General features: G+C 40.6%; 1 protein-coding gene across 1 annotated transcript; it reads right to left on the reverse strand.

The window, feature by feature from the left end:
• Positions 1–7,989: 7,989 nt before the first annotated feature.
• CRYL1 (crystallin lambda 1) lies at positions 7,990–59,675 on the reverse strand. The gene is made up of 8 exons (XM_058824725.1): positions 59,556–59,675; positions 56,766–56,873; positions 49,639–49,765; positions 37,493–37,654; positions 33,336–33,530; positions 25,088–25,193; positions 12,228–12,334; positions 7,990–10,743 (listed from the first exon to the last, which is right to left on the reverse strand). Exons 1-8 carry the CDS (start codon positions 59,585–59,587, stop codon positions 10,630–10,632), a joined length of 951 nt encoding a protein of 316 aa, XP_058680708.1. The 5' UTR covers positions 59,588–59,675; the 3' UTR covers positions 7,990–10,629.
• Positions 59,676–62,160: the final 2,485 nt, after the last annotated feature.

Here is a 62,160-nt window from a genome sequence, read left to right on the forward strand (position 1 = left end):
TGCCTGTTAGTTCAATCTCTTAATATTCCTTTGCATTCTCCACCTGAGGAGTTAGAGCTTTTTGGAAGTGCAAATGCTAGCATGACCAGCACTTCTGATGGTGGATGGTTTAACTTTGATTATTTTAATCCTCAAAAGATGAATCCATATAAACAAACATGGGCTACTCTGGATTCAGCTCTAAAGCCAAACATAGTGTCTAAACAACTCTACAACCATTGTAAAGGCTCTAGCATCATGACACCTAAGAAATTACCTACAGGAATATTTCTAATTTGCGGAGATAGAGCCTGGAATGGTATACCTGCTCAACCTCAGGGCGGACCTTGTTATTTAGGCAAGTTATCACTATTTCACCCTAATATATCTGTGCTGATGCAATTAAGTCATCAGGTAAGCAGGCAAAAGCGTAGCTTACATGACTTGGACTGTAGTCAAATAGGAGATCCGTGGTTCTGGAGTAAATTTAAACAAGTGATGGTTTCAGCTTTCCTACCCTGGGGTGCTGCAAGCAAAGCATTGACTCTAGCAAAACAAATAGGGTGTTGGGCTAAGGGTGAACTAAATAAAACTTCACAGATATTAGATATGTTATCTTCAGATGTACAAAGTGTTAACCACACTGATTTACAAAATAGAGCTGCCATAGATTTCTTATTATTAGCTCAAGGCCATGGGTGTGAAGAGTTTGAAGGAATGTGTTGCATGAATTTATCTGATCATTCTGTATCTATTCATGCTAAGATAAAAGAGCTACGGCTAGGACTTAATAAGCTTAAGGAAGAAGAAGGATTAGGTATTGATGGGTGGCTTAAAAGTTTTGGATTGGGACCCTGGCTAAGAAACCTTATAACATATGCTATAGGGATATTAGGAGTACTCTTATTGCTTTTACTTATATTACCTTGTTTCTGTAGCTGTATCCAAAAGATGGTTAGTAGGATGATAGAGAAAATGTGGCAAACTAACCTCCTTTCTTTTAAAGAAAAAGACGGGGGAAATGTCGGGAGTTTAGTTCAAGTATGGCTTAAAGAAAAAGGCCACGAAGCCATGCAGCTGAGAGAAAAGTAACAGGTAGCTGTGAAGCAGTTTCAAAGCAGTTTCCAGCCTGACTTCTATAAACAATTAGTCTCTCTCAGGCATCCTTGTATAAGCAATAAAGTTCTCAGGCAGTCTTCCCATAACAAAGGTAACATCCTCTCTGGGAAAAGATGGCACCCTGGGAACAGTTATGGAAGTTTTGGGAACCGATCGTATCACAGTGTGAACACTGATTTTGTTTGATGTAAACAATCAACGGTATTGTAAAACAAAAGGAGTGGTTAGAGTTTTCTCTGTTAGCCTATCATAAAGCTGTATTTTGGAATATGCATGAAGTTAATTAACACTGTTATTTAAAGTGACGGATCGATCAATAAAGTTGGAGTTCGATGCATTATAGGATGGTCGTTCTCCCCCTCACTTCAACAGAAGACTTTTAAAAAAATCTCAGCTGTGGATCAGACTTGTATTTGCAGCTTGATACTTGTATTTGCAGCTTGATACTTGTATTTGCAAGCTTCATAAGACCTTGAAAAAGCTTGAAAAATATTATTTAATCTATTTCATAAGCTCATAAGTGAGCCCAAGAGTATAGATAAGTATGTGAAGATGGTCTCCATGCCCACAAAAAGGAACAAAGGTCAAGACCAAGCAAACAGTTAAAATAACTGTCAGCCAAAATCATGGGCATCAGAAGGAGGAGATGTGGGAGGCTGAACAGCAGGTGATAAATCTGCTGGTCTTGGGTTGACAGGGGATCGATCCCAGTCAAGATTTTTTAACTTGCCATGCACAGGGCTGAGACCATGGCTTGAGTAAGTGACCTCTGCTAAGGTGCCACCCTCAGATCAGGCTCCTGTGTAGGTCTTGCAGCCATTCCCTCTGCCATCTCCAGTCCTCTTCCCCTGGGAGAGTGTGTGACCCAGAGCACTGCTAGCCTCCACCAAGGGAAAAATGGGGATGCAAAGGTGCAGTTGAGCATTAAGTAGGCAACTGGAAAATGAGGGAGACTGTAAGGGACAAACAAGCATGGATTAACAAATTTAGAAATATTGGGTAGTAGTGCAGGAACTGTATAAAGGTACAAATGCAAGCTAGGAGAAGGCACAAAGCAAAAAGAAACTGAGTGGGTCAGGACCATTGCCTGTCCTCCTGGGCAGTGAAGGGAGATGCTGACACAGATCTAAGCATCCCCCAGTGCAGCCTCCCTCAGTCTGGGCTGTGCTCAGGGTGTTGTTCAGCCCTGTGCTGTTGTGATGTATATGAGATTATTGCTGGAGGTGAAAATATGCTGTCATAAAATTCTCCCCTAATAAATTTCCCTTCATTAAGTCAGCTTGCATTTTAATTGTGGAGACTATACTTTCTCCACCCAGTTACTATGGTTTTCCCAGGTATGTAAGCTGGGGATTTTAGCCGGGGTGGAATTGTGTGAGCCGTAGCTGGTTCCATTCCAAACCTTCACAAAAGTAGAAGCGTGTACTTAGGCATTTCATAATTTCCTCACAAAAGGAATAAAAAAAGAGAAAGAGCAGTCGCAGATTTGCCATAAGAGCTTTGTCCCGGTAAAATTGTTGGAAATACCACTAAAAAACATGTGAAAATAATGGTTCAAGTTACAGAAATAGAAAGGTCTCTTTGAGAAAACTATGACTAGAAGGACAGAATCTGCCAAACAGGCCTGGAAACAAGCAATAATGAATCCCATTTCTGGGCGATAGAAAGAAAGAATATGAAGTGAGAGCTGGAAGGAATGAGGGCTCAGAAAAGTTACATCAGTGAGCACTGGTACATCCAACACACATTGCCTCTGTGGGGTCTCTACCTCTCAGGGAGGATGCAAGGAGTTGAAAAGGCAACAGGCAGGAGCCAGGGACTGGGAGAGCTTCCCCCTGTGAGGCTAAAAAATAAATATAATGTCCCACATTGCAGGGACTGTGCTGACCACAAAAGTCCTGCTTCTACTGCCCTGTGCCTTCCAGATACAAACATAAATCCTGTGGGCTAAAAATTCTGCCAATAACTTTGTTTTAAGGCTCTCAGAGTAGTTGATCACCAATAATCTCAGCAAGCACCAAGTTGACAGATAAATACTGAGTCAGACGTAAAATAGGGAGCAGCTTCATCTTGGAACCTACCATGAGATTAAATTGGAGAAGTCAAATATTGCTGTCAACAGGGAGGATTAGGAAAAGGCTGTGTTTGCACTCCTGCACCTGCAGCACACAGCACTGTCCTGGGAGGAATGTGAGTCAGAGGAGTTTCTGCCAATAAACTGCTGGGCTGTGCCTGGGGAACTGTAATGGGAATGACCAAAACACACGCTTGAGACACCAGCCATGATGAAACAGGGTCCAGATGGCCAGATTCAGAGTTTAGATCCAATCTACTGAGTGGAAATAATCACTATTCATCACAAAGAGTTTGCTTGTAGAGGCTGGAGTGGGAGGTTGGTACAACATCTGGGTAGCAGTTAATCCCCATGTGTAGTTTTGAAATTAAAGATGATCCTCTCAACAGCTGAGAAACATCAGTAGTGAAGGGTCACCACAAGCAACTAATGTGGAAAGAGAGGTGGATGGTGAATGGACAATTCAAAGGAAAGCTTAAAAAAGGAAAAAGAAGAAATACAACAAAGTATAGAATATACTCATATGGCTACAAGAGCTTGGAAATCATGCAAAGGATAATAATTTTTTTTAAATGGCTGCTAAATACAAGGTTTTGCTTCCCTCAGAGAAACTTCTTGAGGAAATGCACACTAAAAGGATGAGAAGCAATCAGAATAACACTGTTTCAGTGCCACTGTTGAAAACAAGCTCACTGAGTGTTGCCAAAAGTAAGGGACAGCTGTGGTGTTAATGCTAAACAAACCAGTCTTCCCATGGTGACTGGGTTTTATTCAGTTCTGGTCTTTGTGCATTCCTGCTATAAACAAGGTGATTGTGTGTTGTTCTAGAAGTGTCTCAACATTGCTTTAATTAGCCAGCTTACAAATTATCTGGCTTTTAAATTACTCATAAATCATGAGCATGGTCATGTTAAAGCCCTCCTTGTAGGCTCTAACATCCAGTGGTGATCACCTCTACCTTTTAACAAAAATTTCAGAACCTTTGACACAACCACCAGAGGAAGGTCCTGCAACCACACACATCCTGGCAAAAGAGCCCCCATGCTGCTGAGAGATGAATATTTATGTCATGGAAAGTTCTCCAGCTTTCCTCAGGCTGAAGTCACACCATCAGGTAGAGATGGCAGCTGGCAGTAACCCACATCAGCAAAAAACAGAAAAGCTGCAGCAGGATCACAGAAAAGAGCTTGGACCAGCACAGCACCAGGGCAGATGGATATCAGCTATCACAGGTAAACTATCTTGGAAGGAAAAAAATTATTTTATATGTGAATAGTCCAAGTTTGTTAGCCTGGAAAATGGGTAAATGAGGATGAGCTGTTAACATCCATTGCCAGCTCTGCAACAGCCTGTGGCTGGCTTCCCAGGAGCTGGGCAGACTGGCCTAAACAGGCAGTACAGCCAAAAGCCCTTTGCTACAGAAACAGGGCAGCAAGCCATGCTGGAGGCCAGCACAGACTGACCTGGCCTAAGAAACAGAACAAACCGCAGGGCTGTGGGCAGAGCTGCCCACATGGCCTGTTTACTGACCTGCAGCAGCGCGGCCAGCAGCAGCGTGCCAGAGCAAAGTCCTTCTGGCAACAGGCAAGAAATCACCTGCAGCTCACAGCAGAGGTGGCAGCTGGAAGTTACACTTTGTTCTGCTCTTCACAGGCATGGGGACAGGACTGCCAACAGGGTGGACAAGGCAGTAACTACCTGAGGCTGGTCAGTGGCCACTGTCTGGCCAGTTGTTACAGCACATTTTATGGCAGCACACTCCAGAGCAGTCTGGACTGTAGATTTTTAAGAAGAGACTTGAAACCAAAACCTATATTCAGATGCAGGAAGCACTGTATACATAGTGCAACATGCACCTACCTCCCTTTTACTGATGATTAAATATGTTTGCATTAATCTCTGCCTACTGGTTTTCCCTTATAATAAACTATCAGGACACTAAGATCAGATTAAATCTGATTTTATTTGTCATAAAATAAATAATACCTGCATCTGCCTAAGAGAAATTGTATTCTCTATTTTTCTCTGCAGTCACATCCTCATTTTTAATGGTTTTTGTTTTATAAACAACACACTGGAGTAGTATGAGATGTCTTAGCAACTGAAGCTATATTCAGACTTTTGTAATCACCCTTTACTGTGCACTGATACAGATACTGATAGAGGGGAGATGATGTTTGTAGTTAACTTTTCTTTCTAAAGAAGGAAAATCAAAAGCAAATGGAAACACTTCTGGTTTGTAGAAGTACAAAATGTGACTTCATGCTATTCCTATTCCATAAAATTCAGTACCACATGGACAACAGGCATGCTCATTTAATGAAATCACCTGGCTATGCAATGTGCTGTCTGCAGTGGCCTGTGTGTTTCAAATGGCACAATTATATCTTTCCATTACTGCATGGCTTTGAGTAATATCAGAAAATCTGGTTTTGTGGTTGGAAGATGTTCTGGAATGTGGAAAACTACACACTTTGGTGACTGCTGCCTTTGTGCCTCGCAATTCCAGAAATATATTTTTAACTGCACAGAAATAATTTCTATATTACTACTAAGGATTTAATATGCAGATTTCACCCCATTAAGTAGGGTTTATTAAAAAAACCAAACAACAAGCTCCACATCAACCATAGCTTGCAGTAAAGCTGACTCATAAACAATAACCTAATTTTTTCAGTAATATCAGAGTCACAGTGAGGATTTTCCAGCCTCATCACTTTCTGCTTGAGCTGCCAAAAAATGCCTCTGTTGTATTCCTTAGGAGCATTACCTGTTTAAGCAGACCAAGAACAAGTAACCGTGGCTTGATGTGGAAAGTAGGTACTGTTTTGGTACTGGAAAAATTAGTGCAAGACCTGATGTTAAAGTTTAAACGCATCATGAATGGAAAGAAGGGTTTTCATAGTGCTTTAAATTATAGAGCCTTTTTAATGTTTTCTATTGGAAAACCTTTCCATTGGGATGACACAGAGGTGTTGGACCCTTGTAGAGGCCTTGAGCAGTCTGTTAAAACTACAACAGTGTCATCATCTAGGCTTAAGCTAAACAGATCAAACATTCAGTTTAGGGCAAATTTACAGCTCTTATTGTATAGAATCTTCTAAAAAAAGTAAGTTCAGCATAAAGCTTTCCTGTATCCACATGAAACTATGGACTCTTAATTAACTTTTCCATGTTAGACTATATTCTACCCATAGATAAAAGGAAACAAGTTTCTGAATGATTCTGCATCTTACACATCTCTGCTTCTTGTGAAAACAGGTGTGAAATGCAAGTAGCTGGAAAGAGTGCACCAAGACGCATGTTAAAATCTCCATTTCACACCCACATTCAAGAAGAAATCTCATACACACTGAGTGCTCTTTTATTCCAAGCATCTCTCCATTTAAATATCTAGTGAAGAGCAATCTATCCTTGCAAGCCCATGGAGCATTTCTTTGAATATGTTAAGAAAATATGTTGTACTGCTCCATAGAAAACTAGAACACTGCCAGTATCTTATGATCTCCCATTGATAACAGAACCAAGAGGTTTGTTTAACCTTTCTAGAGAAGGAGGTTCTACCCAAAAAGTTAACTATAACAGATACCAGTCCATAGGTAACTTCCTCTAAGTGATGTGCTCTAAGCTGCACCCCTGCAGCTCTGAATAACATGCTGAAGGAAGGAACACCTTTCTCTTTTTGAAATCACAGAAAAGTACAGAAATAAATCCTTGGCTGTTGGCTTGGTACATACAAATCCTTCCAAACTGAATGTGAATTTCCCCCTGGGGTCAGTTTTTGTCTCATACGTGCATGCACACACATACTCTCACTGGAGTTTGAGGGAACAGAGCAGATGAGCAGGCACATAGAGCAAACATATTCATTTACACTTGTTTGCTCTAAGTAGATCCAAATTAATTTGTGGAAGACTCCCTTGGGGCCTAGGAGGCTACTGAAAGCAGAAGACCATTTGGTTTTCCTCCTGATATTTCAAGTAATTGTAAGGTTCACATCTTCTGGGCCTTCTTCTCAGGGAGAGCTCCTGTCCTCCGTATCTCCATCCCTGCAACGGCACCACAGTTACAGATTCTCAAACCCCCCTGTTGTAACTCCATGCTATGGCAATGCAATCCTGACATGGAACTATACAGACACTGGCAGCAGATCTCATCTTTCAAGAAATTGAGACTGACAATGACATCACTTTGTCTCAAAATGATTTTTTTCTGTTTTTATACAAGCACCACAAGCACTTCTCCTGCTTCTCTAATAAAGTACAGTTCACTCTGCCTAAAAGATGGTATAGATAGGATAACACAGTTTAATACCATTCCAATTAGATAATAGCGCAATCAGAAAAATGCTCCCATTTTAACTTTCAACTTATCATGACTTAACAGAAGAATAGGGAAACTACTTCAGACTAGGGAAAGTAAATTAATATAGCTGCTTTGCAAGCTGCAAGCTACTCCACTACACTTAGAGATTTAGGAAACAGAGGTATTGGAGATTTCCCTTAGAGAAGCAATTATTTCTGTGCATCTGTCCTTTCTTCCTATCTCACACATCATAGATGGTTTCTTTTTAATTAAATCAAAGGCTTTGGTATAATATATTGGACACTGCTTCCAATATGGAGCAGTAACTTACAGTAAAATACATGCAATATGGAAAACAATAAATAACAAATTGGTGAAATGGAGAAAAACACAGTGTAACAAAGACTGCCTTCGAAAATTCTATAGGTGCAACCTGAATAAAAAAATACAGGAATTTAAAATATGTAATCGTGTAAAAAAGAAACCACAAGGTAAATTATTCCAAAATATCTCATAGTTTATCATAAAATAGTTACTTGATCATTTAAGTACTGCTCATTCTGTCGACAATCAAACAAAATAAATATTTGACTGGAGCAACATTTCTGATGCAAAATTATCCAGAATCAAATAAAACTTGAAATAGGAAATGCAATCCAGGAGGAAGCTTAGGAGGTCTCTACGGTAACCTCCTGCTCACAGCAAGTCAGCTTTGAGGTCAGACCAGGCTGTTCAGGGCTTCATCCAGTCAGGACTTGAAAACCTCCAGGCTGGAGGACTGTACCACCTCTGTGGACACCCTGTGCCTCTACCTGACTAATATCTCCTAGAGGCTGGAACTCCTATGCAAATAGCAGTTAAAATACACTTTTTGTCAAGCACCTTCCCCTTCCCCAACTTACAGCTGTAAGCCTGTGTGGGAGCTGATGCTCCTAGGCGAGATGTGCTGCAACCCTGTGGAGCAGCTGCTCACTCTACAGAACTGCTGTGTCTCTCAAGCATCAATCACACTGGAGCACACAATTTAATACCTTCCTAATTAAAATATTTTATTAATAAGCAAATAATAAAGGCAGCAGCAAATATTTCATGGCATGATCAAGTTTTAAAAAAATCTCAGAGTAAACAGAAGCACTGCAAGCTAATTAGTTATGACAATGTCATATGCCCACAAGAAAAACAGGTCGAATCTTGAAAGTAATTAGAACCTTCTTCAGCCTTGTCTGAAATGCAAAACCATACACAAAATGAGGAAATCAACCTCATAATTAATTTACTATTGCCTAGTAAGGCCTCAGGAGTGAGGACTGACTTCTCAGATATCTAAATGCAAGTTGAGCCAGTCACTGTGGCAATAAAAAACAAGAGAAGAAACACGAACATTTTAAGTCTGTATTGGGATAAAGTAATAATTTGAGCTTACAAATTTTCTGTTCACTCCACTGATTATAAAGAAGCACAAGACAACCTCTGCACTATGCCTCCCATCCTATGTTTTACATCCAGAGATGTGTTCTTGACCCACGTCTTGTGTCAAGCAATACAAATTATCTTATGTCTTTTACTGTGTCATAAACACAAATAAGTGGGTTTAGTATGCTCATGCAGATATTTCTGCTAAGCTCAAAACAATAACTAGTAAAGTTACAGCTTTAATAAAAACAGCTTGTTTGTGTACTGCATCCTCTATAAAAAACACATGAGAATTAGCAGAATGACAGCTTAAAACGTCTGCTTCTGTACTGTGAAGTTACATGACAAACTAGCACAAATTCAGAACTACATAACTCAAGCAGGGTGGGTGCAATGCAACGTTTCAAGTTATTCCTACTATCTGCATTAACAGTAATGCCCCAAGGTTCCAGCTAAGATCAAAGTCCAACTATATTATAGAGTACAGATGTTCATAATGACACTTTGCAGTGGACCAAAACATGCCACTGCAGAACCTCAGGTTGATCCTACTTCTGGGTGTATCCTATGTTTTTCTGTGTGGAGATATTTTATCTCCTGAGGGAAGGGCAGCAGTAAAGCATAAATGCTACATCTATGCCACTGGATCTTTCCCTCTGTAGGGGACCAAAAGAGCAGATCATAGAATCATCAGATGTCTTGGGTTGGAAGGGACCTTAAAGATCATCTAGTTCCAACTCAGATATCTGGGTTCCTTCAGCTACAGCTGAATCTTAAAGAAGCAGATCTTGCTTCGACCAGTGTATAAAACAGATGTGGCAGCAGAGAGGTAAACTGCTTTCTGATCATTTAGAAGGTCATGGAGAAAGCCCAGACAGGTGCACTACACCACACTGTCTCCCAAACCAGCTACTAAATCCAGATCTCTTCTTTCTCACAGACAAATCATAAAATCAGGCACGTACTTATGCAGCAGTGCCAACAGCCAGCATCAAACATCAGTGAGCAAAGCCATGGGCTCTCAAGTGCGTGGTCTTGAAGACCAAGTAGGTCTCTGGTAAGTCTTACAGAAGCAGGGGGAGGGGATGAAGGGGGAATTCTGCTGTATTTACTCACATTTAGATCACCATACAGGTACAGAAGTGCCAAGGGGAGGGACAGGAGGAGCAGTTCTTTCCCCCACATTGTGAAACAGAACAGACATGAACTGAAGTGACCCTCAATTGCTGCTGAGGTCTCAGCTCATCATCCAGTGAATCCACTTTGTCAATACAACCTTCTCCTATCTGCAGTCACTGCTTTACAAATTAACCTCACTGTCACAGGGACTGGTGGGGGAGGGCTTATTTTCTCCAGTGACGAACAGCTGATGTTTGCCTGTTTCAGATCCCCGCGCTAGCAAATATTGCTCAAGTGCTGAATTCCTAAGCAAGGTGAAAAATGCATTATTTAAAATGTGATTGTGTTCCTGCATTGCACAATACTAATGTTGCTAAAGCTACTTAATGCTTACACATCTAATGCATTTATATAGCAATTTGACACATTTTAACTGAACCTTTTAATAATTGTTTCTAGTAATTAATGAATTTGGCAAATTTGGACCAAATGTTTCATTGGTTTCCATGTGCATATATCATTGGTTGCCCATTCAGCCTCCTCTTCTGCATGACTAAAAATTTCAGCTTTTTATGAAGATCTGCTCTTCATTTGGTCTCTCCTGTTAGACAAGGTGCATCTCAGTCAGATTTCATTTGTGTTTTCAGTTTGGCAAGACCAGTGAGACATTCATCTCTCCATTTTCTCCTGGCATCCAGGGCTTTTGGAACAACTGGAATTTTTTCAGACAGTGCCTGGAAGAGAAAATTTAAGATAACTAAATTTCACATTCTGAGTGAAAAGTTTTTCACCAGCAATTTTTCCTGCTTTCCCAAGTCACCATCCACAGAAATTATCATTTAGGCTATCACAAGAAATAGGTCACTCTTTCCATGAGTGACTGGAAAGGAACCAACCTGTATGGGAATAAAAAATGCTCTCACCTGGATAAGGTCATCCTGAATGTGGCAATGTACAGGACTACAGAAACAAGAAAGCATCAGCCTCTTCCCTCATTTTGCTCCACACAGTCACTGTCTTGTCTTTTTGATAACAATCTTTTATTCAGTAGAAAGGAGACAACCTGTCCATTTATGTTGCTGAAAATGTGTTCTGAACCAGATTCCTATGTGTGGTTCCCCATACATTCAGTGAGGGATATCATATTTATAAAAACATTTTGTCTTAAGAATACCAGTTATTATAAAAATGACAGGGGAAGACAGGGAAAAAAGCATTTCTGAGTGCACAGTCAAAGTTGTCTTAGAAGTGACAAGGAAAAAAAAGTTGTTTTGAGAATGCAGATAGAGACCACAAGGTCATCTTTGCCAAAACAGGACCTGAGGTCTTAGGCTTAAAAGGCAAGTGTTGAGAAACTGGGTAAAACATGGAACTGCTACCAGTGACTGGCAAGCTGCAGTCACTCCACAAAAATCAGGCAGGGACAGAGGAGTAAGGTAAGAAATGCTTAATGATTTACTCTAACAGAGGATCCCCTGCAAGCTCATCTTTGGCACTGAAGATTTAAGATAATAAAGATACAGAAACAGATTTTGAAGTGGAATCCAGCCTTCTATAAAGAAAGCCAAACTGTTTCACACCAATTATAAGCTTCTGATTGTGAATGATGCCAAAATTATTATTGATTGTTATTATAAGCAGTCTATATTTTTAAGCATAAAAGAATGTTTTTCCTCAAAATGCATTAACATAAATAGGAACACAATATGCTATCTTCCAGGCTGCCTCCATATTTGGAATTAATCTCTGACAGCTGATCAGAAATTATTCAACCCCTACACATATTCTTTAGTGAATCATTAAAAAAGGCACCTTTTGAAAAGGCAGAGTTAGGAAATGACAATACTTCAGTTGATTCCTATGGTCATTCAAAATGACTATGTAGTGACTATAAACAAATTGTGGGCTTAGAAATGTTAATACATAAACTAGATCCCAATCCAGAACAGCACTTAAACACATTTTATCTTTAAACATGCAAGTAACCTTACCAGACTGCTCACATGCTTCCCTTAAACATGTATTTGCACATATGACAAACTGGAACTCTGGTTTGTGAAGTATAAAAAGAACACCCAGAAGAGAAAAAGCTATAGGTTTATGCAGGAAGATGGAGTAGGAGGAAGACACAGGATGAATATCCATGTAGGAAAGGAGGCTAAGAATAATACGATAAGAGGAAAGAAGTGATAAGGAATAGTGTGGAGGATTTATTTACCTGATTGACTTTCTGCACAGTTTCACCTGAAAATTCTGGAACTGGCCCAAAGGTGTTCAGAACAAGTTTCATTCCTTCAGCATATCTTTCACAATAACTTGATACACCTGAAAATAAGAGTGAAAAGTTACATTTCAACAGAAATTCCCAGTTAAAGTCAGTAAGGCTGCCTGTGCTTAAGCAGGCAGAGACCCAAAAATCAGAGATCCAAAACATGGTCTGTTCTTATGATTAAGACACCTAATTGTCATGAAGGAAAAATGGATTCTATCCAACCCATTTCCATTAAGGTTCACGGAAAAGTTATTTAGGACACTGCTGCATTGCAAAACCAATGAATGTCACACACCAGCAGAAAATGCTGTGTGAGGGTGTGGTGCACGACCATGAATACATCTGTGCTTTGTTACTTGTGACCAGAAGGCTTCCCTGACCAGGGAGCACGAGAAGGTGCTATCACCTCTCTTCCTGGTCAGTGTATGTCATATCTTGAAGCATTCCTGTCATTACTTCCATTTATTAACCTGGAGTGTATCAAGGACAACATGGCTCAGGGGGAAAGTATCAAAGGCATGGAGACACAGGTAGGCTCCAGTGAAGGAAACAGGCTAAAGGAGGAACAGATGGATCTTGCAGATCTGTATCTTTCAACCTCTAACTGGGGTTAGAGACAGGGATTTGGTTTTTTTAACCCTCTCTGATGGTTGAGGACTTCTAGGGGAAGACAGGGCTCACCTGACAAAGTGGAGAAAAGGCATCTTTGCCAAATCCCTGGCCCATCTAGTGAGAAAAACCTTATATCAGGGGCCACTGGGGTGTGTGGGGATGGCTCACACATAGAGAGATACACACTGCAGGAAAGATAAGGAGGGGGTGTGCTATGTCTGTAATGGGGCAGCTCAGATCTGTGGAGCTACTCCATGGGAAGGGCAGCTGGCTGAGTGAGAGCCTGTGGACAGGCCAGTAAAGCACAGCATCCTCCAAGAGCAGGAACAGTCCATCCTGATATTCAGGAAGACAAGTACATGTATCAAGAGATTTGCTGGGACGAGCTCCTGTGCAAAAAGGTGTCATACAGCAGGTGGAAGCAGGGACAGGCTGTAAAGAAGAAGATGAAAAATACCCCCTAGGCATCTAGGAATAGTGTCAGGAAAGTCAAAGATCAGCTCCAGCTGAACTTGCAACGATGTCAGGGGCAACAAGGTGGACTTCTATTACCGCGCCTGAGTGGGCACAGCTGGTGAGAGAGAGACGGTGAATCTTGTTTCTTGAATCAGAAGGCTGAATTTATTAATATATTATATATAATACATTATTACTATACTAATAGAATATAGAGAGAGGTTTTGCAGAGCAGCTAGGCTAGCTAGGAAGAGATAGAAAAGAATCCACAACAAAGCTGTGGCCAAGGACTCAGTCCCCTGGCTTGCACTGGTGATTGGCCCTTAATTATAAACATAAAACATGAACCAATCACCAATCAAAATAGGTGCCCCTGTTGCATTCCCCAGCAGCTGATAATAATTGTTTACCTTGTCTTTGGGGGCCTCTGGCCTCCCGAAGACACAGAAATCCGAAAGAAAGGATTTCTGTGGAGAAATGTCTGCGACAGACTTCTACTGCTAGTAATAGCCCTTATTGTTACTAGCATGCCCTTGCAAGTCTGCTTTCTACCGTACTTTAAACACAAGCCAGTCAATGCACCAATGTCATCACAAGGTCTTCATATGACTGAAGGCAAATATTGCACCCATCTTCAACAAAGGTAGAAAAAAAAATCACAGGCCAATCAATCTCTCTTCTGTCCCTAAGAAAATCAAGGAGCAAGTCCTCTTGAAAGAAATTCCTGGACACAAGAATGAGAGTGTGATTGTGACCATCAGCACGTAGTCTCCAATGGTGTAAATTATGTCTGACCTCATTGCTTTCTGTGGTTAAATAACTGTGAAAAATAGGAAAGTAGTGGATATCATTTACCTCAACTTTAGAAAGGCATTTGACATGGTCTTTTATGATATTCTTGTATCAAAGTTAGGACATTAGGGTCTGTCTGTCTGGACAACTAGATGGACAAAAAATAGGTTGGCCATGTAGGCTCAGAGGTAGTGGTTAATGGATTGCACTCCACCTGCAGGCCAGCAAAAATGGAATATTGAAAGAAATGGGTCCTGACACCCATACTGCTTAAAAAAACATGCTCATAAGGTGTGAATAGCATCAAATTGGGTAGGAGTGGGAGCTAGAGTGGTATAGACCAGCTGATACATTGAAGGGAAAGACTGCCCTTAGAAAGGTTGGAGGAATGAGCCAATATAAAACTTTAACAAGGACATATGCAAGATCCTGCATCTCAGAAGGAAGGGCTCCTTGCAACAACACAGGCTTGTGAACTCCAAGAACTCCTGGTAGTGGCAGGCAGCAAGCTGGACAGGAACCAACAGTGTGCCCAGCAGCAAAGAGGGCCAGCAGCCTAGGTTGTGTTAACAGATTGAAGTTAATTAACAGCAGACTGAAGGAAGCAATTAACACCCTTTACTCAGCACTCATTAGACTGCATCCAGAATACTGCATTCAGTTTGGGACTCCCCAGTACAAAAAAACTGACAAAACAGAGCAACTTCAGCAGAAGCCACCAAAATGGTGGGGGCTGGAGCACTTGTCTTGTGAGGAGAGGCTGGGGGATCTGTGTTTTTTCAGCCTGCAGGAGAGATGGCTGTGGGGGAACCTACCAGCAGCTTGCAGTGCTGCAGCAGAGCCTGTGGGGAGGTCAGTGAGAATAACAATTTGATATGAGGGGTTCACACTGGACACTCAAGCACTGACACAGGTTGCCCACAGAGGTTGTGCAGTCTCCACCTCTGGGGTTTTTCGAGCCTGTATGAAACCCTGAGAGCTTGGTCTGACCTCAGGACCTTCACACAGGATCTGTGAAGCTCTTAAAACACATGGTCAGAGAACCTGGGAACCAGCTAACTGGTAATGATGGGTAAAATGGCAGCCAAGTAGACCTTGGCTGAATTACAGAAAGACCCAGGTTCCATCAGCTCCAGTAGGAATCTCTAAACAATTACTGTTGAGGCACTAGAGAGTATGAAATCATACATGCACCAAAAAGAGAAATCAGTCACTTAGCCAGACATACATATCTAGTAGACTTTTAGTGCTATTAACTACCACATAATCAGAAAGGATAAGGGTAAGCCTTTCCCAATCAGGACGTCAGGAACTGCATCACAACACTAAATGAGCACTGCTTATCTGGCAGTAAACAAGCTGACACTGATAAAAACACAGAATCAACTAGCTTGAAAGAGACTTTGAGATCACTGAGTCCAACCTATCACACCTATGTGGATTATCCTGATGATCACCCCAGATCTGAGAAGTTCTGGACATCCACTAAAGGCTTCTGAGAACCACAGAGACTGAAGAATTTTCACACTTAATTCTATTTTTATTAGCTAATTATCAAAGCAAAGAGAAGAAACATGCAAAAGACAGAGGCAAGCAGTTACAGTTACCAACTCTTCCATGAAGATTCAGGACATCGTACAGATTGAGAAGCATGAACAAAAACTGCTCATGGTCTTATTAAACTGCAAAATGCAGGAAATATAAGTGAGTACGCCTGACTGTCACACAAAAGAATGCAAATCAGGTCTAGAGTCATTAAGTGATCTCTTTCCTCAACAGTTCCCTGGAATGCACTACTGTATGATATCAATACCTTGCAAGTCACCTGTCTAACCCTAAAATGGCTGAGGTTGGAATGAATGAATGGAAACCTCTGACTACTGCCAACTGTGTACCATAAACTACACTACAGACTGCTCAACACGCCTGAAATCGCTGAGGTACAGGGTTTCTGAAAGGCCTCTGAGGTCAGTGGGAGGATGGAGAACACTCTTGGTTCTGGGCCAAAGAAGAACTTTCAAAGGACAAAGCCTCAAGGAAGTACTAAATTTCCTTCAGCACTCTGAAGTCATGATGACCATCAGCTAAACAACTGAAAGGACAGAACAGCAGAATATGTCCATTGCATAGGGCAACGTAGAGAGAATTGTATCCCACTGCTTTAAAAATGGACTACAAAACATTCTCCAGTATCTGAAGGAAGGAGGAGGCTCTCAGAAAAACTGCAGCCTTGTTAAATAGCTTGAATCTGTATTTGGTGGCAAGAATGTGACAATCAGCATTCGGTTAGTCTGTTTCCTTGTGTTATCTACCCATGGAGCCAAGAGTGTGACAATCAGCATTCAGTTAGTCTGTTTCCTTGTGTTATCTAGCCATGGAGCATATGCATTCCTAGAATACAATCTGGCACATTCCAGCTTTCCCCAACACAACAAGGAATGCCAGCTAGTCATACAGACATATTGTTTTTTTAATTATAGAGAAAATTTGTATTTTGATCAATTTTCTCGATTGACACACAGCCAGAAACCTCCAGATTGCCTTGTGGGATTCAAAACATCCCTGGCAGGAAGTGAGGTTCAGGAAGCACTACTGTGGGATGTGGAACAGGCTGTGACATCATCCTATCTCTTCACTGGGGGAAGAAGCAGAAACCACCATCCACTTCCATAAGCACTCTGGAAAGGACCACTGGTTATCAGGGTTTTCTGACCATACCCTGCCATTAGCATAAGTGTTTGCCTATTACTATTTAACAGCTGGGTTCATAGACTTCAGCACCTGAAGCCAACCCAGACTGACCTACTGGGGGTATGCTAACCACATGAGCAATCCTGGGAACCAAAGACAATGCTTTACAGGACTCATGCACCACCACAAGACAAAGACAGTTACGTGTAACTTACTCATGTGAGCTTTGTCTTCTAACAGTGAGGAGTCTGAGCAAAAATGTTTCCACATGCAGAAGTAGAAATGACTGAAGCAGAAGAGTGCAGGTTTATTCTGCCAGCAGCTGTTGCCAGCTGGACAATGACAAAATAAACAAAGACTACCCAGTCAAATATAGCAATCCAAGCAAATGCCCATGAGCAACTGGCAACAGAAGGAATGGTAAACTGAGCAGTGTCAGTTACCAGTTATTCTGGTGTTTACCCAGCTCACAAAGGTCTATGACACTTAGACCTAATAGTTTAGATTTGGTACTTTTCCAAAAGTCAATCTGAGTAGTTTTGACTGTGGTAGTAATGAGAAGGTAGCCTAGAAGAGTGTGCACCAGAAATCTTTTTCACAAGCCTCAAGTGCATTGTTATCTTGGGAAAGCTGAATGCTTGGATGTGGCTGAGCCATTTATCTGCTGAGTATGAACTCCTGAGCTGGACATGGCCTTTAAAGCTCACTCAGCCAGCTAGACCTGGAAATCAAGCTCCTACTGGCAGTTCACCTGCTGCTTGAATGAATCAGAACAATTTCTGGGTGGGTGTAGCTCATCAATGCAGCAGAGACGTGCCAAATGCAGGCTGGATAGCACAATTCATCCACTGCATGTAATGTAAGAATGAAAAGAAGCCTTATGCAATGTCAGCAAAAGAGGAAAAAGTGAGAAAAAGCTTAGAGGTCTAGAGAAGAGCAGTAACATTAGCACAGCTGATATCAACATTGTGGCTGACATGGTAACGTGCAGGCACATATGCTGAACGCCAAGCAGGGTGTGGGCACTGCAAAATCTTTCAAGTCTCAAGTGAAGTCAGTAGACCAAAAGTTCAAATACACACACAATCTCACTCAAGGATTAAAAAAAATGAGTAGTTCAAATTAATAACGCAAGACAGTTCTTCCAGTGTGAAATGCAATTTTAATTTGATTCCAGAAATCATTATCAACTGATTGAATGCCTTCTTGAAGCTGGCACTTGAGCAATGGGGAATATTGCTGAAAAAAATCACTTTGCTTTTCAACTGCAAACTCATAGCAAATATTTGACTCTAGGCCTTTAGACTTAGGAGTCCTTTGGTTCAAGGGCCAGGGCTATTGCAAAGGTGGATAAGAGCCCTTGGCTGGATCATAGGGACAAGAAGGCAAACAAATATGGTAGAATCTCTTTAATACTTGTTGATACTACCCAGGGAGCAGCTTACGCTGGAAGAATCAGCATTGGCAAATAGTGTGAAACGGGAGCACCTGGGAGGTGGAAAAATAGCAAGATGGTAAATGGGGTTGATGAAAACAACCACCTCTCTGTGTGGGCCACTGCTGTGCCCACGCTGTGCCACGCTATCTCCAACTGGAGAACAAGAATGACACAAGAGGGGACAGAGGAAAAGGACAATAGCTTCCTCTTGTCTGTGCAGTTTGCTGGCTCCCTGTCTAAACCTTCCCCTGTCTTGCACACGCTCACCTAGCCAATGTTGGAGGAAAGAGGCCATGGGAGGAGGCACATGTTGCAGCAGGCAACTGAGAACTATGAATACAAAACAGAAACACGTCCAGGAAAGGTAGGAGTTTCCTGAATCTTCCTTCCACCACTTAGTCACGGCTATGGCAGGGTGAAAGAAGAAGAATGAGTTACAAAAAGTTCTAGGGGGCAGTACATGCAAGATTATAGAGATGAAAAGGGGAATACTCTATCTTCCTTGAAAATCCCAAACTCTCTCAGCATTTCTGACTTCTACAGTCTAGTTACAAGAACGTGTAGACAAAGGCATTGATTCAAGGCTCTTCAGCTGCCCATATGTATCTAGGACACACAAGGCTCCAATAATGGAATAAGCAGCTGCTTATGCAGTTTCGGTGACACTTCAGGCAGTTTCCAAAACGGCTAATGAATGAACTGTCCCACAAGAATTTGTTCTAGTAACCACACTTAAAGTTTGCAGCTCCTTACCTGAGAACTTGCACTGGTGTGGTGCAAACATGTTTACTGCTGCAATGCCTCTAGTTGCATCACCAAGATGAACACAGTATTGATGAAGGAAAAGGAACTCAGGACAGATATTTAGCTTAGAAACATGCATTAAGTGCTTCACTGCCCAGAGAGAAACCACAAGTGAAGTTCATAAGGAGGATAATGACTGTAGCAGTAGGAAAAGAGAAGTGAAAACACAACAGTATAAAATGTAGTATATTCATGCATTATAGTTTGTAAGCACTTTAAAGTATCAGCTTCTCATATGCTGTCTCAAGAAAGGCAACAGGCATGAGAGCTGAAGGACAAGCAAGCAAACTCGGTAAACCAGCCTAGCAAGCACTGAGACACTTGTGACATGGAATGAGAGTCAGGAGCAAGTGTCACTGGCATGGACAGGGAACATGCCAAAGAGAGGGTGCTCCACCATACTTGATGACTTTCAACCTGATGAGCAGCGTATTAAGATACTGTAATGACTCAAAGACAGGAGGCATGATGGTCAAGCCACTGATGCAATAGCATCAACAATTTGAAAAGACTGGGGTGGGGTTGACTTTAGCACATAAAATCTAAGAAGAGCCTGTAGTGAAAGATGGATAATAACAGAAAAAAAGACCTGTTTTAACAGAAAAAAGGGAACATCGTGAAGGAATCTGACATGGTTATATTATGTTCAGAGAAACAAAAGTTCCAAACTTTTTTAATGATAGAGGGATTGCATTTCTAGACATCACACCTCCAAGGGCAACTTTTTAAATGTAATCCTATCTTCATGAAGGGCGTGTCTGAACACAGGTGCATGCTCTGAGCTAGGGTGTGAATTCACAGGATGTTTTGTACACTACATTAATTGCCATATGAGTTCACTTATGGCTCTAATCACACAAATACTTGGAACTACACTGAAAAACTGGTAGCACCAAAAAAGGTTTTATTCTTGTTGTGCCAGTGTTACCATCTCAACAGCAATGCACAAGTATTTCTGCATGCCTATTACAGGGCTTGCAAGGGTCTTTCAGGGTGAAGAGAGAGGTGAGAATCTTGACCTCATGTTCAGAAGGCTTGATTTATTATTTTATGGTATATATACATTATTACTATACTAAAAGAAATAGAAGGAAAGATCTCAGAATGCTAGCAAGCTAAGAATAGAAAAAGAATGAATAAACAAAGGAGCTCTCTCTGATTCTGTCCCAGAGAGAGCGTGGCCTTTGATTGGCCCTTAATTGTACACATCCAACATGGGCCAATCACAGGTGCACCTGTTGCATTCCACAGCAGCACATAACCAGTGTTTACATTCTTTTTCTGGGGCCTCAGCTTCCCAGAAGGAAAAAATCCTAAAGAAAGGATTTTTCACAAAAGATGTCCGTAACACAGGCCTGCTGGATCAAGGAATAAAACTGAGTCATTATGAACTGCTTATTTTCTTAGATCAGTTTCAAACTTGGGATGAATTCCTCAGTCTGAACCACTTGGTGATCATTTCACACTCTCATTAATGCATCAAGACACTTTCTTTGGGAACCATCTATAAGGACTTGAGGAATAAAGCTCCAAGAATTCCTGTGCAAAGTCATGTGTTCCTTTCAGAAAGCAGAGGGAACTACTTTACACCTATGAGCCCATAGAAGGAAACTGGTGCACAGCAGCCAGTATTCTGAAAAATTCACACCTTGACTTATGCATATAAACTCTTTCATACAAAAAAGCCCTGCAGCTCCACAAAGGCAAACAGCAGTTCTAGAAGGGCTATAAACTGCTTTTTTCAGCCTATTGGGAAGGGAACTGAATGCATGTAAATACATATGAAATATATGGTGGGTTTATGAACATTAAAAGGGTTTGTATGATTATACACCACTGTGATACTCCATCTCAGTAGCATCCTTTTACAAGTATCCTGAATTGGGTTGAGATATTTTATTATCCTAAAACATAACACATAGACTGGACAGAAAAGAAGGCAGTCTTCCTTTTCTTAGATGTTACTACCTTAGACATTCTCACACCTGCTGACCAGCTTGCAGTACAAAAGCTCCTGAACTGGGTTAAAACTTGGTTTGCTCCCTGTGCAGCAGTACTGAAGTAGTGGCCATAGCAATGGAAATAATCTCTGCTCTTGAACCAGCCAGCATATCTGTTTAGAATAATTCTTAGAAACTACACTTGGCTATGTCTTGCCCAACAAAAAAAGTAAAATTTCCTCCCTTTCAACTATGACTTAATGATTCTCCACTCTTTCCTTTTCATATTTTGTGCTTTTCACATAGCACAATCATTCTGCCCCTATCATCCAAAACCAATTCACCTGGCAGGTGCTTCTAAAATGAGCAAATATTCCCATTTTCTGTAAGAGAAACATAATATTGATCATGAAGACTCATTTCTAGCTTACTGGATAGTTTCACTTTCTTTACAGGGACCATATATCAGTCCCAATTTCCACATAACTCCTCTATGAATACCTCAGTGAGTGACAGGTAGAATATAATCCTGGAATGGTGTTGATATAAGATAAAGATCCTTCAACCTCCCACCATCCAACTCCTCTGCTGATATTGGCAGTTTAGATCAAGTTCCAATTATAGCTCACTAAATAACCTACTAACAAAATATCTGATCTAAGCCAATTATGAAATACATATTAAGAACACTTGCTGCAAACCTGTAAAACACAGGATGTTATAGTCTAGCCTCTGCTTCTACAGATGATTGCTTGCAAGGGCTTGAAAAAACAAGAAGAAGAAACCAGATTTTTCAAGAAACAAGCGATTAGGAGATACAATCTCACTGAGGCTGGACTATCTTCACTATATTCACAGATTGCCCAGTACATGTACAGGTGGGATGTAGTGTCTGCTAACATAATCCTACAACACTGAACATGCAAACTGACTGTAGTGAAGTCTACTGATCTTCCTTGTAAAAGACTTAACAGCATTTGTTGTGATGCTGGCATGTGAAATCATAAGAGGAGAAACTCAAAATCTGAAACAGATATCAACATTAATTTTATTTGATGAAATCAACAATCAAATTCATATTATTATGCAGTTTGGGTAGGCTTTTTTCCTCCCCAAAGCAGTTTCTTTCCTGTCTGTTGCAATTCAGTCCTCAAACTGTTGTTGCTGTCTCTGCTCCTTTTAATGACTTGACACTGTCATTTTATTCCATGTTCAAGGCAGTTGGCTCACAGCCATATAGTCAGCATTCCTAATATTCATGCATTGATTAAATGGTAACCTGAAGTGGCCTAGATAATAGGTTTGATAGGATCCTTTATGAATAGGGAGGAAAGGATGCAAGAACTAACAGAGGCAAAAAGTGACAGTAGCCCATAGGAAGTTCAGGGGAGGATCTTGATGTATGCATCCCACAGGGAAAGAAGAAACACTGACCTCAGAAAAAATAATTGGAATAAATTTATTCAAATCCAAACAACAATGTCACATCACCATAACAAAACAAAACAAAAAAAACAGGGACTCTTCCTCTACAAATAACACTATTTTCTCTCACATGCTTCCTTCATCCTTCCTCACTGATTAACAAATAGTTTAAGACTGTGGGCAACTAATATCTTATACTGTAAAAAATGGGAGCTGCTGTGAAGCTGACAGGCTAATGAAAAGGACAGAGGCACTTTCTTGTATCTACCTCCAATTCCTTCCCGAAATAAAAAAAAGACAGTATTAGTACAGAGCATCAGAGAAGGCTTTCATAGAATCATAAAGTCTTTAGGTTGGAAAAGACTTCTACGATCAAGTCCAGCTGTTAACCCAGCATTGCCAAGTTCACCAGCAAACCACGTCCCTGACTGCCACATCTACATGTCTCTTCAATACCTCCAGGGATGGTGACACAACCACTTCCCTGGGCAGCTTGTTCCAATGCCTAACAACCCCTACCATGAAGAATTTTTCCCTAATATCCAATCTAAACCTTCCCTGGTGCAACTTTAAGCACTCTTGTCCTATCACTTGTTTCCTGGGAGAACAGGCTGACCCCACCTGGCTGCACGCTCCTGTCAGGCAGCTGCAGAGAGTGCTGAGGGCCCCCTGAGCCTCCTTTTCTCCAGGCTGAACAGCCCCAGCTCCCTCAGCTGCCCCTCACAGCACTTGTGCTCCAGACCCTTCCCCAGCTCCGCTGCCCTTCCCTGGACACGCTCCAGCCCCTCAATGTCTCTCTGGCACTGAGGGGCCCAGAACTGAGCACAGGATTGGAGCTGTGGCCTCAGCAGTGCTGGGTACAGGGGGACGGTCCCTGCCCTGCTCCTGCTGGCCACACCTGGCTGATCCAGGCCAGGATGCCATCGGCCTTCTGGGCCACCTGGGCACACTCTGGATCATGTTCAGCTGCTGTTTGCCAGCACCCCCAGGTCCTTTTCCACCAGGCAGCTTCCCAGGCACTGCCCCCAGCCTGCAGCACTGCCTGGGGTTGTTGTGACCCCAGTGCAGGACCTGGACTTGGCCTTGTTGAATATCATGCAATTGGTCTTGACATCCAGTATGACCAGATCACTCTGCATTTCCTGCCCTCCAGCAAATCAACACTCCCACCCAACTTGGTGTCATCCGCAAATTTACTAGGGGCATACTAAGGGCACACTTGATCTCTTCATCCAGATCATCAATGAAGATATTAAACAGGACTAGGCTCAGCACTGAACCCTAGGAACACCACTTTGTGACCAGCCCCAGCTGAATGTAATTCCATTCCTCACCACTCTCTAGGCCCAGCCATCCAGACAGTCCTTTAAGCAGTGAGCAGCCAGTTTCTCCAGGAGGATGCTTTGAAAAATGGTGTCAAAGGCTTTACTAAAATCCAGATAGACAACATCTTTTTCCTCATTCACTAAGCAGATCATCTTGCTTTAGAAGGAGATCAGCTTAGTCAAGCAAATCCTTGGCAATGAAGAGGAGGTCCATATTTTTCCACATTATGTGATGCAATACTGGGCAACCAAAGAGAAGTTGGCACTGGCACAGAACTATGAACATAAGCCATCACATGTCCTGACATCAGCAATTTTGATTTAAACAGACTGATGAGAGCAAGAGCCTGAGTCACTCTGTGAGCACATAAACAGGAGCAGCCCTAGACTCAGAGACAATGTATCTGCAAGTGCAGGAGTGAAGCAATCCTTCTCACAACCCAAGTTACTGAGCCAGCCAACAAGGTGCTGTTGTGGAAATGGTTCAGTGCACAAGTGTACTGCAGCATTGCCTAGAAGATCCAGCAGCAGAGCAGAGCCTACCATGTCAAGGACCATACAATAGCAAAATAAAGACACAGCCCATAATATAAAGAGCTAGTATTTAGGTGATCTTAACTTTTTCAAGTTTTTGTGTTTTGTTGAAGTCTTTGCTCAAACCTTTGTGATGCTGATTGATAATTTTTATTTCATTTTACGCAATTCACTTTTTTGAATAGCATATGTGAATCCCAGGTAAATAAAAACATCTAAACATATTAATTATGCAAGACAGATGTCAAACTGTTACTTGACTGTTTTGTCAAGTCAGCTTTGTATGCACAGGATTTTGCTAACAAAAGTACTTTTATTTCATTCAGGATATAAGCTTAAAACACAGCAGCTCCAGGGATATTTACAAATTCAGCTTTGCTACAAATTCAGCAGAAGGGGGGTATTCATCTATGGAAAGTGATTTTCTGTTGACACTGGATTATCAGCTAAACTTTTTCAATAGTTTTTTTTACGTGACACTCAGATGGTTCAGAACTATGACTACAGCAATGTTATCAAAGTATGATGGGATGAATCTCAGAAAAAAATTTTTTCACAGCTAGTGTTTTAATAGGTTGTTATCTTTCATCTGATCATTTGAAACAAGATAATCAATATCCATTTCCTTCCACTGACCTCACACTTTAAATAAGTTTTCCTTACCATTACATTTAAAAAAGAGACAAGTCATAGTTGCAGCAATCCTAACCTGGTTTGTTACATAACATTTCCAGTGTCTTGTGCAAAGCAAGCCCTCCCTTCATATTCATAACATTTTACACTACCTACCTTCTGCATTAAGATGCATGGTTTCCAGAGGTCCAATAAATGCGTATCGCATTCCCAATCCATCAGACATCACAAGGTCTAGATCAGTAGGAGATATTACTCCTTCCTAAGCAGCAAAAGTACAACAGGAAGGAAGACTGGTGAATGTTTGCTTTTAACACAAAATTTCCAATTTTTTTTGTATATAAATAAAAATTAGGGAAGTAATAAAAACTAAGTCTAGAAATAGCAGTTAGGATTTCAAAGACAAAAACACAACTGCTTGTCAGAAATGTCCATCTACTATGCAAGCCTTCATACAGTTCAGCATAAGCATTCATTCATATCTCTAGGACTGTACTTCCTAGTGCCAGAAACTGAGAATTGGAGAAGAAAGCAAGCATGACACTCTTAATAGCACGTGGCCTAAAGAGTTTATATCAAATCCAAGTGCTATATCACTCCTTTTAAATACAGGAATTTTGGCTAAATGTTACACCTCCCTTCATATTCTCTTAGTTCTGGATTTTTGGGCAGAGTCCCAATAGTAGAATGGTGGTGCACCAGAGGGTACTGCTCCTGAGGCCACCTGCAAAAAAGGCTGGGTCCAAGCACACAGGCAATGCAGTTGCCACTCCCTTTCCACAAAACTCACCCAGCATTCAACCTACTCAGCCTCAACCTGCCCAGGGTTCTCGAGTTCACAGACAGCCTCACATCTCAAGAGCTGGCAGCATACAGAGCAAGCAAAATGAAGCACTTCTTGTGTTAGAAGTCGAGCATTGCTATTCCACCCACATGCAGCACTTACAAAACAGCCAGTGCCTCCATCAGGTTGGGGCAAGCACAGAAAGGCTTGTAAAAAGTGATTTACAGTTCTTTACCTGAACAGATTTACTTGAGAAGAATACTTTTTATTACATGAGGTTGTTTTCCACCTCTTAGAAAGATATGACTTAATGAAGACTTGTTCTAACCACTTTGATCAGGTTTTGAGAATTGTCCTCTTTATTCCCAGAGACATGAAAACATTTCCTTCTGGGTTGGAAGGTGGAAGAGATGCTGAACTGCTTGTAATTTATCTTTTTACCCTACTCTAAGGTGCTCAGCCTACTCAGTGCCTCTTCCTTAACAAGTCCCTTTAAGCTTCAGAATACTCATACTCATTTACTCATCTGCTTGGATAAAACCACATCATTTTCTGTTAAGTTTCTCTCTTGCAATGCCCTGTCTGAATGCCCCTTTGTATCATGCAGTCATGGGCTAGAGTTACGGGCACACAGGACAGCTCTTCTGATCTGTAGTAGACATTGACATCTAAGCTAGACATCTAGACTCTCTTCATAATCACCAGGGGAAAAAGGAAATCAGCATCCTAAAGCAGGCATCTAGAGTAGGTAAGATGAGTGGTATCCTAAAAGGGCCTAATTCTCCTCACCAATTGAAAGACGAGTAAGAAGCTTAGATATCACAGTCTACATTTTCAAGATCCCATCTTAAATGAGCTGAATCTCACCCACAGTGTCTTCCTGTGTCCATGATTTACATAATCTACTGCTACTTTTAAAAGGAACTTTAAAGCCACAAATGAACATAACCTCTACAGCTGGCCACAGACATCAAGTTTCATCATCTCAGGCTTATACTGAGACTTCTGTAAGACAACCTCAAGACTCAACCTGTTAGTAGGCCTTGTCCCTATCAACCAAGCCAGTCTGAATCCCTGTTGCAGAACTCTACTTTGAAAAGGAAACACTGACATAATTATTAAGATCTATGTACCATATATGGAACACACAGTTCTCCTAACAATTAGCATAAAATGGCAGGGATAAGAAAGCATTATTTTCTTCAAATTAAAGGTAAAGCATAGACATGGTAAGGAAACTCATCTAGAGGCAGACAGAAAGGTCTGCATAAAGACAGGACTAAACAAAAACCTCAGAGAGAATTCAGATTACAAACCAGCATCAGGATAACTAACAGAGGCGCCATACATTCTGTGACAGCTTTTTCCCCTGACATGGCAACGCAACTTCTCTGAACAACATCAGCAAAGTCAACAAAAGTGTTCTTCTGTAGGGAGTGCTTCATCCAAACAATGAGTTGTGCTGCTAAAGCTGTGCTTGATGAGTAGTTCCCCCCTGCCCCCACTGACTGACATGGACTTGTGGACAAAAGACTAACCACAAATTCCAGACAAGCATTTGAACCACAGCAGCAGTTAAAAACTGTAAACTATAGCTGCAATTTGATGTTTGCAGCTGCCAAAAGGCAAAAATTGTTGCTACCAGAAGGAAACCATGACAGATCCCTTCAGTTGAAGGATACAGTGTTCTATACAAATGAGCTCAGCTTCTTCTTGTCAAAAAGACCCTTCTAAAGAAAAATTTTTATTTCTCTTCATAAATTAGAACACATAAATAATAAACAAGTTAGACCTTCCTACCCTAGGCAATAACCCTACTCCCATTTATGGTAAGGAGATGATCAGTTGATGGAATGATTCACCTGGCTGCAAGGTCAGCAAGGTGTCTTCCACAAAGATTGATGTTTGTGCTAGGAACTAAACAAGAAAGAGTTCCTATCCGGTTTCACTAAGTGTAGGTGTGAATTAATCTTCCCAAGGGGATTGTTCATCCTGGATTACCCTTCTGGTAAGCCTCTGCCTCCAGCACTTGTCAGTGGGAAGAAGTATGGTAGGAGTTCACTAGAAGCTCTTACAGCTACACAGTTAAGATTTAAAATCAATTCCACCACAATCCTCAGTGATCCCATTGGCCAGTCAAATTTCAAAAGCTAGACTATCTCAGAATCCTTCACACTTCTTATGACAACATTTATATACCATAATCTCATTTTCCTAGAGATTCTAATCTCCAGTGATACCACAGGATTATCCTAATGAACCTTTGCTATTTTATTAGTGCTTCTCCCTATGCAGGGATCCTTTTCACCTTTCCAAAAACCTGTGGTGGTTCTGCAGTCTCCAGCATTAGGCTCTGACCCAACCTGCCTGGTTTTAATGAGCAGTCTTTCTTTTTCATCTCTGAGTCACACCTACATCACAACTTCTGTCGTGGACTTGGTTTGCAATCATACCAAATGTAATGGCCAAAAGACATCACAATCTTACTTTTTTTCTGATTCTACCAATTCATCATGTTCTCCTATTCACTCCAGTCTGTTGAAGAGTTATTTTGGACTTCACTGCCTCCTGGACCACATACTTTCTGCTTCCAAATTTGCCACTTCATTCTCTCTCTTTCCCAAATTCAGTATTCTTTCTTTTTTCTTCCTCTGATTACCACTAATAAATGCATTCTGTCTTAGCAGTACTTGTTACACCCTCCTCTTCACTATCACTTCAATCAAGTCCCTTCCATCCACACCCTGATGAAATCTTTTTCCAGTCCTGTCATTTTGAGCAGATAACTTTTCTCCTATATCCCTCTACATCTTTCCATTTCATAATGTTTAAGAAACTTGTTGTTCTCCACACTTCACACCTCCTTGCTTTACTGGCCTTTATCTTCCTTCTTGCATGGCACCCTCACTCACTCACCCTGTAAGAAACGCTTAGTATCAAAACTATTTCTCTTCCTGTCCCTTTGAATTTCCTTTTTATGATATTTCCCATTTTATGAGGCACCGTAACTAAATGTTTAATCCTATATCTTCAATCTTTTGGGAAAAGTGTCTGAATAACACTGTAGTATGATTAATAGTAAGGAATTTGGACTTTAAAAGTCTTGTCAGCATTTAAAGTCTGCTAAGCTAGTCACTTGAGAAAAGAGAGGTACATAAATAAATGATTGAAGCCAATGCACCTGACTGCCACAAAAACAAACTAAAATGGACACAAAGCCAAACCATGACTTTATTTTCCAAAATATTAACAAAAATTTAATAGCTGTCTGTTCTTTCATGTTTTACAATTACTATAACATAAAAGAAGATCCACTTTAAGAGAAAAAAACCACATTAAGACAGTATTAAAATCTTATGCAGAGATAAGTAGAGTATGTACACAATCCATCCTGTAACAGTTTTAACATGTTCCTAAAACTGAAACAGCTGAAACTCCTAAATTATATCAAGGTTAAAAACTGTCATGCTTCACCTGCTATCTCTGCTGCTGTGTTTTATGATCTCCTTGCAAATTCCAGGTCATGCTTAGGGAAATATTTCAAAAGGTAAGATTTCACTCAGTGATCCACAGTTAAATGACAATCATAGCTACTCAGAGTAAGGCTTGAGACTCCTGAAGTGTTTGGTTGTTATTTTCTGGATTATGTTTAACCAAAATTTTACCTTCACAACAAGATAAAGTCAAGCTATTTAATTAATACCCCTTGCAACACAATCCTAAACTACTCTAAAATGTACTGGTAAAAGTACAAAAGTAATGAAGTCTGCAGTGCACAGTGTGCTTCCCAGGCAAATATAGGCAGTAAGCTTCTGCTCCAAGAGTTATGAAAAAATCAGACACACCAGTGACTACTGTCAATGGAGATGTGAGAAAGCAAATAAATGGTAACAGAGAATAACAGAGAAAGCAGTTGAGGTATTTTTCCTGTTACTGGCTGAAGGTTATTCTAATATTCCAAATTGGTAATATAAAAATTTAGGGTTGATAAGAGAGGAATAAGGATCTTCAACCTCAACATCTCACAGAACTTCTTTTACTCTCATCTTTTATCAGCTTTGCAACATTTCTACCAGAGCCCTAGCAATTGAATACATAAATAAGAAACCTACATGAATGCCAGTCTCAGATAAGCAGTGAGGTCCTACAAAAAGTTCTCAGACACATGACCTTAAAGAGACGGAAGGGAGTGCTCTCACTATCTGCTTTAGCATGGAATAAATGTGGAGCATGAGGAGACACAGATAACTGATACAAAAATTTCCTGCCACAAACACCTGCACTGCTCAAATGCTTGTGACTTGCAAGTCAAAGCAATCTTTGAAAAGACATCTGGTCACTAAAAGACTAACTCAGACCCAAAATGAAATATATTTTGTAGCACTCTTGCTTTGAAGAGAAGTACTTGCTTGAAGTACACCTTTTAGACCCATAAAAGAATCCACGGTCTTTGCTTCTAAGTTGTTGTAAAGTCAAACTTCTGCATTCTGTAATCTACATTCCTAATTATCCACATAAACAAAGTCCTCAGCATTCAGCAGTACATCTCCAAATGAGTTTTCTTTCTCCTACTTTCCAACAAATTGGCTCTCAACTTTCAAGCCTATTATTTTTTACCACTTTACCACTACACTTCCCACTCCCACTTTCAGACCAGTCCTGCATTCAAAGCACTCATTTTGTGCCCAGCTGTAAAATCCCAGCCTCCCTGTGTGTGCAGCTGGGAATCCGTGCACCTTCAGCAAAGACAAACCGCATCCCAACACTCAGGTTTCTCATTGCTGCTTTAATCTCTTTGCCCTGAGTTATGCTCCTCTCTGTGCTCCAGCATCCATGCCACATGCAACTTGAGCACCATGTTGAGTCTTGAGCCTGCACCCAGATTTCTGTGCTGGCAGAGTCTTACCTCAGATTTCTGGCTGTGTTAAAAGTGTGTCCTACTCTTGGACCCACAGGGCAGAAGTCAGTGGGCCCCACATAACATTCAGCAAGCAGATATCTTTATCACATTTCCTTCTAAACAGCTGCATCTTTACTGTCATACTCTGTATCAGAGCCTTTCTCCCATAACATGACTCCTCACCCATGTCTCATCCATCCCAATACAGCACTGCTAAAGAAAAGAGAAAGACTGACAGGTTGTCAGTTTCCCATACAAATTTGGGAACTAAAACATATTCTGCAAGCTAATCAGCCTACTTATTACAACGTTTTCAAGATAAATGTTGTAAATACAGCTGTACTGCATGTCTGTCCTGCCACCAATGACTTTAAGAGGATATTAGTAGTTCTACTGGAGAAACTTCCACTAGTTTCTTTAATGAAATAAGCTCAACTGACTGAAAAAACCCAAAAAATACCCCAACCGATCAACCAACCAATAAAAAACCCCAACAAAACAACACAACAATCCCCCAGTGCTTCTCAGAGTAATGAAAACATTTGTTTTGAGATGTAACCAACATGAGTAAAATCTGATTTTTAGGAGTCTCTCAAAGATAGAGTTGGGGAAACTGATGTTTTCAACAGTAAGAACAGGAAAGTGACTTCACAATCAGAAGCAAGAATTATGTTTCCCTATTTGGAATGTGGAATACACTAAAAGAACATGACTTGCAATAAAAATTACTGAGTTGGCAGCAGAACAGTAGAAACACACAAACTGGCCCAGGCCTGCAGCTCTCACCTATCTGCAGGGATCCTCCTCCCATCAAAGGCACTGTACAGCCTGAAGTCACACAGCTGAAACTATACACCTTTGACAGCTGCTATTGTTCAGGCTTCTGGAATGGAAATACAGCCACCAAAGTTGTTCAGTTAAAATGTGTGTTTGACTGAAACGCTGTAAAATTATACAAGAACAGAACAACTTGGAAACTTTGATTTACAACAAAAGCAACTTTCTATATCTGTCAGCCCTTCAAGCACTATTTTATTACTATTCAAATCACCACCACTGCCACAAAAGCATACATATAACAGGTTTATACTAAAGGTTTGCTTCAACTCAGTTCTTCCTTTCCAACAGCAGCCCAAGAAGTGTTCTCAAATGCCTTCCACAGCAAGACCAAACAGAGAATGATACTTTCAGGGATATGTACTGTACTGCCTCAGCTCCCAGCAGCCCAGTCTTTGAGACTTTGAAGTTGGAGGTTGCTTCTGCACAGTCCAACATGAATGTATCTAAATGATCCCCGGATCCATTCAAATTTTTAGCATCCTAGGTTACTATGGCAGTGGCTTCCACCATTGAATTTATGCTCTCAGAGATGGGAAAGAATCCTGTTAGATTTTTGAGACATTACCTGAATGTCTGTGTTGACCATGGGTGACTGGTCCACAAGGGACAATAGCACAAACTAAAAACTCAGGAAGAAATAGGAAGAATAGGAAGAAAAAAAAAATCTTTACTTTGAGAGTGACAGAGCACTGGAGCAGGCTGCCCAATGAGAATGAATGTTTTCCTCTGAATTTATTCAAAATCCACCTAGACGTGATCCTGTGCACCCTGCTGTAGTAGGAGGGTGGGATTAGATCTCCAGAGGTCCCTTCCAACCCAAACTATTCTGTAATTTTACGTTCCTGTCTTTTCTATTCTATGTTTTCCAACATGACTACAGCTTTCTGAAGGTGTTTTTCTTATCATAAACTTGAGACTTTGTATTAAAAGTTTAACAACAGAAGCCATTTTTAAAATTTAAATAAACATCTTCAGTAGTAGATCAGTTCCTTCCTCACAACACTGTTTCACTTGTTATTATTCACCACCTCCTTTATATTGTTGTATTAGGTTGCTAGTGAAAGCCAGCTACAGGTAAGCAAAATCAGTTCAGCAACTATGTTTAAACACTTCTTCGGAAAAAGAATTGCTTTGTTTACAGAAATATTACCTTAGTTTTAAGATCTTTACCTGCATTTGTGCACATGGTTGTTTTAAACAGCTTGAAAAATAAAAACACTCCACAACAAGAAAGTAAGTCCCATTAAAGCTCAGTTGAAACTCTTCTCAAGAGAATAGTAACAGACTCATAACCTAGCTCCTCCTGAAAGATGAGACTTCAGCACAGAGCAGCTAACTGTGGGAAAAGCTGAAGGTACACAAACAAATGATTCTCAGCTAGAAGTCTGAATGGACAGGAGGAGGAGAAATCTGTCTTTACCTACAAGTATCAAGTAACAGTTAAACCTATGAGTGCAGTTCCTGAAAGGCCAAAGAGAAAACGATTTAAAATATTTTCATGACCACTGTACAGTAAGCCAACAACACTAGAAAAAGCCAAACAAAATTATGAGAAGCCTACAAAAATAAAAATTGGTATTTTGCTTCCTGTGCTTTTAAAATAATTCTTTTGATTGCCCTAAAAAATAACAGTATTCTGAAAAAAGAAAGCAGGATAAAGAATAATTTTTACCATTGCATATCACCTCATTTTTGTTGGTCTTTGCTTTTTGTAACTGACATCACTTCTTACTGGGCTTACTTTACATTTAAATATACATTTTATGTTCATAAGGGACAGCTGAACAAAGATGACACAAATTTAAAGGGTGTTTAAATATAAAATCTCACTTATCACATCTACAGAACTGAACAAGTACTGAAAAAGAAGATATACATACATCCACAAGTCTCCAAGCTTCACTTATCACTGCATACTGTAGTCGATTCAGAACAAACCCCTCAATTTCTCTGTTTAGGTTGACAGGAGACTGACCAATCTTCTTCATCAGGGCATATGTTCTCTGTGTCGTAGAAGGATCTGTTTCTGGATGAGGAACAATTTCAACCAACGGCACAAAGTAAGGTGGATTTACCTCAAGAAGAAAAACAAAAGAAGAACATCAGCCACCAACAGAACAAGTTAATATAAAGCATCTTCATAGATGGCACTAGCTTGGATAATTTCCAGGGAACACAGCAAGCCTGATATTCAGACCTTGAAAGACTTCACTAATTCAATAAAAGCTGGTGCATTAACTCAAATTAAAAGAAATTAAACTTGCAGTAAATCAAACTCTGTTTAACCCCAGCAAAATTCATAGAGCTACACCAGAGATGACAGCACTCAAACAGTACGGCAAGACTTTATTCTGACTTGAGGAACTGTTTGCTCAATATTCAGGCTAGTTGTTGTTCTAAGACATATGGTCACCACCTGTCTTTCCAAATAAAGCAAGGCATTTCCTTTTAGACAGTCAGGAACTTTATAGCAAAAGTATTGCAAAACACCACCTGTAAAATGCAACACTTAACAGATAAGCAGCTACTGGCCCCAAGCCTGTAAATATATGCTAATACAGTAACAGATATCACATAAAACATACTTTGAAAATGTTGCAGAACAGGTTACCTTCAAACACTGTACTTAGAAAAAAATAAATTACCTCTCCCTGACTCTTCCCAAGTGTAATTTCTCATCAAGTCAAGACCTTTGTGTTATGTATTTTTGCAGTAAAAACCAAAAAATGCTAAAGAACATCCTGGAAAGAGCTAAAAGTTCTTCAGGTCATAGTGTTACAGACAGTTAAACTGCATGCATTCTCTTTCCAAAGCAGCAGTCCTTCAGCTGTACTCGTAAAGGTGCTAAATTCAGCTCTCCAGGCAATAAAAGGGGCTGACATATAATAAAGTTACTACCAGGAACAACACTGACATTTGAAGGATGGCAATTAACTACTGATTCTTTCATCATGCTCCCTTATAGTCAACTACTCTTGACCATGCTCCTGTAAATGCAAGGACAGGATTTAGTCACAGGAATGTGCAAGTAGCCTTTCCTCCCTGCATGTTCTTTCTTTTCAGTATTTACATGGTTCCCTTTCCTGCAGGGTCTGACATGTGCTCTAACTACTGATGTAACACACTTCATTCCTTTTAGAGGGCCTTGTGTCCCAATACAGCCTCTCTCACATCGATATTTTTGGCACTGCCGTCAGAAATGCTGAGAACGGTGTGGTGGATGGACACCATCCAGTGGTGCCAGGCAATTGAGCAAGACCCAAAGCACTGCAAGCATCAAGATATTCTCTAAGGCTTAAGTATATCACAGGTTCCAGTCAGAAGGAGGACAGGTTAATTGTTGAGAGAGACTAAGGCTATTAAAAATTTCTTGGAAGATTACTGTTGACAGTGATCTTATTGAAGTATTCCATTTCATGAACTTGGCACAGGGAGCATATGGGTGGGCTCATGAGCACACTGAGGAGACACAGGAAGGCAATTTTTCAGGAGTGAGATAATAGATATTGGTAAAAACTGAAAGTAGTAGAACATAGATGAAGTAGGGAATAGGGGAAAGTTTCTGAAAATGAGAAATATTTCAGGGAACAGAAGGTCACCTTAGCGTAACAAAGACACAGCTAAGAAAGGAGATAATAAAGAAAATGCTGAAAATAATTAAGTTACAGAAAGGCTGTCAACAAACATAAATATTAATTTTAATGGACTAGCAATAAAATTGGAACAAAAATTAGAAGACACAAACAATTTCTAACAGCAGTAGTGGAGCTTAAAAAATTAATTGGAGAGAGTTTAATCATTTTTTAAGGTTATTTGACTGCAGGGTTTCCTGTGCAACAGGGGACTTCACTCAGTGGCACAGTCTCCTCTAGCCCCATATTTCTAGTTGTGTGGTCTAGCAGGCCTATACAGTACATGAGAAGAGAACCACCCTGCAGCAGACCCCTATTGATCCATTGCCTGAAACTGCTTTCAGAGAACAGCTGTATCTGTTTTGTATGTAACATAAGGATTGTGTGCTTTTCTGTCATACAGCTGTGCTGAGAGATTCTTTTTTTCTAATTACTGAACCATGTTAAGAAGGGATGAACTGCTTCTGCCCTTTGGGCACTTCATTTCATTTTACCTCAACACCCTCACTCATGCCAGAGGCTCTACAACTTTAGCTTTTAATTCTTCTGGTATATCAAATTCCACACTTGTTTTCAGTGTCTTGCAGAGCTGCTTGCTTCCTGCAGCCATCAAATCCTACTACTGTGTTCAAGATCTTAGTAAAAAATAAAACAAAACAAAAAAACCCACCCAAAGCCAACAACTTCTACAAAGCAAGCATGTTTCCTGATGCAGATGTAGAAAGGCCCCTGGAAGAGTACAGTGCTTTACAGCTTCTTTGGTACACTCAGTACAGCTGAGTGAAGCTGAGATTACTACAAAAACAGTCTCATTTGGACTGCAAAGCCATTTGGGAACAATTAGACATTTTAAGGTACTCCAGAGCGTTCATTTTGACAAAATACATATCCTTACAACAGAAATGCAGAAAATGTTTATGCAGAGACCACCTTCCCAGATCTGATAAAACCTGGTTTCAGGAGTCACTTCTACAAAGACTGCAGTTCAGACTAAACAAAGTCAACTGGTACAGACCAGCTTGGGAAAACAGTAAGAAAGAGTACAGTAAAATCAAAGACTGACAATCATGCAGCCAGGAACCAGTTAAAAAAAAAAGAAATTGTATAGTTACTTAATATAGAAATGTTACAGAGACATTATCTCTTCTCTTGCACTAGAGAAGACTACAACCCTGGAAGTAAGAGATAAGAAACTATTGAACTTTAGACTGGAGAAAGGCTAGATCTAGGCACAGATACATATTTTGAAATTTGACCTTTTTTATAATTAAAAGGGATTGAAAACTTGTTATACAGAAGAAAAACAAACCAAGCCTTTTGTTCCCCTTGCCACACAGGCACCCCAAGGCACAGTGGTGGTGGAGGTGTATCAGAAAGGCACTGACCAAATGCTTTGACATTACAGCAGGAGGCTACAGGTAGCTGTAGAGACACTACAGTGAAGCAGCGCTGTATTTTTGTGCTCTTGTGCATGCCCAAGGAATTTACTTTACTTTACATTTACTTTACACTCTGAGGGATGCCCTGGAGAGATATCATGTAGTTACCAAACTGCAGAGACCACAGCAGCACCTCTCTTCATGACAACAGTCCTCTTTAACTGATCAGCTGACCACCCAACTAACACTGGGTTAACAAATTCATTACCTTCTTGAATAGTGGAAAAAAGAATCCCAGTGACGATCAAGATAAAGTGCTCTTCCATGTGGAGGAGAGATGCTGCCTGGCAGTTCCAAACAGACCTCTACAGAAGCCCACAAATGTCTTTGGCCATTTTGAGGTTCTGCTGCAACCTCCAGTCATTCCATTTTTGCATCACTGCCCTGTCCAGGTTGGTCATGAAGCATGCAAATTCAGCTCCAAGTCCAATTTGTTCCCTTTCATCATTCCTTAATTCCTCTTTCAGAAATTAAGGAATATTGCTTCTGCATCACAAGTCTGAAGAAACTGGAGGCTAGATTTCCCGTCTTTTATCAATATAGCCTGACAAGCACATGAAGCTCAGTGTTTGGATTCTTACTGTTACCCAACAGAAGCTAAGAAAGGATACTAGAAAAGACTAACAATGACACAAGAATAAAGTAGCAATGTTATGAGCTTGTACACAAAACATAGAATTCCTACATTTTGAAAGCCACTAGTTTGAGAAACACACAACAATATGAGCACAACAACTCACACAGAACATATCTTGATCCAAAAGCATGCAACATGCTACATCCTCTCAATTTTGTAGATTAGTGCTGCTGCTCGCAGAATAACCAAACTACAGCTTTTTTGAAAAATTGGCCCTGCACACTAACAATTGCACACAAGAGCCCCAAACACCCTTCTGAGTCTTTCAGACGGCAGGAAGGAGTTTGGGCTGCAGTTAACACAAAAAGGAAACATGCCATCTTACTTACAGGATGTGACACGATGCACTGCTTAACGTGTTTAAGGCCAGTGAACAATTTGCTGGGTAAGAGACAAGAGGTTGAGCTGCTCAAGATAACACTGTCACCCACAATAAGATCCAACTGACCAAAAATCTTCTTTTTCAGTTCCAGATTTTCTGGAGTGCATTCCTGGAATAAAACCAAAAAACAGTATTAGAAGTTATGTAGTTCAATAGTATCTATCTGTACATCTCAGACTTCACTGATCCCATCCTGGACTGACACTTAGGAATTCAGCACAAACCATCTGTTTTAATCAGCCTAGATATAACAGTTAGCCACTAAAAATATCAAAAATATCTTCCCACAGTTGAAGAAATGGAAAGCCCAAGAGTTTATGTACAGCAGAAGATGGACCACCACACCCTACAGGAGATTTAATGCAAAAGAAAATATTCTGTGTTGTCTAAAATACAGACTTTAACTCACGCAGGGAGATAACACAATACAGAGGAATAAGACCTGGTCTCCACTTTTTTTTAAGAGTATCTCGCATGATAGAAGTCAGTATTCTCTCTAAGACAAGATGGAAATGAATAGGTGTATCTCAAAGGAAGAAAAACTTACAAACTCCAGAACTATGGCAGGAGATTCCAAGGTACATCTCTGCAACCTTTGCTTAAACAACTCCTAGAGTTGAAATTAATGAAGATACTTATGCATTTTAAGTATGAGAGTCACTGAGAAAGACTTCTGAAGACCATCTGAAGTAGAATGAATGCTATCAAAACCCCTACCAAAGCTACTGAGCACATTCAGATCTACATCACTGTGTGAAATTTTACATGTGAGCCAAGAGCCACAACCTACAATCACAGGATTCCCAAAGTTATCTCCAGGAGATGCCTGATGGACAGCATGCAAAGATCCACTAGTCTGGGAGGAGAAGGACATGGGATAATAACTACAGTGGATCCCACAAGCAACAGAAAAGTCTTTACCCTATGAGAAGAAAATGAAGGAAGAAGGCCAGCCTGTTTCCAAGGGGTTTTGGAAGAGTTTAAAAAAATCCAAACAGGTTCCCAAAGTTGCAAAACATCAGCCTTCCCTTTAAAACACAAAGAAAATACCTGCTCTTTTCCAACTCTAACCTTCTCCTACCTGCCAGTACTTCATTCTGTCCTTTCTGTTATGTTGAACTACACACAGCAAGGTTAGAGGGAAAGGCTACACATTTGATATAATCCAAAATTTACATTTAACATCTGCTGCTTCAGACAGATTCTGCGGCAAGAATGCCCAGGGCCAGAGGTTTTAAACCAAAAAATGGGTTAAAAGTAATTTGAAGTCTTAAAAAATAAGTTGCATGGAACAGTACTAAAGGTTCCACGATGCAAAAGCGATAAACATGGTCATTTAAGAACTCCAGATAGAGCCCAAAGTATTAGACAGCCTTATCAAAACAAAATGATACTCTGCTCATAGTTCCAGAATCCCTGCTTGTTGGTTAAGTTTAAATAGTTTCTTTTAGTGAAGCCAAAGATGATGAGAACTCTGCAGATACTGTTCAAGCTAATAAAAGAGGTGCTTTGAATAGGTTTGTGAACTTGAAACTCTAAGCCTGCTCTCACATCAGATGATAATCAAAAAGGCAAACTCAAATCTGCTGGAAACTCAAACCTGCCATGGTTACGTAAGGTTTCTGAATGGGCCATTTGCTTGGAGTATTTTGTATAGTGTCACAATTGTATTCAGGTTGTTGGACCACTGCAATAAAGCTTCTGTTCTCAAGCATGCAATTATTTTCTAAGAGACATCAATTCCCTGAAGAATAGGGGGAAAATTAAGCTCTAAACAATCCATTAAACAGGAGCCTCACTAGCAGTCAGTTTTGAAGCCTGGAGAGGTCTGAAGCTATTCTGTTTACCATGAGAAAGGGAATATCAGAAAGAGAGCGGGTAAGATATGGGTTTAAAGCCACCACAGTTTCTCTCAAAGAATCAGTGCAAAGAGGTCAGCATGCACCACTATGCATTTTAAGTGACACTGTATATTTCTGTGCCCGTTTCTTAGGGAAGATCATACTTCTCACTTGCAGAGAACAGTAAAGCTTTATTCCAAGGCCTGGTCACCTAAGGTTGCTACAAATCTGGCTTCCAATTTAAACTTTATTAAACATCTCTTAAGAGCCTGATCAGAACATGACAGCTGTTAATTTTTAAAACCCATCTCCTGGAAGTGTTGAATTAAAGGCTTAGATGTAATAGGAATTTCACTATTCAAATACATGTTCAGAGAACACACCACAGCTACTTGAACCAGTAAAGAACTACATAAACACACGCTAGACTTCCTCCCTTGCTAACTGATACACCACATGGTGATTGAGGTCTAGTCGTCCCTAAATAAGAAACTGCACTCACATGACACAACCCCTGTACATGGAGTGTACAGCCAGTGAGTTTCATCTGTTTAAATCCAGTGTCTCTGTGTTTTTGTATAGGCCTTTCTCACCATGCCACCCACCATCTGTGCTCCCACATTCATCCACGCTCATCTAAATGCACAACTTTATTTTCCTATATTTAAGTGCTGGCATCTCCCCAGGTTCTTCCCAGCCATTCTCAAATAAGCCAAGATAGCAACTCCTCTGTAACTTCTAGGAAAACACTCCCCAAAACACTATCTTGCAAAATAACTTTTCCTTATACTATCAATGAGAATTACTGCTGTAAATTAAGCATTTATTACTACTGGGAGGCAAAAGAAAGAAAATATGGCCTGAAGCAAAGCCCTGCAACCCAGTGGTATGGTCTAAAATAAGTAGACATCCTACACAAGCAGTATAAGAGGAAAGCCAGATATTTAAACTATGCAGAAGGTCAGAGATTAGCAGCCACTCAGCAACAAGCAAGGCACTTTTCTGTAAGATCATCTGGAGCTGCTGTCACAGGGAGCAGCATCAAGCCTTCCCAATAACAAGTATGGAGTTTGATGGTAGTCATCAGCATTAGGAATCACTGAATAAAGAAGTTTGAAAGCTACAACTGCACAACAGTGAATTCCTACCTCCTGACTAGAGGCTGTCTGGTGCAAATTCAAAACATAAACAAGAAAGTCTTTCTTCCCTGGCAATCTTAATATGAAGGTTTATGATAATATATGCATTCCTGCAAGTGAGGACAGATCTGCCTTGAGCTCTCCTAGACCCACCTTCATTGCAGGAGTCTATCCCATACCACGGGACTCTTCCAAGTAGATTTTGGCCCAACCAGCCAAAGTTGTCCCTCTTGAAGTCTAGGGCTGTAATCCCAGTTTTTGTCTTGCTTTTCTTCTCAAGGATCCCCAACTTCACCATCTCATGGTCACTATAATCAAGACTTCTCCATGACCTTCAGATCTCCAACCAGTTCTTCATTGTTTGTGAGGTCCACCACAACATGTCCTCTCTTCAAATCCTCAACCACCTGTGTTAAAGTTACCATGAACATATTCCACAATCCTTCTGAATTCTTTGTGCTCTCCTGTGCTGTCCCTCCAGCAGACATTGATGTGGTTGAAGCCCCATCATGAAGACAGAGGCCTGTGAATGTGAGGTTTCTGAAGAAGGCCTTTTCTTCCCAATCAAGTGGTCCATAGCAGACATCTACCACAAAGTCTCCCATATTGATGGTCCTTCTAATACTGACCCAAAAGTTCTCAACTGGATCCTCAATCAACCCAAGAGAGAGCAAGAAACACCCTATTCCCCTCCCACAGCTATTCACCTTTGTCTTGTACCACCTAACCCCCAAGAGTTGCATTTCACTGCCATGCTACAGCTGCTATAGCAAGAGCACCCTGTGCCCTTGCCAACTGAGGTTGAAAATTCTTTTCTAGAGTTCTGCAACTTCCCCTTTCCCAGTACATTCAGTAAGGTTTTAAGTAGCAGGTAAGTTGTTTAGGAGCCATGACTACTTTGACTGCAACAAGAATCCTCCTCATCTTCTGCTGTTAAGTGAGGATCTCCAAACGTGCCACAAGCCCCTGCTCTGTTTACACACACATAAAACTTACAGCATTTTAAGAAGCCTCAGCTTGTCAGTGCTGTGATTTAGCTGATATTTTTAAGGCATTCCTGTAGAACAGTTCCCAGAGTCAAGTGACAGCAATCCTCTCCTCTCACAGAATGAGACCATAGCAGCAGCTTTCAAAGCACCAAACTATCCCACAAGCTGGACCCAGACTGTCAGCACTCCTGCAACAGGAACCACATTATATCCAGCTTTTTGTGGGAATATAAAGAACTTCACAGGATTAGGAAACAAAGAGTTCTGCATGTTAGAAAAGGAGCTTTTCTGAAAGCTTGGTGCCTAATACATTTCTACAAATACTTCCATTATCTTCTATAGTTATAATTCACTAGAAAAAACTTCACAGAAAAGACAGGCAAAAGACAGGCATAATTGTTTTACTTTCAATCTAACAAGTCACTTGAGAATGTTTTATTTCTAAAACAAAGTCTGATTAATATAAACCTACAAAAAGTTTAGGCCTGTGGTTTTTTAAACACATAAGCTGAATGATGTTTAAGACAGACATTAAAAACACCTGAAAAGGAGACCTGCAAATTTAATGAAATTAAATAGAGATTTCAAATTGCTATCTATAGCAACTGTACAGTCAAATACAATTATTCCCTATAATTTTACCATACCTAATTAATATAATAAAGGATTCTTGTAAAAACCTCTTTAAAAAAAGTATGTATGCTAAAATAAGCCCTCTGCAAATTAAGCCCTGCCATTTGACAACCAGTTCTCTTTCCTCCAATATCACTGGCAAAGCTGAGGTTACTGAAGTTACCAAAGCAAAATTCCATCCATTTGTTCCATCTTGCATAGAGACTGCTGTGTTTTTGTCACCTTTTTATTGAATCTACATCAAATTATATTTTAAGCAAAAGAATGTTTAAAACGTTCACTAATATCATTAGAATTTCAGTCCTAATTATTCTATTTCTGTTTAGGCTTTTGTGTTGATATGCTGGTTTGTTCTGTTCCTGCAGGGTTCAGGTGTGTATCTCCATTCTGGAAAAGTGAAGATGCATCTTCTATTAAGGAAACTTGAGTGCTTTTTTTATTGTATTCCACGTCAGACACTAAAATGCACTCCAGTCAGTAAACAAGAGTCACACACATGAACCTGGGGAACTACACCACCTGCAATTAAAAAACATCACATCTTGACTGCAGAGGCTGGGAGTTCAGCTAGTGAAACAAGCAGAGACATAAAACTGTATTTTTAATATCAGAACAAATTATTAAATAGAAGTATCAATTTTGCTTCTGATATTACTGTTAGCCAATAGAACTTAGCTCAAATATATATGTATTTAATACATTGAATAGATCTGGTAATTTCACAAAATTCAAAATCATTACATATTTCAAATGCAAATACTTGACTTGACTCTCCTCAAAAATAGTTTTAGATGCACATTTTGAGGTACTTTAGAGATAGATACTATGTGCATCTGACAGTATACCAAGACATTATTAAGACAAGGTGACTAACAAAAATTAGTTATTTCAAAGATGGTAATGGCAAAACATATTTACTTCAGTCTCCTTTTGTAAAGTGTTGCTACCCTCCTTGAGGATAAAGGCAGGGCCAGCAGCTGGGTAGGAGGCACACACACTTTTGCATGGCTTTGAGATGAGACACACACAGAGCTGTTGTCAAAGGAGGTCCCAGGCTGTTGCACACCTTTCAGCACAGTGTTAAGATTTTGATCAGTTAAAATTAGGTAGAAGGAGGGAAGAAAACCCAAAAAACAAACCACCACAAAAACTCCTGAAACACTTGGGTGTGAGGCAGAAACCCAATCCAGTGGGATACACACAGGGGAGCAGGAGCTCATCAGCCTGTCCGTCCTCTTCCCACAGCAGACACTCATTCCACTAAGTGGGTACACAACTTCCTCCAAGATGGTCTCAAGCTCATGAACAAAAACCAAACCATTAACAAAAGTATCATTTGCAACAAAAACCTCCTTAGGTGTAATCCAACTCTAGTTAGTCCAAACCAAGCCATACAACCTTGACAACCAAGACTTTTATTTTGAACCTGAACTATCTTACTAACTACTGCTATCCTGTAAACCAAGGGTACAAAGGCATCATAAGGGCAGAAGCTCCTTTAACTGAAAAACAGACTAGCTGTTTTTTAGGCATGGGAATGCCATGTTATCACCATGTGACACAATTATAAAAAATATGAAAAAAGTACAGGCATGTGAATTTCCCATCCCAGACCTTCAGTCATAGACTTTTGATGAGTTATGTATGCACTGGAGCAAAATGCTGAACATGGGAGGAGAAGGAATCACACCACAAGAGAATTTTAAGAACAGGTTAACACATTTTTGACAGACAGTTGTCTAGGTATGACTGATCCTGCCTGCCTTTGGTCTCATCACTAGATAAAGAAACTTCTTGTAAAAGCAGTCATAAAAGATCAGGTAAAGGCACCAGCACTTTCAGGCTAACCTAATTTAAAAAAATAACTTAGGGCTATAAATCACTTTTGATCTAGAGTGATAACTTCTTATTTGTCTTGAACATATGAGCTCATATGAGTGTGAAATCTGATGCTTCATGAATCACTACCTCTTGAGTGACATGAAAGACTGTTGACTGCAAGATACTGTGCAAGTAAACATGGAGGTGAAATCCAGCACTTGGATGGAAACATTTTGTACTTTCCTACATTTCATAAACATACTCTCTAAAGAATCTGACCAATAAAAATATCAAGTTACTGCCATTTTATACTGTTCAGAATAAATGACCGAATTACAAGTGTCCTTTCAACCTTCAGCAGAAAAAAACAGGATTTGTGGAGGTACTAGTTTTCAGAACTACATTTTCCAAAATCACACAAATTTGGGAGGGTTTGAGGGGTTTCTGTGAGAGGCTTTTTGGCTGTTTTTTTTTTGTTTAAAGCAAATACAGCAAATGAAGACAAGTTTGCTTCATCTCCTGTTAGTATCATGGCATGAAATGATCCATCATTTTCCATGATGTTCACATATCCAACAAAACTTTCAAAAGGCAGACAAGTTGATCAGGCTGCGACAGTTGAAGATCCTTTTTGTTCCCTCAGGAAAGGGCAATAAGATCTCAAAGTAGTTGACTGACCTCCTCCTCCCTACATCTTCTCTCAAAGTACTAGATTTTCTGTTTTTCTCTACCCTGATCTCATCCACCCTGAAAAATAGGGAAAGTGATCTAGGAAAGGCAATGGAAACACAACACCACCCCAGAAAAGGGACTAGGGAGCAATGGAAGAGAATAGTTGTCAGGCAGGATGACAGTTTTGGCAATGACAGCTTCCTGAAACAAGGACCAAAACCATATTCAAGACTGTAATGGTAGATGACATCAGCTGCTATATGCATAGAATAGATGGGAAATAAATGTTAAAAAACTTGGAAGGACGTAAGTCCATTCAGCAGCAGCACTACTACAGTGACACTGGCAAGCTGTTTACCTAAACATCATCTTTCAGTTCAACTCAGACACTGACTTCATAAAATGTTTTACAGCAAGTCTTTAAGATCTGATCATTTAAACCTTTAAAATTAGAAAGAATTTTCTCAAAACTTCTACAAAGACAGCAAGTCAAGTCCCATGCCTAAAACCTGTTCTCAAAAGCCAAAACAGAACTTCTGGTGCCTCAGGCCAATGTATAAGCTCTGTAGGGTAAAGCCAGGCCTAAGGTTACATTTGCCCAGCTGAGAGCAAACAGACCCATGTTTGTCTGTCCAGGGCTCAGTTCAGAAGAAGCCATGTTACTGCAATGCTTGCACACTCTGCCTGCCAGCAGTTTTGTTTTCACAGAGATCTGTGACTAACAGAGCCTCCAAAACAGTACGGTCTTCCAGCCTATGAGCTCAGGGCAGCTGAAGATATCTTCACCCACTGTCTGCAGACATTCCCTCATCCCCAGAAGTAAAAGGGTTCTTGAAAGACATCAGGAAAGCCAAACAAAAGTTACAAGCAGAAACTGGTAAGAGACAGTCAAAAACTAACTTCTATGACCAGAGACACAAGATACTGGTTTACAAAGCTCCAAAGTCAATGCTGATTTTGCACCCTGAAGGCACCACCAGACTTTCTGAAAGCTGTTAACACTGTTTTTAAAAATATGTCTAACTGGAAAAGATGAAAGAGCAAGCAACATCTGAAAGATACCAGGCTGAAAATCTATTAGTGTCATTATCACCAGCTCAACAGCCTGCACAGGTGTAATGGGGGGAAGAAGAGAGGGGGCAGAACACCCTCACCTTTTAAAGGGGTGGGCAGGAAATGAAGATACTGTTCTAAGGCTTTTAGGCAGAGTTCTTTCAAAAGTAAAAAGGATAAATACTTCAAGAACAAAAGGTGTAAGTTAAAAGCTTCACCAGTCTGTTTTTGCCCAGTCTGTTCTGTTCAATGCCACAGCACAACAGACAGGTTCAGAGATCACCTCTCAGTGACCTTTTGTGTCCATCTTCAACCAGCCCAGCCAGCCCTCACAAGTCACCAAAATACACAGCAGCTCAGGCGTTGAGAGTAACATCTTAGCAATGGTTAGCTATCTAATCTTCCTCTGACAGCTAGCAAACTTTATTGTTCTGTTAGTAAATTGTTCAATTTAAAACCTTTGGTTTTGTCTTACTAGTGTTGTGGTAAAAGATCATACAAGTGGTGCACTTCTTTCAATTTATCTTATTTATGAACTAGACACATGTCCACTAAAATCTGGTTTTAATACTCAAAGGAGAACTAAGATGTTCAGTACCCAATAGTCACATAAAGACAGAAAACAAATGTAATCATGTATTTATGCAGGAAAGCTAAGAGCACAAAAATAATAAACATTTAAGTCACCCATGATAGTCCCACACCAGGAACATTCTAGTACAAACATATCCATTAATTTATCTCCATGGAGATTTCAGCTAATGGAAAAGTTATTTCAGAATTAAAGCTTTTAAGTGATATAAAAACTTGCAGCATACATTAACCTACATGCTATAGGCTATGCACTTATTGCAAGTTGCACAGGAAAGTTCTGAGAAGTGAACTCACGTGAATACTTAGGTTGAGAGCAAAACACAGACTAATTTCCTTCTGAAGTTGATGTAAAGCACGCTAAGCAAGGCAAGTTACTTCATGAAAATGCTCTGGAGAGAGAATATATAACCTTTTAAAGTGTTCAAGACATCACTGTTATAAATTTTCTTCTCAGTTCTTCTAATTATCTCTTGCATCTTTTTCCCATTTGTATCTTCACTGATTTAACTTGGGAAGTTCCATTTTTTTATTTTTTTATCCCTTGTGTTTGAAGTTATGTCCTATAACTACTTGGAAGGCAACTGTCTGAAGAATTTACTCATGGAGGGCAAACATCAAGAAGTTTTTAAAGCTTTTAGTGGACTTAATCTACAAAGACCAGATTTAAAAAGAAGTTAAGATTTAACCAACTGATATCCAGGGTAAAGAAATGGAGTTCTCATAAAAATTCTGAAGTAAGCTAAGCAGTAGGTTATATCATTAAGCATGAAAATTGAGTTCTCTATATTTGACTAAGATTAATGCAACCAATATTTTATTTTTAAAGTAATTAAAAGTCAGAACACTTGCACTCAGAAGTTAAAATTAGTACATTTTGTCCTTCCATATTCAAAGCTGCACTAAGCAGCATTTCTTAAATGTAACATGGTTCAGTCATAAAGTAGTCTACTCACTGCTGAAATAAGGCTGTGAGCCTAGATTGTTTCATTCTATTCCACCACCCTCCTTTAAGATAAAATTAAAGTCTATTTGAAATAAGTTGCCTGCCCACTTCCATTGTGCATTTGTTAAGACTTTGAATAAAGCTAAACTTTAATGCTATAGTTTGGAGACCTGATACAAATAGTGCCAACCATGTTTTCACATGTTATCCATGGGCATATTGCAGCTATTTTGTTTCTTTTTATTGATATACTAAATACTACATGTTTAGAGACATCAAGAAGACTAAGGGAACATAAAATAGTGCTAGAAAGCTGCAGTTACCCCAGGTACACTGTTGTTGTTTGGAGACTACCAACACAACACCACTGAATTCAGCTACCTGAAAGGAACACCCAGGTTCTCTGAGGTGCAGGCTGGTAGGACAGCAGGCAACAGACTGAAGTTGCAACAGGAGACTTCTAATTAGATATTAGGGAAAAGTTGCAATGACAGTAATCAAACATTGTAACACGTTACCCAGAGAGACCAGAAGTGCTTACCCAAAACTCAACTGCACAAATTCTATGCAAGCTGATGCAAGTTGGTCCTGCAATGGGTTGGGCCAAATGAGTTCCACAGGCTCCTTCTAACAGAAAATTACTTTGATTTTGCAATATTTGCCCAATGCCCATTTTGTAAATGAACTGATAGTGGCGGGACCTTGATTTTAATCTGATGTTGCATGCAAGACTTTATTCAAAAATCTTAAGATTTTGTCAAAGACCCTCTCTCATGGGACCAATAGCATACCAGAACTCAACATCCCTGCCAGAGCAACAAGACTCAAGAACGTCATCACAGCTAGCTTTAGTTCAAAATAAGATGATAAAATAGAAGTCAGAATGCTAAAGAGATACAAAGTTGGCACTAAGAAGGATCAGATCCTTACAGGCAGCATACAGGAGAAAGTAAGGACACTATATGGCTATACCAGGTAGTAAGAAATGCTTGAAACAGCAAAAGAAAACAAGAAGAACTATGAGAATACTGGAAACAAGAAGACAGCCTTCACAAGCAAAAGGTAGGAAGAACAGTCAGTTCTTACTCACTGGAATAGGCTGGCCAGTGCTGTTTCACAGACAGCTGTGCCCTTTGTTACATCCATTCATAAATGACCTGTAAGTTAGCTCATGAAATTTAATTTGGCCATATTATTACAAGCACAAGCATTTGCAGAAGTTGTTTACAAGACTGAGTGATTGGACTATATATTTGCAAATTAAATTCAGTACAAATAGGCAATACATGCATGAACACAATACTGCAAACTAACAAGTTTCGAGCTCGCTAGTGACGAAAGAGCAAGATACTCTTAAGAGTAAGGGGTGAATATATAGTTTCATGCTATGAAGAAAAGGAGTGAACACAAAGCAGTGTACCACTGTAAAAAGCTAGAGTACATTCACACCTTGACTTCTGCATGAGGCTTTGCCATGCCTCCCATTCTCTCCTCCTCACTTCATCAAATTGGGAGGAATAAAGGTGTGGAAGTCTGTGCTCTTTTCAGTTCAGTTTGTTATTAGGGTTATGTTGCAGGTGATCAGACTGGGAATTTACAGTCTGAAACAGTGTAAGCTGTAAATGAGAGTGCAGCACAAATCCATGTAGAGACAGATAAGGATCCAACACTGGAATAATACTGGGAAGCCATTTAGGGTAGAAGATGCCGATCCTAATGAAAACACATTCATACTTTATCCCAGAAATGATCCCAGATTAGCCTATTCTCTGCACTATGTCCAATCCAGTGAGCATATTAACAATTAAGCAGCCACAAACTGTCTGTCCTAGCAGCTCAGCTTGTTCTCCATTCCACTTTTACTAAGCAGGACAGATTTCAAACCTATGTATCAACCCTGGTTTTAATACTCTAGCATTCTGGGATAGCTGTGTTTGGTTACAGCACTCCCTCACAGTCAGAAGAGTCATCCCATATGTCATACTCCCTGCCTTCACTAGGTACATGGAGAGGAAAATTACATTCTAGACCCAGCTCTAGAATGTGTGGCATTCCCTAAATGACAATCTGTCCCCCAAATATGTCCTGCCAACCTTCACCTTACATTCATGTTTTTAACAGGTACAGTCATTATTATACATGGAGGTCACCGATTCCCTCCCAGCTTAGCTGCCAGCCTCTCCCCCCATAACTCAGAATAAACTTGCAAAGACTCTAGTGCTAAAAATTCTGCAAAGAGGCATGATCTCCCACACCAGAATACCATCAGGCTAGAAAGAACTTTAACAAGCATGACTATATTCTTATGGGGTCATGCTGTTGAACTCTCCAGTGCCCACCTACTGTGTAGCACAGCTTTTAATCACCTTTCTGAACAATTTGCCATGAGCTAGCAAATCTTTGCTTACCTGAATGAAAGTAGCACCCTCTACTGCTGCCTTCAGGTCTGTACAAACACTAATGAGAGCCAACTGCTGCTCCACACTCAAAGCTCCTTTCAGGACTCCCGACTTCTCCATCTCTTTCATTTGTTTGCTGACGGAAACAACATAGACACATTTAAACACGTTATCATTGTTCAGCCACCATCAATTTTTTAAAAAACCTTCTTAACAAACCATGTTCTACACTATTTGTTATGCCACTGCTCACATCTCTATTCAAAAATATAAAGGTTCATTGCAATAATTTCTCCTTCCTCCCCCATCTTATCAAAGGTTTTTCTTCTCTTCAAGCACAGACAGCTCCAAGATCTACACCTAGATGTCAGATGGTCACCACTTCAAATTTGTTTTAACTGATGCACAATCAGCAAGAGGTTTTTTTGGCTCATATTTAATGGCAAGCAAGGTCCCTTTTATAAACTTCATCTCGTTTTACAAACAGCTCTTTTGCTACAAAGCCGCACTGTAGGAAAACCTCTTTACTAGTATAGAAATAAAGAAATATATTTGATACAGGCAAGAGTCCTTCATAAAAACCAAACCTACATTTTGATGTTTTTTTAATGACTACAGAACAAGTGTTGAAAATTTTAAATAGTTACTAAACTTGAAATGAATGCTCAAGTACACACCCTGGCTGGGACTGGACATGCCACTTCTTCAGAAAAGGTCTCTATAGTTTGAAGCCCTCAAACATCCAGAACAAGTAAGCCATTTTTCAAAACCATTATAAACTGCTTAGAGGAACAATGGCCACAGAAATTAGGTGGGATTAATCTGTCTGATCACAATCAACCTAAAGCTCCTTGATGTAGTCTTTATCATGGTTAAATTGGTTCAGTTTTCATCAGTTTCAAGACAGAACTCCTCTAAGCTGTTGGTTATTATTCAGCAAAAACTGCTGATCCTCATGAATACGTGGGGAAATTGACCTAATGAATAGCAGCAGGAAAAAGAAAAAATCCTTTATTCTTCCTACCAACTTAATTAAGGATATGGCAAATAGATGGCTGAAAAGCACAGACTTCTACTTCTTAAGCAATTTATGGCAAAGAATAGGAAACAGGGATCTTCAGCTCCCTTTCCCTAGGTCACAGGGAATGTACAGCATGCTGGACAGAAACTTCATCCAACACTTAAGGCTTCTAGCACTAAAGGTGCCAGTGCTTCATCTGAAAAGAAACAGGTGCCCTAAGCTACAGAATCCAAACTTCTGGCTCCCTCACACCTTGTGAGGCAAGATGAATGATTCAAAAGGTCTTTACAATCCATTCATTAGAACTTCATTTCCCAGGTGCTTTTGCCCAGTAAAACACATACAAAACAAAAGTTACATTTTAGGAGATCCTACCAGAATTACTTCCTTCTTTGAAGAAGAGGGTGAAGTTCTTGTTCACTTTCATTGCAATACTACATTTGTCTTATTCTCCTAGGTTCTCAAAAATTACAGTACATGACTGGTGACTAAGGGATTCAAAAAAGCTGGAGTCATAGACTAAGTGATCCAGCTTCTATTTTTCTTCCCCTTGCAGCACCCATCTCCTCTTTCATATCTTCCCTTCTGTGCCAGTGATAACCATTCTGCATTTCTGCTTTTCTGTCACAAATCACTAACAATACACTGTGCACTCAGAATATAATTTCTTAGTTAACCTTCAAAACTACCACCTTCATCTTTGGAATTTGAGGCTGGACTGATTTTTTTAATTCCTAAACAAAGAGCATTCCTATTAACATAACCAATCTTCATGTTAGCCATGCATTTAAGTCAGTTAAAACATGGAGTAGGAAATATATGCATTACTTCAGTTTTGGCTTTCCCTCCTGGGAAATTTTTTGCACCCTTTGTCAATCTACTTGTAGCCATTCTGGTTGCTTTGTTCCACAAACAAATTTTAGTCTTTCAAGCACTAAACCACCATTATATTCCCATGGGGTATTAGATTGCTGTAGAACTGTGGGAAACCAGTGTTCCCTGATACTTACCATACATAAGACACAAAGGTTTGTACATAGAGCAGTGCACCACTGACCTCTACTGGATGACTTTGTAATGAAGACAGCCTAAATTTTTTTGGGGTGAAATTTTGGTCCCTAGGATGACCTTAGACTGCGATCACTGCAGCCATATCCACAGCTTCACTCTGCAGCTGGATTGTATGTGCAGCACAGAGTTTCACCTGTAAGGTCTTTGAAGAATGAAGAATTCACATCAATAAGAAAATACTATTTCCTTTCTGAGCTTATGCTTCAACTACCTCCAGAGTTTTACTGTTGTACCTGTCTGCCCATGTCAGCACTATTCTGGGAACTGGGCTAGTATTTGCTTCAGGATAAGACATCCAATCTACAGGAACACTCCCAATCACATAAAATGCTTCTGCTTACAAACCCTACTCTAAAAGTCTTTACAGAAGGACCCTGAAAGCAATGCTAACACTTAACTCATCTTGTTCACATCCCACTTGCTTCACCTTTATCCACAGCCACTACTGGGCACTTGTATTCAGCACACATGGTTGCAACCAGCAAATACTTACTAGAAATAAGGCTGCTTAATCACAACCACACTGCTCACACTAACAAGTAGGGAAGGAAGAGAAGAAAACACCAGCCCTGTTCTTCACAAGTTCAGCCAGCTGCTGTTGTCCAGAGACTAGAACTATTCAGCAGTCAGTGGTGTCTGATAAATGAGAGGGTAGTTGGCATGGTGAGAACAAACCAAAACATCACTCATCTTTAGCCCGAAACAGAACACACCAAGTAGGTTTTGTGTAGCCAAGCTTGAAAGCTTTCAGGAAAGGAGATTTTACTGACTCCTTGGACAACCTGTTACTCTGCATACCAAACTGTTCTCAAAACACAACTTTAGTCATTACACAAATCACCCTTACTGAAATAATTTGTTCCAGCTGCCATGGGCACTGGCTACCACACAGGAATGAGGTGAAAAAACAACATGTCCTTTTGGAGGTATTTCATCTCAGTCAGACAGAACAGTCAGACAGAACCTTTTTAAGAAGGACTCTATCCCCTTCCAAAGCCTATCAATATGTTCTCTAGTTAGTTCTGCAAGTGAAGCAGTTTTGCCTAGCTAGTTAATTGCACTTTTGGCAATGGTGAGTGGGCAGAGATAAAATCAAAAGGTAGAGTCAAGCTTACAATTTAGCACAAGCTCAATGTGCCAGCATCAGGCACTCAATATCAAACTGTGTTCTGAAAAGAATCATCTATTTAGAAGATGATTCTCCCCTTAAAGGAGATAGATAAAACTATCAAAGAAGACCTAAGCCAAGCTGCATTTTGCCCTTGATATATATACAGTACCAATACAACAAAGCAGTCCATAAGACAGACTGGAAGACTAAACCAGCAAGCCTGGTAATTAATCAGTCTTTATCAGCAGAATAATTATGTTTAAAACAATAGCACAGTAACTACTTAGAAAAGTTTATGTATTTCAAGAACCATAAATTTATTTTTTGCAGAGGGGCATGCACTAAAGTATTTCTGCATCCTATGTTTTAGGACTACTTTCAGGAATAGCACACTTGTTTTTCTAATTCTCATTATTTCAAAATTTAGCAACCTTACATTCAAACCAGAATCACACCGATGCAGAAAAAAAGCGCGCTGGATATGAAAAATTACATTTCCCAAGGCAGGCTACTAGAGCATGCATTCAGTAGGTCCTGTGTGGTATAAGGGTGTTCATTAGTTTGTTTCTTCATCAGAACAAAAGGTTGTTCCATTAGAGCAGACACTGAGATGTTCTGAATTTATATAAAAGGCAATGACTTCTGGATTAATGGACTAAAAGGCAACAACATAAAATAATTAAGTACCACTTCTGCCCTCACAGAAGTAACATCTCCTTTTAGAAGTAAAGTGAGTGTTGCTTACTACTCAAACCCCTTTTTATTTGGAAAAGGGAAACTACAAATAGTCATCTGCACACTTTAGTTTCTCCCCAGTAAGTCATACCTCCATACTCTAAAAGTTTGTGGACTGCAGACCAGAGTGGAATAAATATGTTCCAATACTAAAACAAAATAAACCACAAAACCCCTAAGCCTAAAAACTTCCCTAAAGCTATTTGCTATTTGGAGGGAAAAAGGAAAGCAAATTACATCAGTTTCAGAGAACCAGTCACCAGCTGGCTCTATCAGACAGATATCCCCTTGCTGCTCTCCTGTTAGCATGCATTACCTGCTCAAGCTCCAGCTCTTACACAAGTACCACATCAGTAAATCACTGTGATTTACTGCAGGTTGTGTGCTATGAAATGAGTGCAAAGAAGTTTGTATCTATCAAGATATGATCAATCATTAAAGCAGTGGTTGAAGAAACTGTGTAGCTTTGTATTCTTGTCACGAAAACTATGTTTTCCTGAAACTAGGCTTTTTAACTGGTGTTACAGTAGCCAAAATACACAAGTTAATTATAAGTTAAGATCATCTTATGTAAGAGGCAAAACCTGCCTTGAACTCAACTGAACTTGCCTTGAACCTATCAATGACTTGGATGAAGGGGCAGGTGCCTCCTCAGCAAGTTCACCAATGACACTGAACTGGGAGGAGTGGCCCCAAATGTTCGTGCAGCCCTTCAGAAGGACTTTGACAGGTTGGAGAGAAGGGCAGAGAGGAACTGTCTGGAATTCAACAAAGGCAAATGCAGAGTTCTACACCTGGGGAGGAATAACCCCAGGCACCAGCACAGGCTGGGGGTGACCTGCTGGAAAGCAGCTCTTGGAGAAGGACCTGGGGGTCCTGGTGGACACCAAGCTGTCTTGGCCAGCAGTGTCCTTGTGGCCAAGAAGGCCAGTGGGATCCTGGGATGTATTAGGAAGAGGAGTGCCAGCAGGTCAAGGGAGGAGATCCTGCTCCGGATGTCTCCTCTGCCCTGATGAGGCACATCTGGAGTGCTGCATCCAGTTCTGGGCTCCCCAGTACAAGAAAGACACAGAGCTCCAGGAGGTGGTCCGGCAGAGGGTTATGAGGATGATTATGGTGCCAGAGCATCTCTCCCACAAGGAAAGGCTGATGGAGTTGGGCCTGTTCAGCCTTGAGAAGAGACAACACAGGGGACCCCAACAATGTCTATAAGCATCTTAAAGGAGGATGTCAAGAAATGGATTCAGGCTCTTCTCAGTGGTGCCAAACAATAGGACAAGAGACAACAGGCAGAAATTGGAATACAGCAAGTTACACCTGAACAAGAGGAAGAGCTTCTTTACTGTTAGGTTAACTAAACACTGGAACAGCTTGCTCTGAAAGATTGTAGGGTCTCTTTCCTGGAGCCATTCAAAAGCTGTCTGGATACAAGGAACTTTAGAAAACCATGCTTGAGCAGGGAGGTAGGACTAGATGACCTTCAGTACTCCCTTCCAACACTATCCATTTGGTGATTCTGTGAACTCCTGCAGGAGAACACACACAGGCACACAACAGTACAGACCCACTTAAATAGCACTCTATCCTATTACACATGACAATCTATGCCTCATGTTTCCAAGCTGAAAACCTTGGAAGGCTAACATCCTCATGCTGCTATAAGAAAAAATATGGGGCTTTAGTAATGAACACCACAAAGCTGCCACCTAATAATCCAGTCTCATTGTGGCTACAACTATGACAGCAACTCTGAAAAAACCCAAAAGTTTGTGTCATCTACGTGATGCAACAGAGATGTTTGGTCTAACATCTACCTGGAAAGAAAAAAAAAGAGGGGATAGATTTTCCCACTCTTCTCTTATCAAGCCTTTTTTAGCAGATTTCAATAGACATCACATACAGTTTAACTTCTGAACTCTAACAACTGAACTGATCTACAAGTTCCTGAAGTCACTCCTGTTTGCTTTAAGGCTTGTTACAGAAAGCAATTAGGATGCAGCACACCACAACTTTTTTTCAGGTGCACCTTACACCCCATAGAGCCGACACACAAGCTGACATCATGCAGTCCAAGGCATCATGAAGGAAAAGCTGATGCATTTAGGTTGGTGCTAATTGTGAAGTCATCTGAAGTCCAGCATTAAATGCCAATACAGCAACATAAGGTTGTGCACAGAACCACTTTATAAATGTACTTTCACCCTCACTCACAGGCAGATAAAAGCTGTATTTTCAGGCCCAGCAAGAATAGGGTGCAGACAAGCACAGACCAAGCAGACATGTTCCTTCTAACACAAGAATTAGGGGTCAATTAAAGTAATTTAGGAGCCAGGTTCAAAACAAACACAAGGGAACAGCTCTTCACACAATGAGCAGTAAATCTGCAGAACACAAAGTCCTTTGGTAAGGAGGCCACAGAAGGATTTATATCAGTTCAAGGGAAGGTTAGAGAAATACTTGGAAGAAATCCAGTTAAGAGTGACAGAATAGATAATTAACTTGTTGGCATTGAAGGTTGGGGGAGGAGCCAGACAGGCAAGACTTGAACTTGTAGCTCTAGCAGTACCAAAAGCACAAGGCTTTAGCCACAGTGCCATGGGCAACAGAAGAGGGCTGGAGGTCCCCTGGACTCAACAGGTGGGAGTGACATCAGGTTCACACCCTCACACTGGCACTCCTTCTAAAGATGCTTCCTGCTTCAACTATATCTGACCAATGACACTAGCAACCTGTTCTTCTAGGACTCAAAAACACCAGTTTAAGAGTTTAAAAACTAGGTATAAAATGCTAATAATTGTAGCAGGGCTTCTCAACAATCCAACTTAACCTACCTCCACTTTGAAAAAGTGTTGCCTTTCTGTGGAAAAACTTTGTTGCCTTTCTGTGGAAAAACTCTTACATTCATATATTTTAAACCTAGTCTATAAATAACCTAATGGTGGTAAGCATTATCTTAAAAAATTGAATTTAAATGTAAGATTTTGAATAACTTAAAAATTAAATTTCTCTTCAGAAATGTCAGTTACACTTGGAAGTACAGATCTTCTGATCTTAACCTGTGCTTCTAAGTTAAAGCTTTCTTCAAAGCCTAAAATCTATGCTCCCTCCCTGAAATAACAAGACATGGCTTTTCACTCATAATTACAAAAATCCCACAGTTTTATTCCAACTCCAGTTATTTCAAGTCAGGTTACCCACCGAATATTTTCCAGTGCAGTTGTTAGCTGCTCATGTGCAATATCATAAAGTTTCACTCTGAAGCCTCCAGCAGCAAACACCATGGCCCAGCTGCGACCAATGAGTCCACTGAAAAAAAAATATATCAGCCAATTAATAAACCAGCATTTAATAGGGGGAAAGAGATCTTGAAAGCATTGCAAAAACCAAACCAGAGCTTGGACTCTCTGCTATTTGATAAAAAGATCAGTTACATACTGATGAGAAATAATCCCTCTAACACAGAAATACTTTGCTGGCTGTGTATAACAGGTTCTCTGAAAGCTGGAATGAAAATAACAGGGAAGAAAAACCCCAAAACAGAACAGAAAAAGGAGAGCAGAATTCAAATAGGAGGAACCACTACTGTGGGATAGTGGACTCAATCACCAACAGTTTTGTCAGCCACAATCTCAATCTGGACTTGGTTAATGCATTTATTTTTAAGAGATTTTAAATAAATAAATTAATTAAAAGATCTGTTCGGCTCCTAGACTGAAGACAGGCAGCAGTCCACTGATCCCAGAGTGCAGGACCCTGCTTCAGAGGTGATCAGAAAACCCAAGGCCCAGCTACTGAAGTCACAGGTCCTCAGCAATTCAGAAAGTATCCCAAGCACATGAAAAGGGAAAACAAAAGAAATCTTAACTGAGCATACTTTTGATACCATTTTTCCACCTAGCCACTTCTAGAACTACCTTTATTTTTAGATTAAGCACTTTATCACGCTGGATACATATAGGAACAGTCTGCCTACATCTTTTGGTGAATCATATTACTGAGCAACACATGGAGGAAATCTGTAGTAACTGACAATTTTATTGTCTCTCTTAAAGAGATGCAGGTTCTAACTTCATTAGATGTGTAGCAGGCAGTCTTTTCAAATGGAAGCACCAAGGCACAGTGTCACAAGCTTAAGTAACCTGAAATCACAAAAAATTTGGAAAAAAAAAATCCATAACAGAGACAAGATCAGAACTCAAGATCCATGATTGTTACTGTGGGGGTTTTGATAATTACATGCATTTCCTCTCACTTCCAAGATCACTGTATTTGCAGCATTAAACTTTAGTGATGTCTGGCAACTGAAAAATTCAAGGCCATTAGGGCATCAATAAAACATTAAAAGGGGAGCAAAAGTCAGAAGTAATAGGGCAGATGAGAAAACAAGGAAGAAAAAACAGGAAACATGCTCAGCCTTTGGTTTAACTATATCTTTTTAAAAAGGATTAAAACAGGAAGTTTCAAAAAATAGCAGGAATCAGTGGAAATAACTTGGACAAAAAAAGTGAAGTTTTGCATTTACTGCTGTTAAGCAGACAGTGAGGTCTCTCTCAAAACCTACCATTTAAAGGTAAAAATAAACAACTTCTTTGCAGTAAGCCCAGAGTTCATCAATTCTGAGGCAAGCAACAGAACAAACTTACAGAATAGGCATAGTCAAGGTTTGTTAGCTACTGCAGCCTCCTGGCTAATGAATATTTATAAAATAAAAGCATGTGAATCACTTCAACCTGACATAAGCACATCTGAGCTACCAGCATCTTTACAAAGTAGCAGAACCTTTCTAAATTGCACTTTTAAATTAAATTTCCTTAAAATACAAAAAAAAATCCTTAATACAGGTTTCTAAGATTGTGGGTTTTTTGTTTTGAACCGCAGAGCACACAAAGTAAGTCAATGGTAGGTATCAGGCCTGCACCGTTACTGCATTGTGCATGACAGCATCATCACAACCTGATGCTGTCATATTTCACCCCAAGACAGTGCTTTCTGACACTTTAGGCGCTGTCATCTTGGGCTCAGTGATAGGTAAAATATTAATAACCAAATCTGCTCACACAACTTCCACAGGTGCTACCAAAACCTGCAGTAGTGCCACAGGAGCCACAGCAGGCAAGAGCCCAATTCTCCTGACCTACCTGTTCAGGTACACCTACAGTGAACAAAATTTCCCTGAGTACCAGCAGCAGGAGCCAGTTTGGTCAGTGTCACACAGCAGCACCCAAACTCCCATCCTGAGGCTTCGAGTGGTCTTGCTGATAAAGCTGGCTCCAGCCCACACTTGTAGCACCAAGGTACAGTGGTGCACAGGGGATTGTTACTATCCTGCACCTATTATCTCTCCCCTCCTGACTCTTGTTCAAGTAAAGAACTTTAGGTTCAGCTCAATGAGAGGATGAAACAATGCCTTCCCATACAAGCCAGAAATACTGCTGACTTTTGTGGCAAGTCAATATTGCTTCAGGAGTGTTTAAGACCAACTTAGGAGTTTCCTGACATAGCTGACTAACAGGACGTTAAGCTGTGCTTGGATTTCTCCGCTCCTCTTGCACTTAGACACACAAAAGGCATTGCAATGAAAAGGGACAGCAGTCCTTCAGACGTAAAGGGCGACTCACTTCGGTAAAGATGTTTGTATGTTGTTTTTTTACAGTAGCACAGAGCTGTCAGGGGCTTAAACAAAGGCACTCTAAGTAGAGGCAAGCAGGTGCATCCCACCACGTCCCGAGATCCAGCAGCAGCTCGCCCCCGCGGCTGGGGAGAACCCACCGCCTGCCCTGCTGTCACATCCGGCAGCCGCAGCACTGGGGACAGCTGCGGCAGGGCCGTACCCAGCACTGAGTCCCCGAACCCCCTGCCCGCAGGCCGGACCGAGCCGGGAGAGGCGCCCGAGCCCCTTCGCACGCCGCGGGCATCCGTCCTACAGGCGCCGCGCCGGAACATCCTCCCGGCGGCGCTGTCCCCGCCTGCGGGGGACGAGAGCTTTACCTGCCGATAATGGTAACCTGCGAGGGCTCCATGCCTGCGACCGCCGCCACCGGGAGGGAGAAGCGGGATGGGCAGCGGGATGAGACACCTCTGCCCCGAGCGGGCCCGCCCCGCCCGCGGCTCCCGCCATGTCACGGCCGCCCATTGGCTCCGCGGCCGCCCCCGCCCCGGGGCCGAGCCTGACCGGGGCCGGGGCGGGAACGGGGCGGGGACCGGGACAGGGCCGAGCCTGCCCTGGGCCGGGGCCGGAGCCGGGGCCGAGCCTGACCGGGGCCGGGGCGGGAACGGGGCGGGGACCGGGACGGGGCCCGGGACGGGGCCCGGGACGGGGCCGAGCCTGCCCTGGGCCGGGGCCGGGGCCGGGGCCGAGGCCGGGGGCGGGTCGGGGGCGTCTCCCCCGGCCGCAGCCCCCAGGTCCTGCCCCCCGCTCCCCGGGCACGAAGAGAAAACGTGACATTTTAAATGTTTGATTAATATAAAAAATTATATTAAAGTATAATACATCCAGGAAATACTTTTAAGTTTTTTTGTCTTTCTCAAAAAAATTAACAGTGGAAAAACAATACATTCGAACCCAGAATAAAGGTTTGATAGTTACTGATGAAGTTCAGTGAACCTTTGGCTATCATTTGAAAGTTTGTTCAGCTTTTTCTGAACAAACTTCTACTTTCCAAGAAAAATAAATAAGGCTAACATAATAATTTGGTACATCTGCCCGCTCACTGGCACTTTGCTAATTCCAATCACATCCAACAATGAGATGGAGAAGTCAAAACGATATATTCCTAAAGGCTTCATGAAGACTGCTCAACGGGTAGCAGGTGGAAAACCAAACTATTTATCTCCTTGGCTTCCTGACCTTAACACCATCCATGTAACCTGAGATATGCCAGTAGCTGGGAAGTGTTAGTGAAACCAACTGGCAGTAAATTGGGCCATGGGAAGATTTAAGGCAGTGGGACAGAAGAGTGTAGCTTGCTGGGCCAGTTCTGCTGCTCAGGGCTTGTGTAGGCTGCCGTAGAAAAGCATTTTAAGGTTTTAGCTTGTACCAATTTTGTTCCTTTGAAGACTCATTCAAAATGGTATGACTTGGCACATGCTCTAAACACAAAGACCTTTCTGTAGACAGAGCATAACTGAAGCAAACAATGCATACTTTCTTTGTGAACTCAGGATTTTACCTCAAAGAAAAAATGGTAGTTCCTAGAACATAAAAGTAATGTCACCTGGGCTTGAGAAAAAATGGTCTTCAGAACAACTTTACCATCACTTCCATTTAGAAGTACTTATCAGTTATTTCAATACTCTTTGACCTCCTGAGACGTGTATTTATTTGATCTCCTGAGACTTGTCATCAGCAATGGACTAAGAGACAAAAGCCATTGCAGATCTACAAGTGGATTTAGAGAATTAAAAGTTCTGAGTGTGACTGCAAGGGTTTTAGAGCTAATCACAGCTGTGATTAAAATGATTCCAGGGCCTTTTAGTTCTGGGGGTGAACAAAACAAGTCTGTGGCAATGAAATGCGAACTATATTATTGTTATTGTTGTTATTATTGTTATTATTATTATGATCCATATATTAATGACAAAGCCCCATAGCTCTGCATTACTTAATCAAAACTAGGGTATGACCACAGTACAAGTTTAATTTTTGTGTAATAGCAGAAGAGTTTTAGGCCCAGTTCTTGCAGCCACCACAAGTTAGGGACCGTGATTCTCCTCCCTCTTCTGCAATTCACATGGAAAGGACAGAAGGTGCTGTAAGCCCAGAAACATCAAAGACCATAACCAACCAATATTATGGTGAAAGGACTTGGGCTCCATTAGGAATGAAACGTAGGGCTTGTACTGGCACCAGGCATGCACTCACCAGCGTATGTATTCTTTCTTCAAAGCCAAATAGGTGTACAGGCAGATTTTACTTGTGCTGGGAGCTGCACAGTTGATCCCTCTATGGTTTTAGTCTTTTCCTATGGAGTATGCTCCTCTGCTGCCCCACGGGCAGAGCTGAAATCGGCTACTGGCCACAGAGGGGTGAAGCTACTGGCCGCAGGGGAGAAGCAGGATGGTATAAAAGGGTCGTGTAATAAGCAAGAGGAAATAACTCTCACTAACTCTGAGCCTTGGCGACGTGTGATATGAAGGAGACTTGAATTCCCTTTGGAGAAAATAAAGGAATGGTATGCTTTTAAAATACAGAGAGTGCTAGCCTAAGCTTTTAGTGTGGAATAATAACAGAGGCATAGTTCACATTTGTTAAGTATTAGATCTGTTTAATATATCACTTGTTCACTAGAGCAACCAGCAAGTACATTTATTTGGTAATGGACTATGATCTGTTGCTACTACTTTCCTAATGGTTCGTGAAGTATAATGCCTTAAAAAGATAGCTTTAATTTGTCACTTTATTGCTCTTCTGTAGAGTTCTAACTAATGGTTTGCATACGGTGTTATAACTAGTGGTTGTATTGAAATTATGTTACAATTAAAACTATAATTTTAATTATTGTTAGCAGTTTGTGCTGTTAATTTGAGTGGTCTTTCAAAGTGCAGATGGTCTGATGCAAATACTATCAATATTGTCAAAATTCTGATTCCTAAA

This window comes from Ammospiza caudacuta, chromosome 2 (assembly GCF_027887145.1).
Source record: "Ammospiza caudacuta isolate bAmmCau1 chromosome 2, bAmmCau1.pri, whole genome shotgun sequence".
Taxonomy (NCBI): Eukaryota; Metazoa; Chordata; class Aves; order Passeriformes; family Passerellidae; genus Ammospiza; species Ammospiza caudacuta.

Bases quoted from the DNA above. Each gene is read 5' to 3' on its own strand.
- CRYL1 (XM_058824725.1), bottom strand. From the start codon at position 59,587: ATGGAGCCCTCGCAGGTTACCATTATCGGCAG. The intron at 37,655-49,638 runs GTAAGCAAAGAT...GTTTTATTCCAG, and splicing joins AGGGTGCTACTTTCATTCAG to GAATGCACTCCAGAAAATCT. The intron at 12,335-25,087 runs GTAGGTAGTGTA...TCTTATTTTCAG, and splicing joins CATGCATCTTAATGCAGAAG to GTGTATCAAGTTATTGTGAA.